We start from the raw sequence: 72,089 nt of genomic DNA, 5'->3' as shown, positions 1-72,089 counted from the left end.
TTAAATGATTTTTTAAATCTTGATTTGATTCTGCATTCTTCCATGGTATTAAAACTTTATGACTTGGGTAAATATTTTAAATGCTCCCCAGTTGAATTTTGGATATTTCACTGGCTTCCCCTGACTTGTCACAGTTTCTTAGCCATTCCAGCAGTACATTCACATAAGCAAGCATTCATGCACAATTGAAAAATTTCAAGTTCAAGTTTTAGGGACCTACTTTCCATTTTGTCTTTCCCAAAAGTATGATGTGGTTGGAGTAGAAGGAGAAGGACTGAAATTTCTTTCCTTCCTTTGGGGATTTTCTTGGAGAACTGAATCAATAGTAAGAACTGCAAGTAAGAAAAAGGAAATTCCTCACCTTCATGATGGATTGTATTGGTAACTGTTTCTAAATTGGGGAAAGTTTGAAAAGTTATAGTGCTTAAAGGGAAAATTCTAGTTTCCATATTCAACTGGTCTTTCTTTAAAAAAAATTTTTTTTATTGTAGTTGATTTACAATGCTTTGTTAGTTTCAGTTGTACCACACACCAACTGGTCTTTCATTCAACATTTATTAATCAAATATTTGACCTCCTACCAGAGGTCAAGCATGTCCTCCAGGTGATTTGAGATGACCAAATAAAGACATAGGATAAACAATAAAATAATATAGGAGTAATTTATATAATTTTCCAGAAGAGACTAAATGCAATAGAAAAAAGAAACAGTACAGTAGGATAATGAGGGAGGAAAGAAGGGCATAGTTATGGTTTTCAATAGGTCGGTCCAGGAAGCTGTCACTGAAACTGAGTAATCTGAGCAAAGAGTTGAATAAGGAGAGGGATTTAGCTATGCAGGTCTCTGAAGGAGAGGCTTCCAGAGAAGGGAGTTGCTAGAGCAAAGGTGTGATTGAAGACATCCACCATACTGGATCAGAGGGATGGAGGGGAAGTCTAATTGGGATCAACTCAAGTAGGCCATGGTAGTCATTTATATGGGCCTTGGTTTTCCTCGGAGGAACTAGGGAGGCATTGCAGGGCATTGGACAGAGGAGTAACATGATCTAACATGTTTTCAGAAGGTCATGTGTTTTGAATAGACATTGGGGGTCTATAGCGGATCCATAAAGAGTCTACAATCCAGGTGAAAGATATTGGCTTGGGCTCGTGTGATAGCAATGGAAGTGGTGAGCAGTAGTCAAGGTACTGGCTAGTCTTTGAAGGTAGACCCAAGAGCATTTCTGACGGGTGAGATGTGGCAAGTTTATAAAATTATTTTATCTATAAATTTATTTTACTTATAAAATAAATTTAATTTAGTGGGATTTTCCAGCTCTCTCGATTGAAGAAATTTCCAGAATTAACTCAGAATTTTCAGCTTTTCTAATGACAGAGCCAAAATGCAGTGTGTATGTGTTTGTTTGCTAGTGTTGCCATAACAAATATCAGAAGCTGAGTGGTTTAAACAACAGAAATTGATTTTCTCACAGTTCTGGAGGCTGGAAGTCCCAGGTCAAGGTATTGGCAGGATGTTATTTCTTCTGAGGCCTCTCTCCTTGGCTTGTGGATGATTTTCTCTCTATGTTTTCATACGGTTGTTCCTCCACTTGTGTCTGTGTCCTAATCTCCTCCTTGTGTAAGAACACCCAACAGATTGGATTAGGGCCCACCCATATGACCTCCTTTTACCGTAATTTCTTTAAAAGCCCTGTCTCCAAAACCAGCCGTGTTCTGAAGTGCTGGGCTTACGATTTCAACATGCGACTTTTAGGAAACACCGTTCAGCTCCTAACAGTGTACAACAGTGCATTTTACTCACTCACATGTTGTCATTTTACTCATGGTTGTGAATGGCACAGCCTCTCTGACATGCAGTCCAGAAACAGATGCTTGGAAGCATCTCAGCCCTGATTTGCCATGACTCAATTTAAACAGAGGCAAGATAGTTTTCATGTGTACATGGTGTTTAAAGTATAGCAATTACTTGAAAGAGTATTGAGTTAGGGGTAATTTTTCAGCATCTTTTTTTTTCTGATAAGAAGGGTATCTACTTATTATTTTAGGACTCAGTTGTTACAGAAATAAATACGACAGAAAGGGAGAATCTCCTGAAATCTTGCCCGACAGCGTGTTGAAGGTACCTAGATGCTGTAGGGAGGATGCAGCAGCTGAAATGTTTCTACCTCAGAACCTCCCAGAGGCCTAATCACAGGGCTATTTTGGGGATTGCTCCACCCACCCACAGGCTGTGATTAGTTTGGGCTTTGGCCATGATTTGTTGGCCCAGGTTGATGGGCTTCTGAGTGTCCAGCATAAACGCACCATCTCAACCTCTGCCAGGCGAGTAAAACCACACAAGCCTCAGAGAAATTCTGTTCCGTTTGGTGCAGCAGCTCAGAGAGGCTTGACGTGATTGCTTCTGGCTCTCCTCCGGCCCACAGCCTCTCTGCTCCCAATGCGGAGATTTTGATGCCCTTCAAAATATAGAGTATATTGATCTGTTTTTGAGGCAATAAACGCCAAAGCCCTGTCAGCTAATGTGACTTCAGGTTAAATATGGATCTGGAAAGAATTACCAGCTGCCCACCAAAGTTTTCTAGTCTGAAATGCAGATACGGAGAAGGAGGAAGCTCAGGGGTGGGTTTCTGTGTGTACAGATGCATCTCTCCAGGCAAACATTATGTTCTTTGTGTTTGATCTGGCTCTGCGGTACCCCGTGTCTTCATTAGACAATATCATCCCTGGAAAATTAGTAAAAATGGGAGGAAAAGAGAAAATGTCAAAGATTGGGAAACAGTTCCCTCTACTTTTCTGAATTATACATGCAGTAATCAGTAAACCTGACATTCTCTCCTTGTGCTCCAGAAGGTGGCTTAGAGAGAGGAGAGGGAGAGAGAAAGAAGAAATAAGAGAGAGAGACAGAGACAGAGAATGAATGCAGTATGAACCTTTTGATAGTGGTACGCAGAATTTAAATTTCCTGGGATAAAAACACCAAGAATTTGACAATACATTACTGAGTGACAGGTTTGGAAAATTCTTTGTTATTTGATCTTTCAGCTTTTCCCCCTTCTTTCCTTTTATACACCGAGGGCAGTAAAAATAACTCTGTTGGTTTTCATTTTGAGTTTGGTTTTGCTCCTTTGTCTTCTATGTGGTGGTAAGCTGTACTAGGCTTGAATTTACAGGAAATACCTTAGGGAAACACTTACAGTCTACCCTTGGAATATTTTCTTGATTTCTGCTTAATAAAATTTGTGTGGATATGGACTGATTCATAGTCAAGTGGATTTTTGCTGAACATTTCAGCCTCAGAAAAGCTGGGTTTGAATCTTAACTGTATCATCACCTCTCTCAGTTTGCAGTTTTGTGTGTGAAAAGTATTGGTCTTCACACGGTCTGACCTTTTATAGCATTGTTTGGAGTGTTATAAGAATAATACATGAATTTGCTTTGCAAACTACAAAGCCCACCAAATATTGGTTATTGATATTAAATATTTCTATGTTTATTTGAATATTACCATTAAGAGACTCTTTATTGAGAAAAAGTTCTAAAATTGAATTTGAAGCTCTCCTTGGAAAAAATGGACATGGAAATGATAGGATGGTCTTTTTTTTTTGATTTAGGCTATTAGCCCTTGGATAAACTAAAAAGAAGGGGAAATTTTTCTAAACAGACATATGGATAAGTGGCTACTTCTGTGTGTTTGATTGTTCAGGCTGCTATAATTGATTTATGCCCATTTTACTGTCTGTGTGAAGTTTGTGTGCAAATGTGATATCAGCCCATAATTACATTATAAAGGCATGAATTATATAGGTAATTAAGGGTTGTGAGACTGGAAGGTGATGATGTCCCCGAAGTACAGTTCTGTGGGATCAGGTTTCCATTATGTGTGTTAGTTCTCAGAATTAAATAAGAACAGTCTCACCAGTCTCACCATAAAAGCTGTTATGGGGGTGCTTGGTTTAAGGAATTTTCTTCTGCTGGCTTTCATTTTGGGGAACAAAGAAAATGAAACCCATGTCCAGATGAACATACCTAACAGCATACCACATGCCACCTGATACAGGCAATAGAAAGCTTTGCTGATTTTTCCCTGGGATACTCTGACTTATTTTAGAGAATGAGCCAGGAACAATGTTCTTTCATATTCTGTCCAGGTTTGAGGTTCTTGTGGTTTCTTAACAGTTACTAAACTATTCAAGAGAGTGTGAATAGATTCCACCAGTTGTTTGCTTCCTGAATGAATATTCAGCTTTGGCCAGATCCGGGGGGGAACACAGCACTTTAAAAATCATGAGAGGGAGAAAGCATATTGGTTTTTGTAGACGAATGGCATTAATTGCAGATGCAGTAAGTAGAACCAAATCAAGAAGTCATTTTTTTGTTGTTGTTGCTGTTTTGCCCCTAGCTGATCCTAATTTACTTAATGTTTTGGAATATCTGAGAGCTCAAAAATTATCTCTGACTAAACTGCTTTGTAGTTAAAACCCAGCTCCATCTCTTACTGTGACACTCTGGGAGGGGTTTCTCAGGCTTTCTGACCTTTGCTTCCTCGTCTGCAAAGTGAGAGCAGGACCGTTGCAAGGTTTCCATCAAATGGTGTATTTAAATACTGTAAAGCACGTCTGGAACATTATAAACACTCACTAAATGGCAGCTAGTATTTACAAACTTCAGAAAAATAACTGAAGCAAGGGAATCACCCCTGAAGTCTTTGTAAAGCCAGAATGAAAACAGTGCCTTCTGGCTGGCATTTGGCACAATTATAGTGATATTAATAGAATTGCTGAACAAAGGGTATTGTGCCAGGTGAACCCAGGCTTCATTTTCACTGCATCACAGCCTTCAGTTTTATTTAAAGAGGGATAATGAAATGTAACACTGAATAAAACACTGATTTGTAACAACTAGCCTTGAAATTTTACATATGTGTTAAGTGAGATAAGCAATCTCCTTAGCCAATTCATTTTCAAGTCACAACCTGTGCTATTTCTCTCCTGTTCTATACACTACATGTATATAACACGTGGCAGGTAACTATGACCCAAGGGCTTCTATCTAATAGATGGGCACTGTGGTATCCAATCCCTCCTATCAAATGCACCTCTTTCTTTTATTTCCTTTTTCCTCCCCCCTGCTCATAGTTTCCTTGTACCATATTTTCTTTATTTTCCCTTATTTTCTTTAGCTCTTTTCCTTCTCCCTGTCTTAAGTTTGCCAAAAGAAGTTGCAGCCTCTGTCAGATTTCCACTGTCAATGCAGTGAAAGAAAAAGAGATTAGTAACATCTTAGAAGAGCATCCTTTACTAAATAAAGAAAAGTTGACATAACTTGTCTTCTCTAAATGTCAGAGCCACTGCACATACTTTGTGTTTGAATTAATTGTGATTTCCAGTAATGGCTGATAATTAGAGTTCTACTGAAAATAGAATTTATTTACTTTTGTAACTCTTCCCCACAGAATATTAATACAGCAAGTGTTATCCCTGACCTAAGCAAGGGATCCCCCCAAAAGGAAGTAGGAGTGGGTTATGTTTCTGTTGCTCTAGAGTTATCCAGTTCTCACTGCTCTTTGGGAAAATGAGTGGAGATACCCATGGATGTAATTATGACAAAGCCAAGGAGGAAATGACTATGCTTTGAAGCAATGAAGCTGATGGTAGAAGAATCCGTGTATATGTTAGCACTTCTGAGTATACAGGTTGCTATGAGCGAGGAAGAAACATATTGCGTTTGCCTGAGCTTTCACAGTACAGCGCAGTGGACTCAGTGCCCTAGGAATATGTTGTATATTGTGGATTTAAAAAAATATTCACAACCTAAAAGTTGAGAGTTATGTTTTATTTGGTGGGAACTTTTAGGACTTCAAGCCCGGGAGGCAGCATCTCAAGTGACCCCGAGAGAACTGCTCTGAGGAGGCGGGTTGGGGGGGCTGGGGACAGGGTGGGGTTGGAGCCAGGTTATATAGATGTTTTGAAGCAAAGGGCAGGTTGTTGGGAACATCAAAAGATTATTGTTAAATAAAGAAAACCAGATATCCCAAGTTAGGGAATTTAGCACTTTTCTATATATGGGAAGATGCAAGAGTCTGGGCTCACTGAAATCATTCCCTTGACATGCACCTCAGCTATCTGGGGCCAGTACCCTGTGTTTTCACATCCTGAGTTTCCTCAGGGCTCATCATGGGGAGTGGCTGCAGTCTGATGGCTGCTAAATGGCAGGTATTCTTTTCCTTCCTGAGTTCCCTTGGGGCTCACCAGCTCACCGTCATTGGTGTATGCATGGCTGTAATCACTGATGACTGTGACATCCTTTGTTTTCTGATATGGCGGGCAATATTCCATTTATCAATATGTAGGTACGAAAGTAGTGGAAAGAGAAGGAGGCAGTTGCCAAAGAACAGGGGACTAGGACTCAACAGGTCTTGAAAACAGCTCAACTTCTTTTCCAAGTTTTGTTTTAATAGTGAATAAAACCACAGCAACTCCCTAGACATTGCCACGGAAACTTCTTGTTATAATGAATTGTCCTTCTCTTTAGCTTGCAGTAATGTTATTATATACGTCATTCTCTAGTTGGACTGGCAGCCTAGCCCTCATATACTATTTCTTCAAGCTGTACAGCTGCAAAGCCATATTGTCCTTATTCTTTCCTTGGTCAAAGGGTGTTTATGTGGCCTTGGTGACTTCACCCTATTGGGCTGAAATCAGCATCTCTCCTACTTTACCTTCAAGTTTCAACCAGCATTTCAGCCTGTTACAGAACCTAAGACAAAGTCTCCAACTGTAATTTTTCTACTTCCCATGATTCTTAAAGAGAAATGGGACTCAATCAAGATGTCAGAGAAACCCAGTCATCTTTGTGATGTCCTCATCCTTTGTGATGCATTTTTAAGAACTGGGACATGGTGGATATCTACATCCCATCCCTTGCCTCAAGGCCACCTCTAGGGTGTATGGGACCCCACGTAAACATTTTTTGTGTGTGGGTCCCTTGTTTATATAATCATTTTCATTTAAAAAGACTTTGCAAAATTTGTGAACCTATAAGGCATACTGATTTATCACTAAAGGTTTAGAATGATGGGTAGAAAAGAGGTACTGATATATTTGTTCCTTGTCCAATCAGAGCACTTGATTCTCCATAGTATCCACACACCATCTCAGTTTAGATCCAGGAATCAACTCTTCATATTCTTTACTGCCAAATGTGCTGTTACTGGGTAATTTCATATCTCCCACCGTGAGAAAAAGGTAACAGTGCTGTTATTATTCAAGTCCTGTAGCTCTCAGAATCTGTCTGGGTTGAAACTTTATAGCTCTTCTTGACTCTAAGTGCCCTAATGCCATTTGTTTCATGTTGGCTACACCATTATTCATGATGCTGCACCATCCATCCTGCTCCTTGTGAATACTGGCTTCCAATGGCTCTTTCAAAGGCTGGTCCTGTGCTCTTTGAAGGTGACCACAAATGCACACAGTATGCAGGAAAATATGAACAGTGACTCTTTTTATGGTTGTGTTAAATTTATCATTTGGAATTTTATGGCATATATATATATATATATATATATATATATATATATATATAACAATACACTTTCCAGCTGTGTCTCCTCTGGAACTCTTTATGTTGCAATCACAGCATTCCTAAAATGTGATCTCTTTCCATGTCGATTACACTCTTGGTTTCTACTTACAGTTACTGGTGGGGCAGATAGGGGAGGGGCCTGTAGGTAGAGGAAGATGAGTCATCTAATTCATGCAGGGAATCCCTGACTCCCATCTGGCTCAGCTTAACCTGGGAGAGCACAGAGTCAGCACAACAATTGGAGACAAGAGAGGACAGGAATTAGAAGGGCCGGTTGATGTTGTAAAGCAAGTGTCTCAAAAGCCCTTGGAGGAGATGGGTGGCGCCACCCGAGGATTGTATTACATAGAGTGCAGAGTCTGCAGAGGGGTGAGGTGGCTGCCCTGAGTGCCAGCAGCAGGGGGTGCACTGGGTAAAAGATACCTGCCATCTTGGGTGCTGAAAGCCAGAGGCAGCACCATGGTGGAAGCATGATGCGTGATTGAGGATGCAGGAGACCACACATGCAGTTCAAACTCAAGGGTGGACAAACCCAGAGTCCTGAACTCATCCTGTGTCCAAGTGAGTGAGAATCACTCAAAATCAGAGTGTCAGCACCATTCTAGCAGCCCAATCTCACCCCATCCCATGAAAGCAATTCTGTGCCTGTCAGCTCTTTGAGACCAGCACTCACCAGCCTGCTTTCCTGGAGCAGCAGCCCAACTCCAGGGCCCCAGGGTGACCTCACAGGAACAGGTTTTGGAGCAATTTGGGGCACCGAGTCTACCCCAAGCACAAAATGGAGGGTGGGATAGAACCCTAAAGGGTAGAAACAGGAACAGATACCTGTCAACCTCTGCCCGGGCTCAGGGAGCCTACCCAGACAACACTACCAGCTCCAGCCAGACCCCAGCTCTGGAATAGTGGGGGTAGGGAGTCTTAAACAATTTCATGGAAGGCACAGGGAGTGCGGGGCCTTGGAGCACAGGGACCTAGGCAGGAGCCCAGCTTACCTGGGTCTAAAGTTGGTATCACATTCTGTTTGCTTCCTGTGACAAAAAAGGGTGAAAAGAATAAACAAGAGGATGAATATGGGAGAGATTAGGTAAAGTGTGAACTGTTCTTGAGGTCTGAGTCCCAAGAAGGGATGTCCTGAGTTGACTTTTATTCAAGGGGCTGAAAAGTATTTCACCAAAGAATTTAATTAATAAACAACAACAATAAAAATAACAAAAAGAGCTCTTACAATAAAGTGTCAACAATTTTGCATTGGAGCAAAAGAAGAAAATAAAAAACCTAGGAATAAACCTACCTAAGGAGGCAAAAGAGCTGTACTAGGAAAACCATAAAACACTGATGAAAGAAATCAAAGACGACACAAACAGATAGAGAGATATACCATGTTCTTGGATTGGAAGAATCAACATTGTGAAAATGACTATACTACCCAATGCAATCTACAGATTCAATGCAATCCCTATCAAACCAGCAATGGCATTTTTCACAGAATTAGAACAAAAAATTTTACAATTTGTATGGAAACACAAAAGAGCCTGGACAGCCAAAGCAATCTTGAGAAAGAAAAATGGAGTTGGAGGAATTAGGGTCCCCAACTTCAGACTATACCACAAAGCTACAGTAATCAAGACAATATAGTACTGGCACAAAAAGAGAAATATAGATCAATGGTACAGGATAGAAAGCCTAGAGATAAACCCACACACCTATGGCCACCTAATCTATGATGAAGCAGGCAGGGGTAAGCAATGGAGAAAAGATAGCTTCTTCAATAAGTGGTGCTGGGAAAACTGGGCAGCTACATGTAAAAGAATGAAATTAGGACACTCCCTAACACCATACACAAAAATAAACTCAAAATGGATTAAAGACCTAAATGTAAGACTGGACACTATAAAACTCTTAGAGGAAAACATAGGAAAAACACTCTTTGATATAAATCACAGCAAGATCTTTTTTGACCCACCTCCTAGAGTAATGAAAATAAAAACAAAAATAAACAAATGGGACCTAATTAAACTTAAAAGCTTCTGCACAGCAAAGGAAACCATAAACAAGACAAAAATACCCCTCAGAATAGGAGAAAATATTTCCAAATGAAGCAACTGACAAGGGATTAATATCCAAAAATATAAAAACAACTTATGCAGCTCAATATCAAAACAACAGACAGCCCAATCAAAAAATGGGTGGAAGACCTAAATAGACATTTCTCCAAAGACGACATACAGATGGCCAAGAGGCACATGAAAAGATGCTCAACATCACTAACTATCTTACTACTGGGAATATACCCTGAGAAAACTATAATGCAAAAAGACACATGTACCCCAATGTTCATTGCATCACTGTTTACAATAGCCACGACATGGAAGCAACCTAAATATCCATAGACAGATGAATGGATAAATAAGATGTGGTACACACATACAATGGAATATTACTCAGCCATAAAAAGGAATGAAATTTGTTCATTTGTAGAGATGTGGACAGACCTAGAGTCTGTCATACAGAATGAAGTAAGTCAGAAAGAGAAAAAGAAATATCGTATATTAACACATATATGTGGAATCTGGAAAAATGGTACAGATGATCCTATTTGCAGGGCAGGAATAGAGATGCAGACGTAGAGAATAGACATGTGGGCACAGGGTGGGGAAGGGGAGTGTGGGACAAATTGGGAGATTAAGATTGACATATATACACTACCATGTGTAAAATAGATAGCTAGTGGGATCCTGCTGTATAACACAGGGAGCTCAGCTTGGTGTTTTGTGATGACCTAGGTGGGGGGGATGGGGGGTGTGGGAGGGAGGTCCAAGAGGGAGGAGATATATGTAATATAGCTGATTCAATTAGTTGTATAGCAGAAACTAACACAACATTGTAAAGCAATTATACTCAGAAATAAACCAAAAACAAAATCCAAAAAACCCCACAAAGATTTATTTCTCACAGTTCTGGAGGCTGAAAGTCCAAGATGAGGATGACAGCATGATTGGGGTCTCTTTCCTTGGTTTATAGACACCCTTCTTCTTGCTGTGTCCTCACATGGCAGAAAGAGAACCAGCTAATTTTCTGGCTTCTTCTTATTAGGGCACTAATCCCACTCATGAGGGCTCCACTCTCATGACTTAATTACTTCCCAAAGATCCCACCTCCAGATACAATTACGTTGAGATTGTGGTTTTAATATATGGGTTTGGGGTGGGGACACAAACATTCATTCATTGCTCTATCTCTCTATTTACCTATCTATCTATCTATCTATCATCTGTCTATCTATTTATCTATATATCTATGTATCTATCTATCCATATATCTATGTCTGTCTGTATGTATGTATGTATCTATCTATCTATTATCAATCATCTATCATCTATAGCAAGTGAGGGAAACTTTTTTTTTTTTTTTTGGCGGTATGTGGGCCTCTCACTGTTGTGGCCTCTCCCGTTGCGGAGCACAGGTTCCGGATGCGCAGGCTCAGCAGCCATGGCTCACGGGCCCAGCCGCTCCACGGCATGTGGGATCTTCCTGGACTGGGGCACGAACCCGTGTCCCCTGCATCGGCAGGCGGACTCTCAACCACTGCGCCACCAGGGAAGCCCGAGGGAAACTTTTAACAACAGTAAAATCTGTGAAGATTAAATAAGTGATCTTTGTATGTTTTTTTGCAACTTTTTGTAACTTTGAAATTATTTTCAAATGGAAAAAGTTTTAAAAAAGTAACTGCAACATCATGTATCAATTTTGGTAAAGTTAGATATTATAGTGTTTCCTTTCCATTTTTTCTTTCTTTTCTTCCCTCCCCCCCTCCTGCCCTTCCCCCTTTCCTCTCCCTTCTCATTCTCTGTCTCTCTCTTTCCTCTTCCTTTCTCCCTCCTTCCTGTCCTTCTTTCCGTATCATAGAGATAAATACAGTTAGAGAAGTTTCAGCTTACTGGCATGTTCTACAGATTAAAATAATTTTAGATTGAAGAGTTAAAGGAAAATGTTGGCTAGATCCAGGATAGGTACTTTGCCTGGGAGAAATGGCAACAGAGATGCCAAGTGGGGTGAGGCAATCCAGAACTTGTCTTTGGGAGTCTGTAGCTGATGACAAAATTGTGCAAAGAGCTTGAGTAAGTAATCATGATAACAGCTATACTTTTTAAAAGTTTGCAGGAAAATCCCTGCTTTATTTTGATTTTAAAATGACCACATTTCTAAACTAATTTTTGTTAGGAGTATCACAGCATGTCATAGTAGTTAGTAATGTGGGAGAGAGCCTGGGTTTAAACCCAACCTTTTCCATTTACCACCTAGTTGATCTTGGTGGTAAATGGAACCTCTTAACTGCTTAACGTTTTTGGTTCCTCAAATCCCTCATCTCTTTATAAAGTTTTTAGAAAAAAAAATTAATAAATGCTTAAATATTAGTTGTTACTCTTCTCATTTTTGGTAATACTTGTAGAAGATGTAGAATTTTAATCCATGTATTATAAGATGTCATCAGTTTTGGAAATAATTTTGAACAAGCCTGTGGAAATAGGGGGAAAAGGAAGAAGTCAACAGTTCCCTCCCCAGTTCCACTCTGATCCATCTCTTTGTAGGCCAGGTGGAATGTGGGACAGGGTGCTATTGAGATGGACTTTGCAGATTTCAAAGGGAACAATAGGATCCCAGAATAGCAGAGGTCAGGTGGCAGCACTTATTCACTTATTTTTATCACAATAATATATGCTGGATGGTCAGTTTTCCTGTTTTTATTTTCCATGCTGATGGGCTGTGTTTATTTTGTTGGGCTGGGCTCAAATTGAACACAACAATCTTTGCCTTGTTAACTTCAGTGGGTAATGCTGTCACTCTTGCCCATCTAGAAGTGGAGATGGTTTGCCTGTCCAGTGGGGACAGTACAACCAAATTTTATTGGTAGATCTTTTCCAGGTCGCTAGCTTGGTACTTTTCAAAATGCGCTGAGTAGCTGTTTGGAATTTGTCTCTGCTGACTCCACTGGGCTCAGTTTCAAATCTCTCCTAATCCACTAATGAACATTTATTAAAGTGGGAGAGCGGTTGAATCAGTCTTTGGACACATTATTAAAATAAATTTGGAGCAGTGAAAAGATGAAAAGAGAACAATAAGGGAACACTTGGCCCCGACTCCACACCCTATTCTGTCTTTTTAAAGCTGATTTTTTTTTGGAGAAATGTCAATATTAGTAGGCTAACTTTCGTTAGTCTTTCATTTTGTTTTATCTTAATTTTGTTTTATTATGTATGAAGAGACCCACATTCACCAACGTTTCCCCCCTTTTTCTCTTTTGTGGTTTAAAGTTCTGGTTGAATAGGTCGAATGCCCATGAGGATTTAAATGATTAATTAAGCAATGAAATGCCAACCTTTTATGATTCTGAAAAAGTACCTGCTGGATCAAACAGAAATTTCGAAGCACCCTGATTGTTATCACTGCCCTGCTCCCAACTCCTCTGCCACCCACTCATGGTTCCCTGTGTCTAGGGCACCCTGAGTCTACAATGACTTATGCTGAGCTGCAAAGGAACCACCATGTACCTTTTCAAAAATGTCTACTCATTCTTAAAGTCACAAATCAAGGAAGAGATGGCTTCCAGATATGCAAATTCAACTTGTGTCACCAGCCAACCTTTATTCTGAAATGTCCCTGTTTTTCTACTACACTAGTTCACTGCTTCTGCCGGCTAGTTATTCACTCAAATGTTGGGCAAACGACTTTCTCTTAGACTCAGAGGATATACTGATGAATATTTCAAAATTCCTGGCCCCCAAGGAACTTGCATTCTTCGGATAATTTATTTCATAAGAGGAAGCAATAATTATTTTTAGTCATTAAAGAGAGAACCTTAATTAAATATAATATTGTGCTTAGTACTTGTTCTTATCGTTTCTGTTTCTTCATTAACTTTTTTTTTAATTATTTTTTGGCTGCAGTTGGGTCTTCGTTGCTGCGGGCGGGCTTTCTTTGTTTAGTTGCAGCGAGCGGGGGCTACTCTTCGTTGCAGTGAACAGGCCTCTCATTAAGGTGGCTTCTTTGTTGCAGAGCACAGGCTCTAGGTACGTGGGCTTCAGTAGTAGTGGCACGCGGGCTCAGTAGTTGTGGCTCACGGGCTTAGTTGCTCCATGGCATGTAGGATCTTCTCATACCAGGGCTCGAACCCGTGTCCCCTGCCTTGGCAGGCGGATTCTTAACCACTGCTCCATCAGCGAAGCCCTTCATTAACTTCTTAATTGGGAAAAAATGGTCACTGTACAAATCTATTCTCAAATTTAACCACGAATATTTGATTTCTCCTTCTCTCTGTATCTATCTCTCTATCTCTCTTTCTCCACCTTCTCTCTCTACATCTATATCTTTTTTTTTTTTTTTTTTTTTTTTGCGGTACACGGGCCTCTCACTGCTGTGGCCCCTCCCGTCGCGGAGCGCAGACTCAGCGGCCATGGCTCACAGGCGCAGCCGCTCCACGGCATGTGGGATCTTCCCGGACCAGGGCACGAATCCGTGTCCCCTGCATCGGCAGGCGGACTCCCAACCACTGCGCCACCAGGGAAGCCCTCTACATCTATATCTTTATTTTTATATGTTTATACTTAGATTTATAGCTGTATAGATAGATAGATATTTTCTATACTTGTATATCTATTTCTATCTCCTTTTATCTATGTGTATAGATTCATGTTATTTCTTTTGGATAAGCTATATTGTTCATCTGTGAGAAGTTGCCAATTAAACCAACAATTTTTCTAGTCATTATTTAATTATATAGCATTTGATACTTTTTGGAATGCTTTTGTAATATATTATCTCATATGATCCTTACAAGGAAGAATGATTATCTTCAAATGAGGAAACAGTGGCTCAGAGCAGTTATTTGTTTAATGTCAGAAAGCTAATGAGTTATCTCAGATATCAATTATCTAAGATCAGAAAGCTAGTTAATGATGATGCTGAAGTATGAAGAAAGTGGTCCTTCTGTTTCACTTATTTGTTTTGTGAATAGCTGTTGAGCCCTTCTGTATACTAGGCATTATTTTTGATGTTGGGGTTCAGCAGTGGGCAAAAGACAGAACACCTCTCGGCTTTGTAGAGCTTACATTCTGGTGAGGGAGACAAAAAAAGAAACCATATTATATAGAATATAAAAAAAGGTGGTAAGGAAGGTGTAGGAAGAAGCAGAGTGGGATGGGGGATAAGGAGTTTTGGGGAGTCATAGTTTATAAGTTTAAATAAGATGGTTATAAAGGTCTCACTGGGAAGGAGCTCTTTGGGCAGTGGTTTAAAGGAGGCAGAGAACAAGTCACAGCAGTATCTGGGGGAATAGCAGGAGGAATGAAGAGTGCAAACGCACTGAAGCAGCACACGGTTGGAATAGAGGGAAAAAGGGTTTCTTTGGGAGGCAAGATCGGAGATGCCAGGCAATTGGGTGGGAGGGGTCGGGTGAAGGTGTTGGCTCACCGGGTGATGGTGACCCTGAAGGCTACCGTAAGGACTTTCACTCCTCTCTGGGTGATACTGAGGTCCACTGGGTGGTTTGAGCGGAGGAGTAAACACGCTTTATCATCTGGCTTATTTTTTAAAAAGCTCATTCTGGTAGATGCCTTGAGAAAAACTAGTAGGAGGTCGTGGGTGGGCACAGGGGATCCTACTTGTAAGGGTTTTGTAAACTGGGCCTATGTCCAATGAGCAGTGGATTTCTGGTCTCAGGTTCTGTATTCTAGTTGAGACTCTTCCTTCCACTAACTGTTGGGGGATCTTGAGACAATCACTTAGTGTTTCACTAGAAAGGGAAATAAAACTGAAAAGTTAGTATGTGTTTGAGCCAAGTTCCTCTTACTCCCTGTGATATGTTTGCTTTCATTTCCTAATGCCGGAGTGTGTGCCTCTGCTCACCCCACCTCTATCCTCATAGTCTCTTTCCCTTCCTGACCTTCCTCAGCACATGTGGAAGATGAGAGGCAATGGACAATGGTCTTGCTAGGTCCTGAGTCATTCTGCAGTTATAGGTTTCAACCCATAACCTATGTCTTTCATTAAGGCAGTCAAAACTGAGTGTAAGGATATTTTAAAAGCTAAAAAAAAAAAAAAAAAAAAAAAGAGGCAACTTGAACAGCCTATCTAATCACTGAACTATTTAATATTACAGAACGTATGGTACACTGTAGAAGATAGACCACTGTGTCGGCAGGTCTGGGACTGGGGTAGGCTGTGTGTATACACGCATCAGCTCTGTTTTGGTTTCATTTCACTTTGGTTATTTGATTTGGTGTCTGCAAAACCCTGTGTGCACTTTTTTTTACAAGCCTTGGGACAATTTACTGCCAAGCTTGCTTGAACTCTAAAATATGCTTCCAGTTTCTGAAAACCACAATTTATTTACCAAATAGGCAAGGAAATAGAGGTTATGAGTTCATTTCTTACATAATTTTAAAATTCCTTTCTGACTCCTGACATCTCCCAGCAGTCAGTGAAGTGTTTTTAAGCAGCTTCAATAAGGGAGAGGAAAGAATGGAAAGTGATGAAAGTCGCTAACTGCTATACTGCTGTATTTGCTTCCCTTGATGCTAAATGCCAAGAATCAAAGTTAAAATAGTGGGAGGTACATATAAAATAACCTCCCTTTTCAATTTTATTTTGTTCATAAAGAGTTAGCAGGATAAAACTGTATTTGGGGATGTAAAATTATTTAAGATAAAAAAAAATATTCCCCTAAAACAATAGAATAACAATCATTAAAATGAAATTAGAGAGCAGTATAGAAAGTAAAACTTTTAGGCCCCAACTGGTATCAGTTTCTTACAAGCTATTTCAAGAGTGACTACACATAACTAGCAAATACACTCAGCAGAAAAGACAGTAATGATGAAAGGGTGATTCTATGATATATAGGGGAATAAGTAATAACCTTAGATCAAATGAACAGGATAAAGAAGGACGGAACAATAACTCCTATGTGTCTAGTTTGAAAAGATAATGACTCAGTCAAGTGTAGATGTGCATACTTGAATGTTAAAACTTTCTTAATAGTTGGCAAAATTCTTGTGTAGGTTTACTTATGTAGATGGTACACGGGTCCATCCAAAGGGGCTAGGACACAATGTCACTTTTCTGATTCTGAGAACCTTTTTCTTCCAAATTTTATGGGGTTTTTTTTCCCTCCAAGGGGGAAGGGGAATGAGAGAGACTGGGTACTGATGGGTCATTTACCTGGGCGAGTCCCACGTTATGGGGGAAATAGCTTGTAGAGTCAGAGCAGAGACCTCTCCCAGAGTTCTCCAAGTTGTGAATTGAGTACTTGGAACTGAGACACCAGACGTTTTCATGACATCAGCAGGATATAACTTAATCAAGGGGTAGGGCCGAGAAGGAAATTCGGTGACTGATAGTGGGGGCAAGATCCCAGCTGAGCTTAGTTATAATTTCAGATGCAAAGAGTACTCCAGAAATCACTGTGCCAAGGATACGAGTTTTTAAATTCCTTCATGTTTATGATTTTAATTATCCCTGTTTCCCGAAGTGATCAGCAGAAACAGTTTAGGAGGAAATGGGTGTATATGCCGGAAGGGAAGAGAAAATTCGGGAGACTATATCCTATTTCACAGCCAGGCTTATGGCTGGGGAGGGGATGATGTAATTTAAGGAAGGGAGAGGGGCTGGTAGTTTCTGAGAGGAGAAGGAAGGAGAAGAGAGCAGATTTGGTCCATGAAAAAAGGACTCGGTGGGAACCCAGGCTGATCCCACTGGGATCTACAACATGCCAGACGAAATCCAGAAGCTTGCAGCTAGAATAAATGTTTATCTCTAAACAGAAGAAAAATGGACCAGAAGATATTGAACTGTCTGAAATGATTTACATAATGGAGGTTCAGGCGATAAATAAGTTCCTTTTCACATACACATATGATCTATGTAAAGTGCACTTCACATCCATGATGATCTCTGTAAAGACTTTAGAATAATGCCTGGCACCTATTAAGAGCTCAGTGAATGTTGATTCTTTACTTCTGACTCCACCCACAATTTGTGCCTGATTCTCTATCATTCTGTTATTGTGAATAATCTTTAACCAAGCTTTCTAAAAAGTAAATCTGTGCTTTCTAAAGCTAATAAGTGAAGTAAGAGTTAAGACTTTGTATCCTTAGCTCTACATCTTTGGAATTGCTTTCTCAATGTTCCAATGTACTCATATTAGCCAGGCATGGAGACTCTTCTTGAAAATGAGTTTATTTATCTCGATTATAGGGCAATTTCAAACAAATAGTTTCTATTATTTTTCAAAAGCAGCTAAAATCTTCAAACAGTAAACACAATTTCTGTATCTTTCACTTGCTCTTGTTTTGAAGTTATGGAAGTTAATTGCCCTTTTAAAATTAACAAGATTAAAAAAAATAATTTGTAGCACATTCCACTTGTGTTTAAAGTAAGGTTTGTGGCACAGTGATCATTCAGCCTATTGGAATCAGGGAGAATCTATTGTCTTCAGCAGTTTGTGATGTACCTAGTTATGATTTTCTTAGGGTTTATTCTATTTGGGGTTATAGCCTTTATTCTATGAGGGTTGTTCTCTTTAAGAACTTTGGAAAATTCTTGACCATGTTTTCTTTATATATATTTCCTGCCTTATTCTTTCTTTATTCTTCTTCAGTGAACTCCAAAAATAAGGATGTAAAGTTTTGCACTATGACCTACATGTAACCCATATGTGTATTTTTTGTTATCTCTGTGCTTTCATCAGTGTTTTATACTGATCTGTTTTGGGGATCATTTAATAAACCTTCTGCTGTGCTGTTAAACTCATCCAATGATGTCTTAATTTCAGACACTGTATTTTTCAATCTTAGAATTATGATTTTTTTATGGATTCTAATCCTTTGATGAAGTTCCTCATCCTTTCATCACTTTTGTCCATATTTTCTTTAACATATTAATCGTTGTATTAAAGTCTTTGGATGCTTACTACAATATCTATTTCTTTCATTCGCATTTGCTTATGTTGTCTGTTCCACTTGGTTACTGGTCATGTTTTCCTGCCTATTTTCACGTTAGCAATTTGTTACTGTATTGCAGATACTGTAAACAAAGCAGGTGTCAAAGCTCTGGATGATGCTACTTGTGGCAGACAAAGTTCGGAGCTAATCACCTGAGCTGGGTCAGGGATGAGAGTTTTAGTAAGACTCCTTCCACCTCTAGTTCTGCGTTTTCCCCGTAGACCCGTCTCTCCTGCACTTCTGATTGAGAGCTCTGAGAGACTGTAGGAGATTCTTTAGCATCTTGCATACACTACTTCCAAATTTGAGGGATGTCCTGGGGAGACCAGTCATGGTTCTGAGCCAGGCCCATTCTCTCAAGCGGGACTCGTACTCCTAGTTATTATGGGAGTACTGAGAATTTTGTCTACCTTACAGAAGTTTTGTAACCTTACGCTCAGCACCAGAATTCGACAAAGGTGCTATGAGCAAAACTGACCAAGCATTTAGGGACACTTTAGTTTCCGAATCATTGCGGTCCCTTATTTACATGCCAAAACCTTTGTCATCCTACAGTCCTTCCGCATGGCCGAGGTCAGATCTTCAGACTATAGTCAGACTTGGCAAATGCCTCATGGAAGAAAAGACAGCTCACCTTGGTAAAGCTCTCTGCTCTATGGCATTTTTGTTCACTTAATTCCATTTCCATAATCTGATCTCTTTCAACATGATTTTTGAAATCAATTTATATTTTTCAGTTGGTCTAGCAAGAATGTGTTTTGCTGCAACCAACTGCATTCTACCTGAGTCTGGAAGTCCTCTTGGGGTCAACTGTTAAGAATCGGGGGCAGCTATGTCCTTCCAACCTAATAGCCTATAAGGAGATCATCACCTGTTTTTCTAGGAGCTTCAGGTGAGACTACAACCAAAAGAAGTGTGGATGTATGTGACAAATAGAGTTTAAAAATTAAATGTGCATGCTAAAAGTTCAAAGAGAATTATATTTTCTGGCAATTTTCACTCCTGTCATATACAGGAATAAACACTGTGCTCCAATAGCCAAATTTATCACTCATTTTTTTTCAATATGGCAAATATTTGTTAAGGTGAATACTGTATGAGGAAATACTGCAGTATTTGAGTATTGCAGGTAATAGTGGGACCTTAAAGGTCTTGGCATGGGACCTATGTACATGAAAGGTTTGATTCTCCTTTTTTGTCTATATCGAGTAGAGGGGGAACAGGTGTACTGAGAGATATTTGGCTGTCCGCGTGTGGAGCCTGCCCTGCAAGCTTCAGTGCAAGAGGGGCTGTCAATCTGGATGTGAACCTGGGAAGGTGTTGGATCTGGGGAACATCCACTGAGTCAGTGGACCAGTGTCTAAGGAAGTGGCTGTCTTTATCCTTAAGTATGGTGGCTGTGTTTGTGACTTCTGTAGACCCTTTTGAGTGTCCTGAAGAAATACTCCTTTTGGAATTGAACTTCTGGAATCCTTTACTTGGGTCCACTCTGGTTTTCTCTCTGGTTTCTCTACCAGCATGATATCCCAACTCTGCTTTCCATGTAAATTTCCCTGACCACCTGGTTGTACCGTGGCATTTTAAAACACTTACCAGACATTGATTTAATCCTTACAATGAATTTATGTGGCTAGGCCTGGTCTAAGTTCCACTTTATAGACAAGGAAATCATAGCCTGAGAAATTAAGTACACTCAGAAACAGCAGTGACAAGATTTAAAATCAGGTCGTTTTACTTCGGTTTTTCTTTTTTTTTTCTATATCATTATGTGAATCGATCCCAGTTCTGAGGTGACAGATGGCACTAGAGCAAAACACTTCTTTACATCTGGTATATAGTTGAAAAGTGAAGATTCTGCACAAATAAATATGAAAGGAATTTTTACCCTCTCCCATAACTTCCTTTCGGAGGCCTGGCACTCTCCAAGCCTAGGTAACAGAAAGGGGAAATATAATTTAACTCAAAACAGAGAAAGTATAGACGCACAGTGTCACATAGCATCAGATGGAAGTGTGGAAGGTCTGATGGTCTTGGAGATGGCTCGACCCTGAATTATGCTAGTGAGGTGCAAATTCTTCCTGCTTCCCCTTCAATTTCAGCTTCACTTATGCATTGGATACCTTTTCTTCCCCCATTGGTCCATCTAGAGGAAACTGGACAGAACTGAATGTCTGGATGTCTAGCTGAGGCAAAGAGAAGAGGGACTTGGAGGGGTGAAAGTTCCTAGGGGAGATGTTCTGATAAACTGGAAGAAAGACAATTAAATGGGGGAGCCAAGAAGTGAATGAGGGACTTCTAAGTTCCCTGAGGGAGAGGATCAGCTGTATAAGGTGAAGCAAACTCATTGGAGCCAATATTCTTGATTGGTAATTTTGTAGCTTAAAAATGGTAAAATATTAGCAGTTTTATATGATTTGACCCAATATTTTATAACTGCTTTTCTATTCTGAAGCAATAATCTTTGACAATGTAACATATACACAGTTTGAAAATACAGTGCCCAGTTTCTAATATATTAAATATTCAATTAGCCAATTCTCAGTCACAACTTCATCCTCTCTTGAAGATGTGATATATTAGACAGATGTTTGCAGCGCTATGAATATTACCCTGCAGCTACAAATGCAGATGTCATTCGGGGGATTGCATTGGCAACTTTAATAACACTAGTACTTTGCCATACTTAGAGCTTCCACTGGGCCGGCTCACATGTTTCCACATTTGACTTTCAATCTTTTCCTTGTTTCAGGCATTGATCTGAGTTCCCTTTCTCTCTTGGGAACACAGTTATGTATTTTTTTTGTTTGTTTATTTTGGTACGTGGGCCTCTCACTGCTGTGGCCTCTCCCATTGCGGAGCACAGGCTCAGTGGCCATGGCTCACGGGCCCAGCCGCTCCGCGGCATGTGGGATCCTCCCGGACCGGGGCACGAACCCACGTCCCCTGCATCAGCAGGTGGACTCTCAACCACTGCGCCACCAGGGAAGCCCTGTATTTTTTTTTTAATTGTGCATTTTAAAAATTGAAGTATAGTTGATTTACAATGTTATACCAATCTCTGCTATACAGCAAAGTGATTCAGTTATAAACATGTACACACTCTTTTTTATATTCTTTTCCTTTATTTTTTATCATAGGATATTGAATATATTTCCCTGTGCTATACAATAGGACCTTGTCGTTTATCCAGTCTAAATGCAATAGTTTGCATCTACCAACCCCAAGCTCCCAGTCTATCCCTCTCCCACCCCCCCTCTCCCTTGGCAACCACAAGTCTGTTCTCTACGTCTATGAGTCTGTTTCTGTTTTGTAGATAGGTTCATTTGTGCCATATTTTAGATTCTACATATAAGTGATATAATATGGTGTTTGTTTTCCTCTTTCTGACTTACTTCACTTAGTATAATCTCTAGTTGCATCTATATTTCTGCAAATAGCATTATTTCATTCTTTTTATGGCTGAGTAGTATTCCATTGTATATATATACCACATCTTCTTAACTCATCCATCTGTTGATAGATATTTAGGTTGCTTCCATTTTTTGGCTATCGTGAATAGTGCTTCTATGCACAGAGAGGTGCATATATCTTTTTGAATACAGTTTTGTCCAGGTATATGCCCAGGAGTGGGCTTGCTGGATCATATGGAAATTCTATTTTTAGTTTTCTTAGGAACCTCCATACTGTTTTCCATAGTGGCTGTACTAACGTACATTCCCACCAACAGTGTAGGAGTGTTCCCTTTTCTCACAGTTATGTATTTTCAAATACATTTAGTTATGTTTTAAAAATGTCTTCTAGCAAAGGCATGTCTTTCCTTATTGGAAAGTCTTCCATGTTGCTGCAAACAGGGCACATGCCAGTTTGAGGTGAAAGAAGTAGAGAGATTTCATAAATGATGAATGATAAGCTTGCAATGATTTTCCCATAAGTAAGCATCTCAAAATGTATATGCAGAAAGACAGTAAAGAAATAAAATGTAAATAAGATTATTTTAAAACATTATTTTCAGGGCCAAGGAAGAAGTTACGAGAATAAAACCTTTAAAAAACATTATAAGACATTTGATGGTGTTTTTAGTGGAAGTAATTTAGAGATGATTGGGTATTGTTATTTTTTATTTGATATTTTAGAACAAAAGTTTACCAAAATAGAAAGCTTTGTCATTTCTTTTCCCCACAACTTTAAAAAGTAAACTGTGAGACTTGGGTCAGCATAATTTTTCTTTTTTAGACCTTTTGCTTGCAAATTCATCCACCATCAAATTGTACTGTACTTCTTCCTCTTTTGCCTATCTGTGGCTGACCCTTTTATAAATAAATCCAAAGCCCTGTCTTCCTCTTGCCTGTTGCTCTGAGTAAACAGTAAGAAATCAGATGCCTGAGTCCAGTGGTTTGATTTTATACAAGTGGATCTTGTTAGAACATTTCTTTATGCCTGGGCTATTAGGAGATTTATTTGTAACCTTCCTTGCCAAGAGAACAATGGTGGTATTTACTGTTTCTACCGTCTGTTGGTCTGTTGTAGTCTCAAAGAATTTGTCTGACTCTTGCTAAAATGACTGAATTAAGAAATGCTTAATTGACTGATTAAAAAAAACAACTCATTTAAATCATTCAGCTATTTGGCCTATACCAGTCCACACTTTCTATGATTGTATATTTTTGATTTTCTGTTCTATTTGTTGGCAATGTGTAGATGCAACTTTTTTTTTTTTTTGCTAATTACAATTATATGCTCCTTTGAACTCCAGTTAATCTACTTGTAAAATTGTATAAAAAAATCTATCATAACTCCTTTCAAAGAGAGCACTGTATGTAAATGGAGGGTATTTTGAAACCACTTGAGAAGTGGGGCAGAGATCCCAAAGGAATAGGCTAAACTGCCTCTAGAAAGAAAGGTTCCCATGACTTGTAGGACATCTTAGTAGGGCACACAACTTTGGGACCAAAGCTGAAATGCTCAGGGCAGTGGCCATGCAGGGGAGCACCCTGCCAGTCATCTCTATTTTCTGCCCCTTCTTACCTCTTCCTGGGCCCACCACATCCTCTCCTCTAAATAAATGTTAAAGATACCTTTACACAGCAAGGTGTGCCAAAATATACAGCTGTTCAGGTTGCTCACTTGTCTTGGTTTAGGCTTGGTCAGTTGAAGGAGAAATGAGGAAACACATTGCTCTTGTGAATTTGGTCATTCGTTTCTCCGTGTATATTGGTGTTAATTGATTTTTTGTCATTGTTGTTGCAAAATACTTTAGAACTCTCCCTCCTTCTTTCTTTTTCCTCTTTCTCTTCTTTCAGAACGCCACCGTGTATTAGATGCAGATAACTATTAAAATGCTGTGAACAGTGATTTGTAATGTTTTGCCTGATGTGGGGTTGACCTCCTTGGGGAATCAGGGATTGGGTTAGAGATGTAGTTGGAAGAGTGGGGAAGTAAGATTCCTCCATTTCCCCAGGCTGGAGAAATTACGCTGCAGCCACATACCCTGAGTGAAAAGGAGGTGTTTGTATTTCCACCATCTTTGAGCTCTGATTACTGACGTAGTCATCTTTAAAGAATTCTGCTGTTTACAATAAAACTATAAGCTCCCTCCTCTCCCCTGTGTTACACAGCTTCTGATTGCAAGATTATTCTTGGCATCTTTGAATTGCAAGGACGCTTTCATTTTCTTTCCCCTCCACGTATTCTTTTATCCCTGCCGCTTCTCTTTACACTTTTTGCTACAGGAGTGCTGAACCTCTTGGTAGGACATCTCTCTCAGCCATCCAGCAGAGAGAGGCTTTTTTATAAGTTATTGTATTCTTCAAAAAGTGGCTGCAATATTTTTGGTGTTAGGCAGCAAACAAAGCCTCCAAATGATTTAACATTGCTTACATAATACTGATATTCATTCACTGGAAGAAAACTTTGTGTAAGTGTGTGGATATGTGTGTGAATGTGTTCGTGTGTATGTGTTACTCCATACATTCTTCTTGAGTACCTTCTATGTGCCAGGTATGATGCTAATTGACATACAGTTGAGAATAAAGCAACAATGGTCTCTTCCCTCAACAAATTTACAATCTAGAATAAAATAAACTTCACATGCTCAAATCCATAATGATATAATTACCATATGATAATTACAGTATTTGAGGAAAAGCAATAAAAGGTACACAGAACATAAACGATGGTCTAAAAGGGGAACTTTATCTAGCTTAGGAATTGGGATAATCCTTCCTAAGAAAGTGGTAATCAAGATGAGAGCTTAAGGATGGGTAGGAACAGAGCAGATGAAATATGGAGTCGGGAGCTGGGGGTAGAAATGAGAGAGAGGTGAGGAGTGTTGAGGAGGCTGATGGATGGAGAGGAAGTGGTAGTGTCATTGGATTGTAGGTCTTGAGGCAGGGAGAAGTGTTGCAGTGAGGGGACAGCAACAAGGCAACTAGAAAGAGAAGAGGTTAAGGGTGGTGGTGGTAGGTTGTGTGTGTGTGTGTGTGTGTGTGTGTGTGTGTGTGTGTGTGTGTGTATGTTATTGTGGAGGTATCTCAAGTGCAGTTTCTAATCATGACCAAATTAATGGTGTGATTGTGGAAGTTGAGACTTGAGGTGGAGTGATGGGAAAATCACTGAGTATCAAGTTAGAACCCTGCTGGCCAAGGTGTTGATGATGCATCCATGTGATGTTGAATTTGCCCAGTGCCCCTGCAGGCTTGAGATGAAAGGAAAACTGAGCCAGTGTTAAATTCTTTAATGAGTGACCAGATGGTTAAGTGATGACTACACGGAAAAGATGCTCTTCTGGCCATCTTCTCAGAGGAGCGACTTACAAAGAGAGAGCAACCATTTGTTTGGAAAAGGGGTTGGGTAGTCAGGAAGTTCAAGGTAGTTGGGTAGTCAGTGGGATCAAGGAAGGGTGTGTGTGTGTGTGTGTGTGTGTGTGGTAACTTTGAGACAATTATGGGTTAGAATCATGGAGAATGAGGTAAGAAATCCTTAAAATCCATACTCTAAACCATTCATCCAAACTTTGAATTTCTTCTATAACAGCTTCCCAAATCACTGTCAAGTGCCTGCTTAAAAACTTCCAGCAACAGGCAAATCACTACCTTCTAATGCAGGGCATTTCACTCTTGGTAGCTTTTTCTATTGGGAAAAAAATGGTTCTGTGGATGGTAGATACTCTAATAATTCTAGCACTTTCTAGGTAAATGTGTAGAAAAAAAGTGCTCACAGGTGTAGGATGAGGGTGGGGAGGTAGACTGAAAGGTTATTTTATTTAAATTTTTGAGAATGAGAATTTGTGTAATACTTGTGTGATTTAAAATATAAACACCAAATTTGTATTTTTAAAATTGCAGCGAAGCCTGAAAAATTAATCTCAAACACTGTATGGTGTGTGCTGTGGGCTGAGTTGTGTCCTATCAAAATTCATAGGCTGAAGCTATTGAGTAAAAAAATATGCTCACAAACGAAAAGTTGAGAGTTATGTTTTATTTTGTGGGAATGTTTAGGACTTCAAGCCCAGGAGGCAGCATCTCAAGTGACCCCAAGAGAACTGCTCTGAGGAGTTGGGGGGTGGTGGTAGGATATATAGAAGTTTTGGAACAAAGGGCAGGTAGTAGGAACAAAAGGTTACTGTTAATTAAAGAAAGCTAGATATCTCAAGTTAAGGAATTTAGCACTTTTCTATATATGGGAAGATCGCAAGAGTCTGGGCTCACTGAAATCATTCCTTTGATGTGCACCTCAGCTATCTGGGGCCAGTACCCTGTGTTTTCACATCCTGAGTTTCCTCAGGGCTCACCATGGGGAGTGGCTGCAGTCTGATGGCTGCTAGATGGCAGGTATTCTTTTCCTTCCTGAGTTCCCTCGGGGGCTCACCAGCTCACCGTCACTGGTGTCTGTATGGCTGTAATCACTGATGACTGTGACATCCTTTGTTTACTGATATGGCAGGCAATATTTCATTTAGCAAAGCCCTAACCCACAATGTGACCATATTTAGAGATAGGGCTTTTAGAAAGTAAATAGGGTTAAATGAAGCATAAAGTTGGGGCCCTAATCCTATAGGACTGGTGTCTCCATAACATGAGATACCAGAGTGTTCTCTCAATATCTCTCTCTCCCCACCGCCAGCCACCCACTATGTGAAGGAGCAGCAAGAAAAAGCAGATATCTGCAAGCCAGAAAGAGGACTCTTGCCAGAAATCTAATCAGCCAGCACCTTGATCTTGGACTTCCCAACTTCCAGAACAGTGAGAAATGAGTTTCTTCTGTTTAACTTACCCAATCTATGGTATTTTGTTAAGGCATATTGAGCAGACTAATACAGTATGGATAGAATTATGAATAAATATAAGTAATTTTCTGAATGAGTTTTTTGATAATTACCAATTCTAATTATGCTTCATATTTTTCTTATTTGAATTGTAAGCAGTTTTAGGTTTACACTTGACAGAATGAACGGTAGCACTCGAGAAACAGATTGAGTAAAACGATTTATAGATATTTTAAGTGAATTTCAACATATAAATTCATTTAATTATTTTTTTGGATGGGGTCTTGACTTACCTGTATCCTGAAAACACTGTTGGTGTTTTTCTTGCCTTAGAGTAAGTTTTGAGTCCAGGGGATAGTGAAAATGCTTATGCTGCAGACTCTGTTGTACTTAAGGTTAATTCTGTGCCAGGCAGCTACTACAAGCTCTTCCAGAAATGTTTTCCCAAGTCATCATCCCACAAATACTACTGCATCTACATTTAAGAAAATTACTACATCATGTTAAAATGATTAAATTACCATAACACGCCTGGATCTTATCTTTTCATTAAAGTATTTTTTAGTACTATTTTTTAACAGGGAGAACTTGTTCTTAAGATTTTTTCTATGAGAATTGGAGACTAATTTCTTTGATTTTTCTCCTTATACCCTCCCCAACGGAAGCTGTATGTTTTGAGAATAACCACCAGGTTATAAGCAAAATAGCCCTAAATAAATACAAATACCTCCTAATGAATGGGCATTTCTGGTATGATCTTTGACTTGACAACAACAAATTGACTGGGCCAAGAATGCTATCAGCATCCTGTAGCTCACATCTCAGGTTTTATCCACAGATGCACCTGGCCTGTAATGACAGTGCCTTCTTCTTCTAAAATATAAACAAATAAGTGCAGATGGATGTTCTAATCAAGGGCCAGAGAAGAAATTTGCCATTTTTGAATGGGTTTTGAGGTTACCATTAAACACAATATATCCTTGTGTTATCAATTGTGTCAAAATGCCTGTGATTATTTATTAGGTAGAATCCATGCTTGCCAAGAAAATCTATTTTTTTCTATGTCTCTTTGTGCATTGTTTTTTTTTTTTTTTTTTTTTGGCGGTATGCGGGCCTCTCACTGCTGTGGCCTCTCCCGTTGCGGAGCACAGGCTCTGGACGCCTAGGGCCAGCGGCCATGGCTCATGGGCCCAGCCGCTCCGCGGCATGTGGGATCTTCCTGGACCGGGGCACGAACCCGTGTCCCCTGCACCGGCAGGCAGACTCTCAACCACTGTGCCACCAGGGAAGCCCTGTGCATTGTTTTTTGATATTGATAAAGAGGTAGATCCATTCATTCCAGAAACTTTTACTGTGTACTTACTATGTGTCTGGCATAATGGGAAATGCTGTTGATACTCAGATACAAGGCACAGTCCCTGCTCACAAGCAGATATGATAACTGTTTATTAAATAAAGGCAGCAAGGGTAGGCAACTGACCACATGTGAAAAGGGTAAAGAGGTTCTGGAGTCTAAGATGATGTACAGATTTCTGGCTTTAGTTATTGAGCTAATGGGGAATATAATTATTTTGAAAACGAATATGTTGCCATCTTATTTCTAAATAGTGACAGGCTGGAAACCAGATAAAACTCCCCAGTTATAGCTCCTTTAACATATTAATGAAATGTACTTTGTGATTACAAGCAGGTGATTGGAAGGATTCATTTCTACCCCTGTTACCCTGGGGAATAAGAAATGAATTTCATGGACAAGCAGCTCATCATTTGAAAGAGCTGTTAAACTTGGGTTTATCATTGATTACATAGGTGATTTACAAAGAAGTTCAGTGTTTGCCTCACATAATGGGCTGATCATTACCATATCTGTTTTCTGACTATTAATATATATTTAGTTGTTTGTTTTTGGTATTCTGACTCAAACTGAGTCCATGTGTACACACTTATGTAAGCTTATTAACATAAAATTGGATCTGGAGAAAGAGAGGCTTTTAATAAATGAGTTATAATTTCCTTTAAAGAATCCAAGTTACCTTAAAATGCTTCCTCTAAAATAGAATTATTGTTGGAAGACAGTTCTCCATAAGCTTTTAGTATTTCTAGATGTCATGTGAGTGAGGGACTGACTGCCCTTTGCTCTGGAATATCTTTTCATGGATATGTGTCCTGTGAATAGCCTTGGAAGCTAAAGATAGTGTTTCCCTCTGGGGCAAAGGACAGGCTTGCTTACTGCCCATTAAAAAAGATTCACGTTTCCTAAATTCAGGGTTCCTGTACTATAACACAACCCACCACGTATGCAGATGTCATCTGGCCCTCTTTGCATCATTCTGCAAGAATAGGGACCCGGGGAACTGGCGCCAAAACTCTGGGCACTGTGGCTATTACTACTGCTGTGATTAATAAACTTTCCTTTGTCTCTGACTCAGGACCCTTGTGTCTTCTATCCATGAAACTTTTGGCAGGCTAACTTGTCAGCTTGCAAATAGGGTGAATTCTCAGACCCCTCACAGTTCTTGATGGTTACCATATTTCGTATTTTTATCTTCTGATCCATAGACTCTATAATCTACTATCAAATAGTACCCCTTTTAATCCCTTTTAAATGAATTTTGGTAACAGGTGAAAGCCCTTTATAATGGGACAGTCCAGAAATAATTTCTACTGAGAAATTTTTGCCATTTTCCAATTTTATTTCCTTTTTCAATCATTTCAAGAATTAATATTTGACTGTTTTTTTCCTTAGGTATTTTCTCTGACTTGTATTTTTCTTTTAGCAGTTCCTCTGTCTAGTCTTTTCCTCTCTTTCATATGCCTTGGAGTAGCAGGGCTGAGTAATATTCTTATGAGCTCATATAAATGGGATAAATAGTATGCATTTGAAATAAAGATTATGTTGCCTTGCAGAAAAAAAATCACATTGAGGAAAAAGAAGATGGGTGTTAGTGTACTCGAGTGTGGAAACTAACCATGGAAGCAATGAAAAATGGTAATTATTTGTGTAATTAAGTGATGAATTATATATAAATTGTATACTTCTTTGTTCACAGTCACCATGATATTTGATTTTAGGGTTTTTTTTTTCCTTCTGTCAATAATTGTTATATTTTCTAGGGAAGATTTACACTTTGAACAGTGTTATTTTTCTCAGCCATGTAAAATAGGTCACGAGGGTTACTTTGTCTTGAGACCCTTCAAAGAACGGAATGTAAGCAGTTTGCAAAGCAACTTTTCCAAGGCAATAGTTGTAGGTGAAGCACAAGACACTTACATATTCTAATTTTAAATATGAAATGGAGCTAAATTACGTGTTTGCTTAGAGTTTTTCCAATTGTCATATGACTTTTGATTTATCAAACAACGATTTCCTCTCTTCTCTCATTAGTTTGAAGAGTAAACTTTATTTTTTAAAATTTGGATGGAAAGCAGAGTCTTCTGTCTTCTCTATCTAAAAAGGACGATATATTCCAAACAGTTTGGAAAACTATAAAATTGAAAAATTGAAGTCAGTTATCCAGAATTTTTACATCACTCCTCTCTCAACCTCCTACTTCTCAATGGTGAGGGTTTTCTTCCAATTTGAGGAGAGAAACACGCAGCAACTATAAATGTGTAAAATAAAGCAAGTCTCTCTGATTAGTCGGCCATCTCTTTTTCTTTTTGCATCTGGAAATGCTTAGGTAGACATGTCGAAGTCCACAGCAAGCACATTTCATCCCTGTGTGTCTGTCTGCATCTTCCATGCAATTTTGCAGCCATGCCTGTCTTTTGTTAGGACTGAGATGATCAAAACAAGAACAATAAAGATTTAAACCAACATTCCACCATCCCTTTGCAGATTTAAATATGGGGCAATTTTTGTGCCTTTTCCAAAAATAGCCTACCATAAGGAGAAATTGGTAATCAGAATTTAAGCGGGAGGGTGAGGGGCTTAGGACGCCTGCTCCACACACAAACATATTCTGTAACATTTATTGTACTTAAGAACAACATTATTCTATTGGATTCTGAATTTCTAGATACTACCCTATGGTTAAACTATAATGAGAAAGTACTTGGCTTAGCGTGGGGCAGGGTAGTTGGAGCTTTGTTTGTTAAAATTAGATCAACTTCTGGTGCATCAAACACCTAGAGGGATATCTTTTTGTGAATCACCCACCCAGATAGAGAAATTTTCTAATTTACACTAAAGGTCCAGTATGTGCCAGCCAAACATTAGGTGAGTAGGTAGCCATTATACCTTCACATAGATTGAGGTTTAACACTATCCTATTTTCCCTATTTTGTTTTCAGCAGAAAACACCTGAGATCCCTGTTGCGCTGTACCTGGTCAGTATTATCCATCAATTCATATGTATGGAGTGCTTTGATCCAAGGAAAAATAATTTTTGGTTTCTTTTGTTTTCATTTGTTTGTTTGTTTGCTATCACTGCTATTCCAGTTCATAAAGGACAATGTTGTAGTTGAGAAATAAAGCAGGCTTGTGGGGTCAGAAAAAGCCAAATAAGTTGTTCACTAGACTGAGAAAGCAAAGCTCAGGGAAGAATGAAAAATTAGTGAGCGTTGGAATGGGGTTGACAGAGCAACTGGTTTGTAGATAAGATAAAGGCTAGTTCAGGAGCTAAGTAGCCTTCATAAAGCGAGTGAATGTGCCTTGGTTTCCCTTCCATGTACAGATCGAGTGCTAAGCAGGTATGGCAAAAGGACATGACAGGCTGGAGAGGCTGGTTTTGGATTTGGACTAGGTCATGATTTCTGGTCCAGAGAAGCTAGTTGGTCATGGAGGAGTCAATGGGCACAGTGGGTCTAGGGAGGTAAGAAACATGGAAGTCAGACAATAGGAATCAGAAACGCAGAGAAGAAGCTTAGAGAACCAAGAGCCTGGAAAGAAAAGATCAATTATCCTGGCCAAAGACTAGGAAAAAAGGATGGGATCAGACTCTCAGCACATGGTCTGAGCTGTGCAGAACCAGGAACAAGAATAATTTCTTGATTTCAAGGTGTGAGATAAGTGCCACAACATCTTCTCTTTCCTGTGTGTGCGCAGAACTGATGTGCGATTTCAAGAAAGCCTGAATGTGCATTTTGCAGAATGTATCAATAAGTTCTGTCTGATGACAGTGTTTGAGAAAACGGAAAGAAGCTATTTTCTGATGCACAGTTCAAAACTGGAACATATCTGTAATTATATAAAAAAGAAAAAGCAGGGCTTCCCTGGTAGTGCAGTGGTTGAGAGTCCGCCTGCCGATGCAGGGGACACGGGTTCGTGCCCCGGTCCGGGAAGATCCCACATGCCGTGGAGCGGCTGGGCCCGTGAGCCATGGCCGCTGAGCCTGCGCGTCCGGAGCCTGTGCTCCGCAACGGGAGAGGCCACAACAGTGAGAGGCCCCCGTACAGCAAAAAAACCCAAAAGACAAAAAACAAAAATCAAAAACAGAAAAAGAAAAAGCAGAGGGGCACTTTTAAAGTCGATGATAACGCTCAGGAATGAAAAAGGTGTAATCTCTTCAAAACATCAGTTCTTTTTGTTGAAGCTTAGAAATAATTGCCAATTAATTACTTCATTAGTTCATGCACTTATTCACATTTACTAAATGTCTACTATATATACTGTCTTATACAATCTTAAAAACTTTAATGACTAACTTTTATTATTTGTATGTTTAGATTTTCAATAGTGAAGAGTCAATTATTAATATTAGCAATTAATAATGGAACGACTGTTTAGGCAAGTTCAAGCTCTGGGGAATTATGAAACTTACCAGAAAACATTGATGACAATGGAGGGAAATAAAATAAGATCACAAAACTTGAAGTGGTGAAATATTGATTTGAGAATGTATTATCTGAACCACTTAGCTAGGATAATGGAAGTTGGACATCTGCATGGAAGTTGTGATTGATTGTGTAACGATAATTTGGTCAAAGCCCCTACACTGGGTGAAAAGCAATTGATTTGGTAGCTTCCTCTACATTTGTTATTTGAGATAATTTTAGCAGGGAATGACAGAATAAAGCATTTATTTATATTAATTATTTGAGATAAGTTTAGTATGGAATGCCAGAGTAAAGGCATCTTTTGAGACACAGGCTGAAGCTGTTGGCCAGAAATCAAAGTCTAAAAAGTTCTCCTTACTTCCTATTTGTGACTTGTGGTTGGTTGAGCCAGTCATTGTATTTTCCTGGAAGAATGACTATTTTTATTTAGTTCTGTTTTAAACACAGTGAGAGTATGTGTCTGGGTGTACATGGAAACACAGCATGAGATGTATTGGGGTAGCAGGGAATAAACAAAGAACTCAGGAATGTTCATCTATAAACTCAGAGCAAAGATTATTTTAAGTAGAAAATTATTTTAAATTACACATTATTCCCAGGAAGCTTTTTTTTCCCTCGACCAGAATCTAGGTATGAGTTATTTTAATCAGATTAAGGGTCTTAAAAGGAGTCAAGGTAAGCATTTAGAAAGAGATATTTTTGTTTGTTTGTTTGTTTTGGTAAAGATGAGGGACTTTGGGCAGCTAATGGACAAAATGATGATATTGGCTCTAGGAAGACCCATAGATAAGAAGCAAGGCAAGAAGGTTTCAGAAAGCAAAGTGAGAGGAGGACTGCTGCATGTGCCTTGGAATTGAGTGCCACCAACATTGCCTCTTCTCCCTAAGGTAATTATCAGAACTGTGTTATAAATTTCAGGGTCCTTCAATTTGTCCCTGTATATGTGAAGTAGGTAATTCAGCACAGTCGCTTGTTTTGATGGATACTCCCTATTTAAATTCTACTCTTTCTGGGAGTAAAGGAGAGAAGAAAAAGAAAAATAAGAAAGGAATAAGAAACATAAGACATTTTTATTTTTATTCACTTTGTTGTTATGTCATTAATCTTTCATAAATACATGAGTCTTTTCCTGATTTCTAGGCTCAATGAATGCTAAAATTATGCAAAGAATTAACCCTCTGCTGACACAATAGATTCATGTTATATGAATGTTTAAGATATGAAAATTTAGCTTGACTAAGGGAAAAATAGAATAAGAATATACATATAGGGAGTGATAACGCCTTTCATTCCATTCATTGAACGGGTACCCTGCCATGAGAATGAGATGGGAGCCTGAAGCTGGAATCTCTCAGCCTCATCTAGTTCCTGGACGCTATTCATGGCAGGAGCGTTGCAGAGTGCTGAGATTCTGGTGTTATTTAACCAACCAGTGGATCGACCAACAAGTGACCCTTATTTAGTCCTTCTTGTATCAATCCTTCATCTGCAATTCCAGAGTCTAAAATCTATGGGAAATTAACAGGTTTTATTTTTTTAAATTAATTTGGTGGCAAAACCTAACCTTAACTGATGTGAGCGTTCTTTAATAGTTCTTTATCTCACATAGCTTTAATATTTATACACTTACCTCAGAAGTAATGTGTTTGAATACTGAATGCTTGAGATGTATCATAAAATATTGCAAATATACATATTGTCTAACATTCCAATAAATTTGGACTTAATGGCCAGATTAAGGAGAAGAGAATTAGTTTATCTAATCCTCATAAAAACCTCATAAGGTAAGTACAATACTTATCTCCATTATACCGAAAGAGAGACCTAGTGAGGTTAAGTAACCTACTCAAGGCCATAAAGCTAATAAGTAATGAATCAGCCTTGTTGAATTTTTAGAACTGTTTGACATATGTTTCCCTTCTTTTGTCTGAAAGTAAATGTGGGAAAATGCCCCAGGAGTGTAAGAAGTATATATTCTAAATCCTTTACTCTTCCTCTTCTAACCTCATTTCTTAGATATACTGATGTATAGTTTTGTATAGATCTTCCCAGACATTTTTTTTCTGTCCCATACAAATGTAGACACATACAGAAAGTATAAAATATGTCTATAAACTCGATAGTATAAGAAATGCATCTGTATATTCCTCTTAAATGTCATTTCTCTTTTAAGCCCCCATTCTGGGATTAGAAGAAATAAAAATCTCAGAACATAGAATGATCTCAGCCAATCCAAGATTTCCTCATGGAAATCATCTCTGCCTTCCCACCTGAAGGTTAGGTCTGAAATCAAGAATGAGTTGGTGAGGGTTGCATCTGCTCTTCTGTTGTTGTTTTCTATCCACACTAGCAGCTGCTAAGATGTTTTATTTTTTTCCTTGCTTGCTGTAGGCATTATAAGATATAACTTTAACTTATCAGATGCTACTTTAAATTAATATTTACTACCATATGTGTAAGATTAGAATATTATAATTGTATAATTTCATTTTCCCCTCTTTCCAGGTATTTTTCATATTGTCATATATTTTATTTCTCTCTATACATCAAAAGTTTTTTCTTACTTTAAATGGTCAGTTGACTCCTTCTAAAGAAACTAAGAAAAGTCATTTTTTATATTTACTGTCTATGTTTACCATTTCTTATGTCTTTATTCCTTCCTGTAGACCTGCTTTCCCACTTGGTGTTATTTCTATCAGTCTACAGAACTTCCTTTAGCATTTCTTGTAGTGAAGTTTTGCCTTAATAAAAAATTTTCTCAGCTTTGTCTGAAAAATGACTTTGTTTTCATTTGTTGAAGATATAGTTACTGGTGAAAAATTAAGTTGAGAGATTTTCCATTTAGCATTTTTAAGATGTCATTCCATTATCTTCTATCTTCCATCATTTCTCGTGAGAATTCGGCTATAATTCTTATTGCAGTTCCCATAAATATGATGTGTTGTTTTTTCCTCTGGTTGCTTTTAATATTTTTCTTTTTAATCATTGGTTTTCACTAGTTTGAAAATAAGGTGTCTAGATGTGTTTATCTTTGTGTTTGTCTTGCTTAAGATTCATATTTTTGGAAGGGGTCTGTTGATGTCTTTTTATCAGTTTGGAAATGTTTTAGGTATTTTCTCTTTAAGTATTTCTTCTGTCTCATTCCTATCTCTTTCTGGGACTTCAGTTACACATATGTCAGATCATAAAATATCGTCCCACAATATTGCATACTCTATTATTGTGCATTTCTTTTAAAAATTTTTATCTTTGAGTTAATTAACTGGTGCTTTCTTCTGTAGGTCTAGTCTGGAGTTAAGTCACTTTAATGGACTTTTTATTTATGATATTGTATTTTCAGTATATAATTTCCATTTGGTTCTTTAAAAAATTTTTTTTTCTACTGTGCTGAAATTCCACATCTGTTCTTCTATTTTGTCCATCTTTTTCTCTAAATTCTATCAGAATCCTGTTAACTGTTTCAAAGTCTTTGTAAGTTCAACATCTAAATCATATGTGGTCTGCTTCTGATTAATTTTTTTCTGTTTGTTTGGTCATATTTTCATACTTTTTGTATGCCTATTAATTTCTGATTGGATATTTTGGATAATAAACCTTCTGAATTATGTTATCTTTTTCTAAAGAGTGTCAAATTTTGTCCTGAAAGGCTATTAATTTGCCAGCATAGTCCCTTGATCTTTTGGAGGCTTGGTTTTGGGGTTTGTGTGTGGATTCTTGTTTTGGTTTTTGCTCTTATTCCCATGCCATAGACTTTAGTCAGGATATGTGTTTCTTACTCCTAAGGTGTTGCCATTCTAGAGTTTCAATGGAAAGCCAAAGTATCTATCAAGCTCTGTTAGCCAGGTCAGACTTGATCTACAAACTCCCTGCACTACTAAGTAGCTGTGGATAGAGTTTTTGTCTTTTTTTTTTTTAGTTCTTAATCCTTTCAGCTGCTGCTTTCAGCTGTATTCCTTAGATTCTCAGCAAAACCGTATGCAGTTTAGGTGTAAGCCAAAGATTTGCGGGACATTTCTATGCAGGTTTTAGAGTATTTCCTCTGTGTCTACTTACTCTGTGAAATTTTTCTTCCAATTTACTGCTCTACTAACAGCCCTAAACTTCAAATTTTGTGTTCTCTTCCCAATAGGATATTGTTTACTGGTTTGTTTCTATTCTATCTCTAGATTGCAGTAAGCCTGAGAATGTTCTCAAGGGAAAGCTCAACGAATTATGGTGCTCACCTAGCATACTTCCTTTCCTTTCAGGATTATATCTTCTTCAGTTTTTCATGCTTTTGGATTGTACAATGATGCCTTCAAACAGTTGTTGTTTTATATTTGTGTAGAGTTTATAATTGTTACTACAGAAAGTTTAATCTGATACAACCTATTCCACCATGAGGGGAAACAAAATTTCACCATAAACTAGTATCTAATATTAACTGACTGCCTGTCCTTTGCCATGTGCTGTGTAGGAGATTTACATATATGGACACTAATTCACATAACAATGGTACAAGTTAGGTATCATCATCATCATCATCATTATTTCACAAAATAAGAAACTGAAGCAAACAGTGAAAGTTTATAAAGTAAGGGACAGATGCAGGATCCAATGTCATATATGTTAAATATAAAACGTGTTGACTATTCCAATGATTCTCAAATTTAGAAGTAGATTGAAATTTCCTGGGGAGCTTTAAAAATGCCAGTGCCTTCGTTCTAACTCCAGAGATTCTTTATAACTAGCCTTTGCTATTATCTGGCTATTGAGATTTTAAAATTTCCCCCAATGTTTCAAATGTGCAGTTAAGATTAAGAACCACATACTTCTTTTTTTAATTGAAGTATAGTTGATGTACAATATTATATATTATAGGTGTGCAGTATAGTGATTCAGAATTTTTAAAGGTTATACTCCACTTACAGTTCTTATAAAATATTGGCTATATTCCCTGTGTTGTACAATATATCCTTGTAACTTATTTTATACATAACAGTTTGTACCTCTTAATCCCTACCTCTGTATTGCCCCTTCCCTGTTCCCTCTCTCCACTTGGTAACCACTAATTTGTTCTCTATATCTGTGAGTCTGCTTCTTTTTCGCTATATTCCCTAGTTGTATTTTTTAGATTCCACATATAAGTGATATCATACAGTATTTGTTTTTCTCTGTCTGATGTATTTCACTTAGCATAATACCCTCTAAGTCCATCCATGTTGCTGCAAATGGCAAAATTTAATCCTTTTTTATGGCTGAGTAGTATTCCATGTGTGTGCCTGTACACACACACACACACACACACACATACACACTACATCTTCTAGAAAAATATCTTATTGTAGCTTACCTGTTACATCCCTAAATAAGATAAAAACATTCTTTGGAAATATACAGAGTTCCAGTCAAATAACAGTTTTATGCCTATAATTTAGAGACACAATCTGATGCTTATGTTGATTATAGACCAGGGCAAAGAAGCATTTTTTAAAAAAAAAGGTCATATTATCAGGGGAAAGGAAGTAGCATTTATTGAATACCTACTATGAGTTAGGCACTGTGTTAAATGCTTCCCTGAATTGTCATATAAACTACTAATTACAAGTCCGTGGTACAGTATGATGAGTTGTGTCCCCCACAAAGATATGTTCAAGTCCTCACCCCTTAGCACCTGTGACCATAACCTTATATGGAAATAGGGTCTTTACAGATATAATCAAGTTAAACTGAGGCACACTAATAAGGGTAGGCCCGGTATCCTATGACTGGTGTCATTATAAGAAAAAGGAGGGGCAGATTGGATACAGTCACTGAGGATACACACAGGGAAAAAAGTTCTGTGATGACAGAATCAGACTTTGGAGTGATCCAGTTACAAGCCAAGGAATGCCAAAGACTACCAACAACCACCAAAAGCTAGGAGACAGGCATGGAACAGATTCTACATCAGAGGCTCCAGAAGGAACCAACCTTGCTAACATCTTGATTTTGGACTTTTGGCTTCCTGAACTGTGAGGGAATAAATCTCTGTTGTTTTAAGTAATAAACGAAACAGACAAACAAAAAAACTCCAAACAAAATCCGCTTTGCTGTGCCATGCTTCCTGTGATACTACTAAATCTTAAAAGCAAGCCAGTTCCTATTAATTTTATTCTTTCTCAATAATTATAGAATGGAAAGATGTTTCATGTCTTTAATATTCTGATATCCTGGTATTTAACAGTGAAAGAAAGCCTTCTTGATTATTTTAAATTAGTTTTTTTTAAAAGCCAATCTATTACTAAGGGTTTTGTGCTATTATCTATATGATCATACTGTTTATGAATATACCTAATACTTTTATTTAGCATCTAATAACAATTTTCTATTTGTTCACTTGTTTTGTGTTTAAGAATAGGTAAGTTTCCAAGAACTGTTGGGGTATTTCTTACCTTTGTTAATCAATGTAAAGGAAATAAACAGGCAATAATTAGAATAAAAGCTAACATTCCCACGTGAAGCCACTTGTTGATGTTTTTTGGCTCACTGTATTTAGTGGCTATACAGAGCAGCACACTGTGGAAGATGACGGGTTTAAATGGAGAGTTTGGGGACTTTGGTTTCAGATATTAGCCTGGTTTGTGTGACCTGACAGACTCTCAACTTCTCTGGCCCTCAGTTTTTTTTGTTTTTTTTTGTTTTTTTTTTTTTGCGGTAGGCGGGCCTCCCACTGCTGGGGCCTCTCCCGTCGCGGAGCACAGGCTCGACGCGCAGGCCCAGTGGCCAGGGCCCACGGGCCCAGCCGCTCCGCGGCATGTGGGATCCTCCCGGCCCGGGGCACAAACCCGTGTACCCTGCATCGGCAGGCGGACTCCCAACCACTGCGCCACCAGGGAAGCCCTGGCCCTCAGTTTTCTACTCTATAAAATTTACAACTGAGGCCCTTTTAGCTCCAAAGATTTAAAATTAATTTCCTGTCAAAATACGCTTTCTTTGCTTGTTGTCATGAGACTAGAACAATTACTAGAATAAGACATATATGCAAACATCAAAAGTAAAAGTATACCATTGGAACAAGTTTTTAACTCACTTATATCAGTGAATAAGCTCTATTATAGACTGATGGTTTGGAGGAAAAGTTGATGCTGCTAAAAGTTCAGTTCATCAGAGAAAATTCCAGGTAGAGTTGGCTCAATGAATGCAGAGGATATGAAGAACAGTGATAAAATTTAATAAATATCTAAAGAATCACATCTAACCGTTTGTGTCACGAGGGGACCAAACATGTCTTTGTTGGGAAATCTCATGATACTCCACCGTGTTTTCACCTGGCAAGTAATGCCGGCACAGTAATCACCCACATTCAAGCCCTTCTTTGCAGAATGGTAACACTGTGATTTGCTAGTCAGGATTGCTATTCTTACTGGGGGAGCTATGACTGGGATAAAAAAGGTAATTAAGCCCACCAAGAAAGGCTGATTTTGTTGGCTGGCCTAGGATTTGGGAACAATAGATGGGACAATAATGTGGTGCTTGGGAGCAGTTTTGCTTTGATACGGATATCATTCATAGGTTGAGCACAAAGCTATTTTCACTGGTAGTTAAACTTGGCAATTGCTGATCGGTAACAGTGAACTGGATGTCCTACTGAAGTAGCATGGTTCAGTAGGCAGAATATCGATTGAATTAGCGTGTAAAACTATTTGTACCAAAGTGTGTCTATTTTGCTATTGACTGGCCTTGTGAATTTGTTTTCATCCTTCGGCGTCTTGGTGTATGTGCGTATGTGTACGTGTACTGGTTTGCTTAGGGATGTAGATGCGGGAGATAGGATATCTTTTATAACATGAGTTTGAAATATGATAAAATAGTTAAAGGATTAACCTAAAGAGGTGGTCAAAATAAAAAAAAAATTCAGAAAATAAAAATGATAAAGAATATGAGAAAGCTGAATCACAGCATATGTTTATGTAAAGATGTTCAAGAAAGAATATTTGTAATGTTTGAGAGCTCTATCTTAAGAACAGCAATGTAACAAAGGATAATGAGAGAATGTAGCAAATGATAGTTAACTGATAGACTTGCTAGTATATCATATATTGCTTTACTTTTGCAGTCTTTGGATAGTTTAGTTTCAGTTACACAAGTTCAGTTCTCTGGTTTGTAAATCCATATTGCCAGCTTCTAAGTGAAATCCAAGGCCATATTTGAATATGTCTTCCAACATAGAACTTTGCACAGTGCACTTCCATTTTTCTAACTGTATTTGGGATAAGTGCATGGTAGGAATCTCTGTCTTCCTTGTGTGTGTGTGTGTGTGTGTGTGTGTGTGTGTGTGTGTGTGTGTGAGAGAGAGAGAGAGAGAGAGAGAGAAGGAGAGGGAGAGAGAATTTGATCCTTTACTATTAGGCAACTATTTTTATGTACCATCATTTTAAGAACAAATATACAAGTTAAATGTAATCTAGGTGATATTGAGAGTAACATGGCTAGACAGAATTGAGAGTAACATGGCTAGACAGATAATTCCAGAATCCTTTAGACCAGGGGTATTTAAAGGTTTTACAGAGAAGTAATCTTGCTTATACTTTTCCATAAAATAGGGGAATCTGTTTTAAGTTTGGAGTAAACAAATAGTCTCTTTTCTTGATTACTTGCCATAAGGGTTCAAGTTTAAACCCTCTGCAAGTTTACAGAACCTGGAATAGGGGAAGAATAGGTATGCAGGAGGTACAGCCCCAGAGGCAGATAGTCAGAACAAAGTACTCTACAGGGAAAAAGAAAGATTACGGTATTATGAAATGCCAACTGCAAGATGGAGAACCAGGAAAACCTGCAGTATAATTCAATCAAAGTAAACAGGCTGAGAACTAGGGGAGCCAAAGGTGTAATCCCCAGTCTGAGGCCAAAAGCTTGAAAAACAGGGTAGGGAACCACTGATGAAACTACTGGAGTCAGTCGACCTGAGACCCAGAAACTCTGATGCCTGAGGGAAGGAGAACATGGAAGTCCTAGCTCAAGAAAGGAAACAGTAAATTTGCTCACCCTCTTCATGTTCTCCTGGGGCCTTCACAGTTTGGATGGTGCCCACCAAAAGTGATGAGGGTGGATCTCTTACTCAGTCAACTGATTCAAAAACAAATAGCTTCCAGAAATACCATTAAAGACACACTCAGAAATGTTGTTTACCAGCAGTCTGAGCATTCTTTAAACCAGTTAAATTGACAAATATAATTAACAATCACAGTGCAAAAAACACCCTTATTTTCTCATCATTCAGATGACGAGAAGTATGAAATAAAGGTATTAGAGCGGATGCACTCCCTCAGGAATTCAAAGAGGTGATTCAGATCAAAGGAACCACTTCTGGAGGGCCCCCGATCCAACAGCACTGGTGTCTTTCAAAGTAGAGACCGAGGCACTGGGGATAGTACAGCCAGAGCCAAGGCCATGCCAGGACACAGCCGGACGGTGGGCAGGTGCAGCCCAGGAGAGAGGCATCACTGAACAACGAGTCGGCTCGCAACCCCATCTGGCAATTTCCAATCTCCAGAAGGGTGAGAAAATAAATACACGTGCGTTAGCGCAAGCCTCCAGGCTGTGGTGTCTTCGGATGGGGACACGCTAGCCCACTAAGGCAGACACCTGGGGAAACAGTGTGGCAGTTTCTTACAAAATAGCACACGCTCTATACAATCCAGCTCCTTGAGGTTTACCCAAAAGAGGAGAACATTGGTGCGAGCACAGGGCAACCTGCACAGAGACGTTAATGGAATCTGCTTTCCAAACTGCCGGAACTCAGCAGCAAACAAATGCCAGTTGGTGGGGAAGAAAGGTCAGTGAACTGTGGTCCATTCAGAAACTAGACTAGTATTCGGCACTAGAAAGAAAAGAGTCAGCAGGCCAACAAGAGACGTGGAGCTCCAAAGTCCTACTGATGGAGCGAAAGAAACCAATGTGAAACGGCTAGAGACCTCAGCATTCCAATGAGAGGGACACTGTGGGAGGGGTTAAGCCACGGAGACCATGGAAACGAGTCAACAGGGATTAGGGTGGAGGAAGGGAGGGCTAGGCGGAACACAGAGCAGGTTGAGGGCAGGAAAGCCAAGCCTTATGTGCAATACTCTAAGGGTGGATGCAAGACATGATAAGGGAGGGGTCAAAATCCATGGAATATACAACAGTCAGTGTGATGCCTAATGGAAACTATGGACCTTGGGGGAGGAGGATGTGTCAAAGGGGGTGCATCCCGTAAAACAAATGTTCTCCCTGTGGTTCTGGATGTCAATGGTGCGGGAAGACCTGCCTGAAGATGGGGGTAGGGACTAGGGTGGATAGGGGACAGGTCCATTCGGTTTGACCCCAAGGAAACCCAAAAATGTTTGAAAATACAAGAGTATTTAAAGAGGAAGAGGGACTTCCCATGAGGCCCACCTACCTATTTCCATGTCTATGACCTGGGGGAGAATATGGCCTGGGTCACAATGGCCTGGAAGAAAAGGCCCCCGCAGGAGTGACCCTCCGGGCTTTCTGTAGTCCCTTCAGCAGGCTAGCGTGTTCCGAGGTGCACCCGAGAGAGGACTTGTTGCCTACTGGACTGGGTTCTCTGGCGGGTCCTGGAAGGCTTTCAAAAAGCCAGCTTTCAAGACCTGTCTTCTTCTGAGGGTCTATATTTCTTTCGCCAACAAACGTAAAGCCTTCAGAAACTCTGTAGCGGGAGGAAGTCTGGGCGGCCAACCCTCGGCCCGCCCCTTCCCTTGTGCGTGGGAGGAGCCCAGCCCCCGAGGGCTGAGGAATCACCTGACTTCCGGGTGGGCGTGGCCCCAGCCCCAGAGCTCTATATAAAGCGGCTGGGACCTTACTGTTATCCAGGAATCCTGACCCTGAGGGGAGTGCAGCCGGAGGGACGTTCTCCGCGTCGGACTCTGCAGAAGAAAGGACCCAGGGCGAGAGCTTTCTGACCTACGGGCTTTCAACCAGTCAGTGGGGCTTGTTTAAGGTGCCGAGTTTGCGGGCACTCATTGTCCACGCATAGAAAAGGCATCTCCAAGGGCAACTGTCTTTGCATTGTGGGAGGCAGTGGAAACCTGTGTTTCTGTGTGTGTGTGTGTGTGTGTGTGTATGTGTGTGTGTGAGCGTATAAATACAGCAGCAAGGCTGACCTTCCCTCGTCTCGTCTTTGTCATTGCAGGCCGCCGATCAGACGAGCCCAGCCCGAGCCCCTGCATCTTGCGGCGCTGGGATGGCCAAGGCCAGCGCGTCGCTCCCAGGGAAAGGTCGGGTCACAGGTGTGTCGGGTGAGGGAGGAGTGGTGCCCTTGGACCCCAGCCCCAGCTGCCTGGACCGAATCCCGCGGGACCGATTTGAGGAACTGAGGAAAGCCTGTGACGAGGAAGGCGAGCTCAGGCGTCAGGATGGCCTGCGTCCAAGGGCAGGTGAAGAGGCAGACTCCTCGTCACGTCATCCTGAAGCCAAGAGACGGAAAGTGGCCACCAAGGGGAAGAGACCCAGGAAACGGGCAGTGGACGAATTGGAGGCTCAGAAGATGAGAACCCTCATGTCTTCTATGAGCCAGGAGCAGCTGGACCGTTATGAAGTGTATCGCCGATCAGCCTTCCCCAAGGCCACCATGAAGCGTCTGATCCAGACCGTGGCTGGCTCGACGGTGTCCCAGAACACGGTCATTGCCATGTCCGGAGTGGCCAAGGTCTTCGTCGGGCAGGTGGTTGAGGAGGCCCTGGACGTGTGTGAGAAGTGGGGGGAAACGCCCCCACTCCAACCCAAGCATATGAGGGAGGCTGTTCGGAGGTTACGCTCCAAGGGGCAAATCCCCGGCAGCAAGCACAAGAAGATCCTGTTCTTCTAGGCCAGAGCCAGCGAAGGCCTGTCGCTGAGGAACCAGTCCCGCTGGCAGAGCAGCCTCCTGACTCTGAGACTTTGCCCCACCCATGCGGCTCCTGTATCTCAGGCCACTGGGGATTTCCCCAGGATGGATAAACAGAAGAAAATTGGAGAGAGAAGATCCACCACACCTCCAGCTGCTTCTCTGAAAAGACCAAGAACACCCAGAAGCCTCTAGACAGCTGGAGGAATCATCAGAAAAGAGAGAAGACCCAGTGTACGCGTATCAGAAACGAAACGTGAAACATGGAGCATCACTCTGGAACCCGTGGGCAATGGAATTGTAAGAAAGGGATGTTGTGAACGGTTCCACGCCCATCCATCTGATAAGCCAGAAGAAAGGAACCAATACCTTGAGAGACACCCCCTGCCACAACACACCCACGAAGAAACAGACCTCTGCAAAGGCCTCTACCTGTCATAGACATTGAATCTGTACTCAACAACCATCCCTATCCCAGAGTACCAGGCCCAGAGGAGTTCACTTATGGATTCTAGCAAACACTTAAAGCAGAAATTATACCGCTCCTCTACGATCTCTTCCAGGAGGTGGGAGCTTAGGGAATTCTTCCTAACTCATACCATGAGACCAGCCTTAGCTTCATCCCGTGACCCAAGGCATTCCCACATAAATAGACATGACGATCTCTCACACAGAGAGATGCCAAAACCCTGAATCACCTTTCAGCTAACCACATCCAGCCATGGGTAAGAAGAAGCATAGATGGCTGGAGCTAGTGAGACTGATCCTAGGTATCCAGGGCGGGCTCAGCCTTCAGGCACCCTTGGGTGGGATCCATGACCCATGCACAGGTCAAGGGAGAAAAATCACAGGACCCTACCGAGAGATAAGATAAAAGCCTTGGACAAAGTCCCACCCTCACCCACTCCTGATCAAACTAGGAACGCAGAGGACTGTAGCTTGATCAGGAACCTCTTGCAAAGAGCTGCAGCTTGTCAGCACTCTTGCAAATGGTGAGGAAGGAACTCGAAGCTCTCCCAGTAAGATCCCGGGAAGAGGCAAGCATCTGTCTTCTCACCACTCGTTTCCTACCTGGGGCCAGAGGTCCTAGCTAATGGCCGAGGTCAGGCGAAGTTTTAAAAGGTTTAGCGATCAGGAAGAAAGCATCAAAGCATCTTCATCTGTTTGCTGATGGCCTATCAGAAAGCAGCAGACTTATGTACCTTCATTCCCATTGTACCCTGCAACCTTGCTAGAATCAATCACTTGTCAATCCCAGGAGGGTTATTTCCGCCCTGAGTTTTGGTCACGTCTTTCTGGTTTTCCTACATAATGGTGTAGGAAATCTGTTGAACCAACCCGCTTTGATTCATTCTTTCCGAGGCCTATGCGTTTGATTAACTTGGCCTGACGTAGAGCATCAGCTAGGACTGCCGATCTGAGAAAGGAACCCTCATTCACTGCTGCTGAGAATGCGAAACTGGACAGCCACTGTGAATGGACAAATTCATCTCTTGAAGCCCAAACCGCCAATGGGACTCTATTTGGGGCTAGGGCCTTCAGCAGAGCAAATACGGTCAAAGAAAGCACTCTGGCTGAACTCCACACCCCGTGACTATCAGATGTGAAGATAGGGACTTCAGAGAGGTGATTCAGATCAAAGGTACAGCTTCTGGAGGGGCCCCGATCCAACAGCACTGGTGTCTTTCAAAGTAGAGACCGAGGCACCGGGGATAGTACAGCCAGAGCCAAGGCAATGCCAGGACACAGCCAGACGGTGGAGAGGTGCAGCCCAGGAGAGAGGCATCACTGAACAACGAGTCGGCTCGCAACCCCATCTGGCAATTTCCAATCTCCAGAAGGGTGAGAAAAGAAATACACGTGCGTTGGCCGAGCTTCCAGTCTATGGTGTCATGTGAGTGGGCAGCGCTCGGCAACTAAGGCAGCACCTGGGGAAACAGTGTGGCAGCTTCTTCCGAAACGACACATACTCTAACCCTATAAACCAGCTCCTTGAAGCTCGCTGAAAGGAGGGGAACATGGGTGCCGCACGTGGCAACCTGCACGCAGACATTCGTACAATCTGCGTTCTAAATTGCCAGACTCAGCAGGAACCAAATGCCCCTCAGTGGGGAAGAACCGTCAGTGAACTGTGGTACGTTCAGACACTGGCCTAGTACTGGGTGCTTGAAAGAAATGAGTCAGCAGGCCATGACAAGAGATGCAGAACTCCAAAGGCCTACTGACCCAGTGAAAGAAACCAATGTGAAATGGCTACAGACCTCAGCCTTTCAATGATAGGGACACTGTGGGAGGGGTTAAGCCACGGAGACCGTGGAAACAACAGGAGTCGGCAGGGATTAGGGTGGAGGAAGGGAAGGCTAGGCGGAACACAGAGCAGGTTGAGGGCCGGAAAGCCAAGCCTTATGTGCCATGCTCTAAGCGTGGATGCCTGACGTGACACAGCAGGGTTCAAAATCCATGGACTATACCATGTGCCAAGGTGGGGTGCATCCTGTAAAACGTATGTACCCCTGAGATTCCGGATGTGGATGGTCGGCAGGGGTGTGGACTAGGGGGGACAGGGGACGGGTCCATTCGATTTGGCCCCAAAGAAACCCGAAAATGTTTGAAAATATAGAAGTATTTAAAGAGGAAAGTTGAAGCCTTCCCATGAAGCCTGCCTACCTGTTTCCATGTCTGTGGCTTGGGGGAGAATATGGCCTGGGCCACAATGGCCTGGCAGAAAAGGCCCCCACAGGAGTGACCCTCCAGGCTTTCTGTAGTCCCTTCTGCAGGCCAGCGTGTTCCGAGGTGCACTCGAGAGAGGACTTGTTGCCTGCTGAACTGGGTCCTCTGGTGGGTCCTGGAAGGCTTTCAAAAAGCCAGCTTTCAAGATCTGTCTTCTTCTGAGTGTCTATATTTCCATCGCCAACAAATGTGAAGCCTTCAGAAACTCTGTAGCAGGAATTCTGGGCGGCCACCTGGGGCTCACCCGAGTATTTTATAATCATGAATTCTATAAGTAACTTAGATTAATTATGGAATATGTGTCATTGTTTACAAAGGACAGATGAGGAATAGTACACATTTGTTTACATGTAAAATCCATCATCAGTACTGGGAGAATCTTTTATTACCTGCAACCACATAATTTCAGAAAGTGTATGTGTTTTAGAGATTTTATAACTTTGTTATTTTCATAAATATTTTTAAATGCAAAATTTTTTATTCACATTCCTTCTTGGCTTTTCAGTATAGAAAACCTAATTTCATTGTTTTATAGGGGAGTGAATTAGGTTATAATAACCAACAGCTTCATTGTTCTTATTCATTCCTACTCCTTGGCCCCCATCTTTTCACCGTTATCAAAATTGCTTTCTGAAATAAGTTTTAAAATGTGAGAATTAGAGTATTGTGAAGTAGAGTTTTCAAAACACTGATCTATTCATATGCTGTCATTTTAGGATTTAGGAAAACTTTTTAAAAATTAATTAATTAATTAATTTTTGGCTGCATTGGGTCTTCATTGCTGCACGCGGGATTTCTCTAGTTGCGGTGAATGGGGGCTACTCTTCTTTGCGGTGTGCAGGCTTCACATTGCGTTGGCTTCTCTTTATGTGGAGCGCGGGCTGTAGGCACGCGGGCTTCAGTAGTTTTGGCATGCTGGCTCAGTAGTGTGGTTCACGGGCTTAGTTGCTCCGTGGCAGGTAGGATCCTCGCGGACCAGGGCTCGAACCCGTGTTCCCTGTATTGCAGGTGGATTCTTAACCACTGCGCCACCAGGGAAGTCCCAGAATTTAGGAAATTTTAAATTATCCTATTATCTAGCCATGCAGTGGCAAACCTAGGACTAAAATTCATGTAGCAGAATCCTTTCTTTATATTATAATCCAGTGATTTACATTCATTTGTTTCCCACATAACAGTCTGAGTTTAGTATGTGTGAGTAGTTGTGCTCAACACCATTAGTTATTCAGGGATTTTTATTTGTTCTAGTTACATATTCTCACCACCTCCTTGGCAGTGTCATCATCTCTAGTGGGGGAAAATTGGTTGCAAAGGATCCCAGTTGGCACTAAGGAGAAGAGAGTGTGAATGAGGCATGCCCATGAAATTGAGACCTAAGCTGGGAGTAGCACCTAAATACATGGCCACACTTTCAGCTACGATTGAGGCTGGGCAGCCACAAGCAGAAAAGTAAAGATGGATTTTGAAAGACAAGTAGGTGTCTCTGACACAAACTCTGTTGATTCCTACAAATTGTGAAACAGAAGCACAAACTTCAGTTCTAATAATAAAATAATCTTATAGGAAATCTCCAAAGTTCTTTCATATCTGTTTCTCACTGAATCCTCATGAAAACCCAGTTGAGGTGAAAGAGTAGGAATATCCATGCTCATCTCAAAAGTGAGCTGTAGTCCTGAGGATGTACAGCAGTAACAGCCTTTTAAGATAAGGTCTCATAGAAAAAGGAACCCTCCTACTCTGCTGGTGGGGATGTAAACTGGTATAGCCACTATGCAGCACAGTATGGAGGTTCCTTAAAAAACAAAAAAATAGAGCTACTATATGATCTTGCAGTCCCACTCCTGGGCACGTATCAGGAGAAAACCATAATTCAAAAGGATACATGTACCCCAGTGTTCGTTGCAGCACTATTTACAATAGACAAGACATGGAAGCAACCTACATGGTGATGGAAGCATCCATCACCAGATGAATGGCTAAAGAAGATGTGGTATATTTATACAATTAAATATTATTCAGCCATAAAAAAATGAAATAATGCAATTTGCAGTAACATGGATGGCCCTAGAGATTATCATGCTAAGTGAAGTACGCCAAAGACAAATATGATATCACTTACGTGTGGAATCTAAAAAATAATGACACAAATGAATTTATATACAAAGCATAAATAGACTCACAGGCATTGAAAACAAACTTATGGTTACCAAAGGGGAAATGGGAGGGGATAAATTAGGAGTTTGGAATTAACATATACACACTACTATAGATAAAATAGACAACCAACAAGAACCTACTGTATAGCATAGGGAAGTTTACTCAACATTTTGTAATAACCTATAAGGGAACACAATCTGAAAAAAATATATATAAGTATGTGTAACTGATTCACTTTGCTGTACACCTGAATCTAACACAGCATTGTAAATCTATTATACTTTTATTAAAAAAAAAAGATCTCATAACACATTTGTATTCCTGCCAGCGTGTTTGTCAAACCTCTAACAAAGGCAGCTCGTTAGTAGAAATGATCTCTTTGACCATGTTATAAAATATTTTTTCTTTCTTTTTATTCCTATTTCCTTAAACATATTTCAGTCACTGTGTAGATTTTCTGCTTCCTTTAGTAGATTATGACTACCTTGAAGGAAATATAAGGTATTTATTTTAGGATTCCCATGGCCCTTAAGGAAATGCCTTAAACATAGATACTCATTGAATCAATCTCCTGTAACTTATAAATACTGATTACTTCCTATGTGGTAATAATTAGATCAGAGCAGTTATAGGGATCTTAATTAATTTGGGGGTGGAGTTTTTTGTTACTTTGAAGTAGGCTATTAAGGATTGATAACAAAACTTTTAACACAGTAAAATAGATAAAAATAGACATTAACAGAAATAGCTTTAGACATTAGTTTGTAAATAATATGAAGCTCATCCATGAAAACTAGGTACTATAACACTATTGGTCAATAAACTGACTTTATTATGTGAGTGAAAATATTTTCAAAAAGATAAGTGAAACATTTAGCTGAGTTTCTATTTAATTTTCTGCTACCAATATGTTGTGCAAGGCAAAATATCAAATGCAAAAACATGATATGGTGAACCAAAAATAAATAAATAAATAAAAAGCAAAACCTCTCTACTCTTTATTTATCCATCCCATTGCCTCTTTCCAGAATGGTTTTCTGGCAGTTTTGAAGGTTAAGAAAAGCTATATTGTAGGTAATTAGCTCCTAGATTCTGCTTTGTGGAATCACTTTTTGGCCAATGTTTAATAGGTGCAGCATTTAAAAAGTGCCTTTTAGCCAAAGAAGGTGGGAAAATGATGCATACTTTATAGTTCCTTTTGGGGGGTCACAATAATCGTTAGCATATTAAGTGATACAGGATGATTTGAGGTACAAATGATCTGTTTAACTTTTTTAATGCTGTTTCTTCCATACTGATTTGACTATGAAGCATGTTCTACCTCATATCATCAAGCTATTATGTGTTATTGTATATATTTAATCTGGAATCATGCATGCAAAGACACACCCATGCATACACACATTGAAGAATAGGCTTCCAGAGGTCAACTTTTTGGATTTGCACATTGGTACCGGCACTTGCTCTGTGACCTTGAAGAAGATTTCTAACCTCTCAGTGATTCAGTTTTCTTCCTTTAAAATGAGGTTAACAGTAATGTTGTGAATATTAAGTGCATTATTTCATGTTATGTGTTTAGAAAAGTACCTGCTATATAATGAATATACAATAATGTCAGTTTCTAGAATAATTATTATTATATTATTACATTTGTTGATAGCTTGCTTTAAAAAATGTGATATGTACAATTTTCTTTATCTTACTTTCCTCAATCAGTTATCATTTTAAATCAAATGATTTACCTTAAGTCAATGTCTTTATATTATTCTATGGTGTGAATATGTCATAAATCATTCAGCCATTCTCTTCCTAATCAACTTAAAAAAAATTTCCAGTGTTTTACCATTGCGAATAATGCTAAAATAAACATCTTATGTTTGTTTATTATGTTTGAATATGTATGTTTTTCTGTCTTGTATTTTTCCCCTTTAAAAAATTAAAAAAAAAATTCTTAACTGTGGTAAGATATACATAACTTAAAATTTACCATCTCAACCATTTTTAACTGTAGGTACATTCACATTTTTGTGCAACCAATCTCTAGAACTTTCTTTGTCTTGCAAACCTGAAGCTCTGTACGCATTAAACCATAAATCTCCACTACCCCCTCCCCTGCCCAGCCCCTTGAAACCGCCCTTATCCTTTTACTATGAATTTGACTACTCTGAGTACCTCATATAAGTGGAATCATACAGTATTTGCTTTTCTGTGACTGGCTTGTTTCACTTACCATAATGTCCTTCAGGTTCATCTGTATTGTAACGTGTCAGAATTTTCTTCCTTTTAAGCCTGAATAATATCCTGTTGTACATATATGCTACATTTTGTTTATGCATTCATTTGTTGAAGGACTTAGGTTGCTTCTACATTTTGGCTATTGGAGTAATAATGTTATGAACATGGCTGTATAAATATTGCTTCAAGACCCTGTTTTCAATTCTTTTGAGTATAAATCGAGAAGTGGAATTTGGGGGTCACATGATAATTCTGTTTTCAATTTTTTGAGGAACTGCTACACTGTTTTTCATGGCTAAGGCACCATTTTACTGTATTGATTTTTATTTCTATTGAGTTTCTCTTAACATTTTGAGCCCTGAGTGGATTAATAGCTTTAAGAGATTATTTGTATAGGAATAAGAAAAAAATGGTAACAGGACCAGTGAAATCTAGAACATATGGAATCATCTAGGAAAGAGTCTAGAAGGACTGGGTTTAGAATTGATGCAGCTACTGTCTAATACATCATAAATAGTTCTTGGTAATTAATCTCTGCTGTAGGAGCTAAAAGGCCAATCTTTTGACATTTGTGTGTACAATAATTATATTGTCATATGTTCATGGGTGTCTGAAGGAGCTTTCTACCTGAAACTGTCAGTATCTTTGCTATTGACAGCAGTAGTTTCTTATCAAGATGGAGAATTTATTTTTGAAACAGATGTTTTATTTTTCTTATTCTTTGTCTTTCTGTGCTCTAGGTTTTAGATATACATATCAGCATATAAATAACTTTTGTTAGCTCACATGGCTTACTTATTATATAATATCAAGTCCATTAAATGATGTACTCTAAACAGTATTTCTAAATTATGTTATAAAAATAATTTCTATTCAGTAGCTACCAGAAATCAACAATATGGCAAATCTCAGTTTTGAAAAATCATAATTACTACTTATCAGAATAGATTCAGAACCTATCAATGTATGTACATTTGCTTATCATTGAGACTGTAGGATAAAGCAGTGCTTCTCAAGTCTTAGTGCCCATGTAAATCACTTGGAGGACTTGTTAAAATATCAGTTCTGACTCAGTAGGTATGGGGTGGAGCCCAGGATTCCTTATTCCAATTAAGCTCCCAGGTGATGCGGCTGCTCCTGGTCAGCAGACCACACCCTGAATAGCAAGAGGCTAGAGGACCAACAGACATCTGATTCTTATGGCACAAAACAAGTCAACGTTTTTAGCAGCTTTTAATCTAAGATTTATCTCTGTTGGGAATGGATTTTTTCGCAAGGTCAGAAAATTCATTTAACTCTAACTTGTTCAGTTAAGTTGATTCTCTTTTGTATCTCTCTTCTCATACCATAATCACTAAATTCTTCTCCTTAACTCCAGTCAACAAATTTCTTTCTTTGAATGTCTAATTTTTTCTGTTTGGTACTATACTATTTTGTTTCTCTGATCCCCTATATCGATAATATCTTGTTATCAACACTTCAACTTTGAACAGACTTGAACATTCAGCTAATATATATATATATATATATATATATATATATATTATGGAGATTTTTTTTCTTTATTGAGAAACTTAAGACTTGGGTACATCAAATAAAACCAATTTCTGGGAGAAAAAAAAAAATCAAAACCCACAATAGAAAAAATGTTAACACTGTCTGAGACATCAGAACCCAGAAAATATTTAGAATTATGATAAAATATTGTGGTAGTCAGAATTCTTATATGGTAAAGAATCTCTATTCTTATATGAAGATTATCTACACCTGATGATATGGGAGTGATATTGCAATATTGCACTATTCATCTTATGGAGATACTGCATTTATCAAGATTTTCCAACATGTAATTATTTCAATTAGATTTTAGAATTCAGAATTTAATTCATTTCATCGTATAATGTCAATACTAGTACTCATGAAAAAAATGGAAGAATCATGTTTACCAAAACATAGACCTGGCTATCAGGAGTCAGACAGAATTTCCTGACTTGGAAATTCTCAAAGATCTGGAGGAGTTCAGATGTTGAATCCTGGTTTGGGGACCTTACTGCTTTGCAAGAGGAGACAGAAAATGATGTTGGGTAGTACAGAATGCAATAAAAAGACACGAGACTGGGCCTCCCTGGTGGCGCAGTGGTTGAGAGTTCACCTGCCGATGCAGGGGACACGGGTTCGTGCCCCGGTCTGGGAAGTTCCCACATGCCGCGGAGCGGCTGGGCCCGTGAGCCATGGCCACTGGGCCTGCGCGTCCGGAGCCTGTGCTCTGCGACGGGAGGGGCCACAACAGTGAGAGGCCCACGTACCGCAAAAAAAGACACGAGACTGCCATTGACCTTAGGGGTAAATGTGAGGCACCAGCAGCAGAGCTGACCACTTTAATAAACGGTGAGTAGAAGTTCAGCTCATTTAGAGAAGAAAAGTCAAAGAAAGTATGAGTCAATGCCTACTCAATTCTGAGTGCCTACTCAATTCTGAGTGTCTCCTTTACTATGGGGTTTGATCTTTCTATCAACCCTTCCTACTTTCCTTTTTATCCTGTGACTCTATCTTTCCCCTCTGTTCTTCTTTATCTTTTTTCTCCTCTTCACCTCTGTAGTCATCATTGCAACATCAATACTCTTCTTGTTATTACAAAGGAAATCACAGTTATCAAGTAGGATGTGAGTCTCATGAAAGCTATTCTTGATTAACTGATTCTAGTGACATGGATATTTTCCAAATAGATCTTGGCCTGAAATGTATTGATTTGGAAATTAACAGTACTTAAGAAATATCTTTATTAATGTATACTTGTGGACTCAGAACTCAGAAGTATAGCTTGTAACAATGGAAGTATTTCACACAGGACAAATGCATTATAATGAACTTTGTGAACTTATAGCAAGGTGTCTCTAATTCTTAATATGAAAAGATATAAAAAAAGCTATTTTGTCAGTATGAATATAAACTATCACAGTTAATATTTTTACATCGCTATTATACCTAAAATTTGGTGTTTAGAACCTAAGCATTTCTTACTTCCTAATTATCCTATTTACAGTAGAACATAAAAGTCATTTAAAGATTATATGGACATTAATTCTACACTTTACTTTCAGTAAAACATTTTTGGTTTATTTTTCCCATGTAGATGAATAATAATGAAAACAATTACAGTCAGAACTAGATACACATGCACATTGTGTTTTAACTCAGAATAATTTAGTTCACTAGGTTTTTTAAGATAGTTTCTATGTATTTATAAATTACAGTATACATATAAATATTAGATAATATATATTTGTATTGATTTTTAAATGTTCAAATATTTCTAGGAGAAGAGTCATGAGATATTAGAAGAAAAATAACTAGAACAAACAGCAATATATTTGTTGTAAACTCTGGAAATCATAAAAGAGATCTTTTTTTGTGAGTTCTACTGAACATACCTGTGAAAAACAAAACATGAGCAGGGCTTAACTTCCGCAAATTTAGAAGTAATCTCTCTGAATTTAATATCATTCTACTGCAAGAATAAATTCTTATCTAACACGTGCTAAGTATGTAAATAAACTCAATGTAAAAGCTTAAAAATTTTCAGCCCTTTCTCTTCCAAATCCCTCTAAGGCATTTTCATTTACGTTCAGCTCATGAGTTCTTCCTGATCTCGCATTTTAAACTAGCCCTGTCACTCTGTATCAAGTCAGCTTCTTCTACTTCCTGCGTAGCAGTTGTCAGTACTTGAAATGATCTTTTATACTGAGCAAGTAAGTATCTATCTAATCCAGGGGCAAATCTGAAGCTTACACAATTTTAGTCATTCTTTTAAAGAAAATAACTCAGAATTTTGAGTACAAATTAAATACAAGATCTCTTGGAAAGACCCTGGCAAATAAGATGCCCTGGTGCTTTGCTTTCTTATTTTCAGAGTAAATCCACATTCTGGTCTCACTTATTAGCTTATAAGATTCCCCAAGAGCAGAGATTTTATGTCTTGGTCACTGCTATAGCCCCAGTACTTTGTATGTACTTAAAACACAGTTTTTGAATGAATTAAAGCAGGTGCATGCTCCAATCACTTCCTTCATTGTCTATAATTGCTTTTCTCATAACAAAGACAAATTTCTGCTATCATAAATAACAGGGCACAGTGGTCCCGTATTACCTGTATTGTTTTATTTGTGTTCCTGTGTTTGTTTTGCTTTGGTGCTTTGTGGAAAAGCAATTAATTCTAATAAGGACTGCATTTTTCTGTTTAAATTGCACTCCAGCTTGGCATCTCTCATGATATAATGCCCTCTCACAGGTAAAGTATGACTGTGAAAGATTTAGCAATATCATTTTTACTTTCCCTTTGAGGATTTTACGGGTATTTGCATTTATTTATTTTTTGCTAAATTTTATTTTCTGAGTTTTTTCCTTAGTGAGCATATATTGATTTTGTAATTTTAAAAAATGAAATGAATTATTTTAAAAAAGAGTAAACTTAGTTCTCACTGTTTACCTGAAATATCACCATTTTGGAGAACACCTTCACCATGTGAAATTCCTGTTTATATTTCTTATGACTTTATCCTCATTTTTGCCTTCAGAGTGGTGGTGGTTTATTTGACACTACAGGTAGATATCTACTAAGAGTTGAAGTGCTCACTAGTGCACAGTTCTCAAGTCTGAATTTTGTAAAGATGAATTATTCTACTTGTTCTTTGGAGACATGTTGAGATAACATGTGAAACAGCACTACTTTTACCTCTTGGAACACTAGTAACTACAGGGATGGGTGGGTCTGGACCCACAGCTGTTCTTATTCCATTTCTTCTCTGAAATATTTTAAAGGCTAACATCTTGCCAGTTTAGGCATACTTAATTTTAAGTAAGTAACTTCAAAGCATCTGGGACAATGTGGTATGATTATCTGATCAGAAAGTTTCACTGCCCTTTCATTTATGCAAGTAAGATATATCAATTCAGGTAGTGTCTGAAGTGGAGAGTTACACATTTGGTATGAATGTGGAGGTGGATTGAAGCCTATGGCTTGGTGACCTCTGGGGATTAATTGTAGCTAATTTTAGGACTTTTTTTATTGTTAATATCACTCAGAATGTTCCAGGCTAACTAAATTCATACCAACACTGTGAACTCATGCTGATATCAGCCTAAGAAGAGTATGATTAAGAAGCTCACCTACTGTCCCCCCAAAAAACAAATGAAAAATCATGTGCTCGACTCTAAGTTAAACAGAAATGGCTCTAAGATTACTTATTTGATTTGAATTATCCAGAGCAGACTACTTCATTAGTCTTGTCAATCAACAGATTTTCTTTAGACATACTGGATTCAAACAGGGATATATAGAAAGCATAATCAATGAATATTTATTGGGGGTTTATAATGTAATCTGCTCATGAAGACAACAGTTTTCAAACATTAATTGAACAGAATTGGATGCCAGTGAATCAGACTTCATCTACATTCAGTATTCTTTTTTTTTTTTCTTTTTTTTTTTATTTACTTATTCATTTTTGGCCGCTCTGGGTCTTCGTTGCTGCGTGCGGGCTTTTGCTAGTTGCGTTGAGCGGGGGCTGCTCTTTGTTGCGGAGCACAAGCTCTAGGCACGCGGGCTTCCGTAGTTGTGGCTCGCGGGCTCTAGAGCTCAGGCTCAGTAGTTGTGGCGCACGGGCTTAGTTGCTCCGCGGCATGTGGGATCTTCCCGGACCAAGGCTCGAACCCATGTCCTCCGCATTGGCAGGCGGATTCTTAACCACTGCACCACCGGGGAAGCCCTACATTCAGTATTCTTGATGGAGCTTCTAAGAATTGTTTTCGAATTAGCAAATTGGAGTTCTATAATCTGGCATGATGGACCTGCGTCTTCAGGGAGTTATCAGTAGTTCTCATATTGTGGACGGAGGTGCAACAGAGAGGGCTCCACACCAGAGATTAAAATTGCACATATTTGCTTGTTTGTTGGATTTCTCTTTTTCTGATGTGAATGTTTGCTTGATATCTTATAGCAGTGATGGTGTAGAACAGTGGTTCTCAAACCTTAACATGAATAAAAATCATCTGGAGGGTTTTTCTTAAGAGGAATAGATAATTTCCATTTCTAACAAGAAAAAGAGTTAATTTTAGTTTTGAAAGGTCTGGCCAGTGCTTCAAAGTAGAATTTCTAGGAAAGTTTTTGCCTTCAACTCTCCTACACTCATCCAAAATATTCCAGATAAAAGGTACCAGAAACTCCATAAGTCTTACGTGTCAGGTGGTTTTGATTAGAGGAAAAATGCCTGCCAGCTGCATCCACACTATGACTAGTGCCAATGGGCTGTCACCATTAGTCTGGCACTAAGGTGAGAAGTGAGATTTTGGTGTCTTGGTCTCAAATAAAATTAGATCTTAACAGTAAGAGTTTAAGCAGTTGGGACCAATGTCTTTGCATAGTGAGGGGTATGCCCAGGGTGAGAGGACTGGATCTTAGCAGCAGTATCCGGCAGCAGAGGACCCTGGTTTGGGCTCTTTCAGAAGGAGCAGCTATGTCTTCTGATAAGCTTTTGTATAAATCCAGTCGTTGATCATGACACTGACACTTTGTGAACTGACTCCTTTGGCGTACTGCTCTAAGGCTTTGCAATGTTGTCTCCCTGATATTTGAGACCATAATAGAAAGCAAGGGACTGCATTACTATTTTCTTTAATTTTTACAACTTCTCCAAATCTATTAATATTATAGTGGCTTAATATTAACCCAAATGGACTAACCTAGGTAGTCAGTACAGAACATTTTCACCCATTTTCTGGGGCTTGATGGCTTTCTTAAGTACAAAATCAGTTAAGTGCCTGAAACTCTGCATATAGATTTTCCTTGTCTCTTACTTCCATCTTGCTCAGTGGTTCACAACATTTATTGTGCCGAAAACTGAGGGCACAGGGTTGTAGACACCAAACCTTGTACTGTGCCTTATTGACAGTCTAAGAAACATTCAGTGGTAATTTTTTTTTTTTACCATATAGGATTTTTATCTTGCTATTTAGGAGCCAAATTCCTGCCTAAGATGAGATTCCACTTACATAGTTTCACGCATTATTTCTTGTGACTGTCACAACAATCCCATGAAACAGGAAAGGCAGACATCTCCATTTTGAGAATGGATAAATATGGCTGAGAACTTACATGGAAATAAGCTTTTGAAATGCTATGTATTAATCATTGTACTTTCCTTTTCTGCATTTCCTTGTATGTGATTCTTCCTTTGAGCAAGGAAACTTCCACTTTGCTTGGAGTTGAATTCTGATTGTTGTACCAGCAATGCAAGAAGAAGAATCAGTCACTATCTGTAAAAGCTTGATTTTGTTGAGAGCAGTGATACTCACAAGACTCAAAAAAGATCCTCGAAGGAGGCAGGATTTAGCTTTTAGCTCTGAAAATGCAAATTATCTCAGTCCTTATGCAGAGATTATAAAACATGGAATTATTATTATTCTTTTTGATGTAATCCATGCAGCTTTCATCTGCCCAAACAAATAATGTTTTAAGCCATTAATATTTATCTCTTGTCTACAAGTCTGTCCATTCTTTAAGGAACATTTATTAATTGTTTGCCAAGACTAAGTGCTGAGGATACAAAGATAAATAAGATATGGTTAGAGTTTATGTCATAACACTGGATTGGAAAGGGAATAGAAAATATCTTAAGAGTTCGATTTGCTAGGAGACCAAGTCAGAACATCCTGGTTTCCCAGGAGTAGGAAAAGGCATTTGATGGGATTTGTCCTTGCAAGAGGCCATTGGCTGTGTGGACCACACCTGGCGGCCCAAATGAGAGAGTCAAGTCAGCACTGAGGAAATGCTGAGTTCCATCCAAAATGACCTACATGGATACTCCTCTTTTCAATGGCCAAGACACTTGGTAGCTCTAATTGTCACCTGTAGAAGGACAATATAATATGGAATGATAGGAAATCCCCTAATCTTAGTACTTAGGTGGAACAGAATAGTGGTGAGAGCCATCTCTTTTTCATATGGTTTGCCAAGGATGGAGGAAACAGGTAAACTGAGCAGGGATTTGCCTTCTTCCTCTGCAGCTCCTGCACTGCCTGCTCTATCACATCAGCTGTACCTATTTGCTGAATATCAACCAAATAATAGAGGTATGTGAATGGCAATGTGAGATAGGGAATACAAAGCAGGACTCAGTGGGAGCAAGAGAACACATTTATGCTAATGTTTCAAAGACTCAGACTGGCTTAAAAGAGTCACTATCTTCCTTAACATAGTGGCCAAAAAAGCACAAGTTGCTTTTAGCTCTGAAAATGCAAATTATCTCAGTCCTTATGCAGAGATTATAAAACATGGAATTATTATTATTCTTTTTGATGTAATCCATGCAGCTTTCATCTGCCCAAACAAATAATGTTTTAAGCCATTAATATTTATCTCTTGTCTACAAGTCTGTCCATTCTTTAAGGAACATTTATTAATTGTTTGCCAAGACTAAGTGCTGAGGATACAAAGATAAATAAGATATGGTTAGATAAGGATTGAAAGAGGATATTATATTCAAGTAGCATATAAAAGGTAAATTACTTATGTATTGCAGCAAGCATTAAAGTAGAGGTATGGACAAAGTATTGTACTACAGTCATAGGAGGATGGAGTAACTGCTTCTGCTTGCTATTTGGTTTGGTACTTGAAAGATGAAAGACTGAAAGGTAGAGAAAGGGGAGATAATAGAAGAGAATGTTCCAGTAAAGAAAATGAGGACATGTAGACCTATAGCATAGTGTGTGTGGGGTGGAGTGATAGGAAATCCACCTCCAGAGGAAAGATGGGGGTAGATGGTGAAGGGCAGTTTGGCCAAGCTATAAGGGTTTAGAGGTGATGATGAACTTGGATGACCCTCATTATTTCATCTGTGCCGACCTCTCTAACCTCACCATGGGCCACAGGTTCCCTCAAACATTTTCAGTCCCATGAGCCTTCTTACCTTGGAGCCCTCATATATGCTGCATTTCTGTCTGAAAAGTATTTTTCACCTGACTCTCCTTTCTTGCCTTTGTCCACACGTATCATGCTTGGAAATCTGGTCCTTTTCATTTCTCAATTTCAGTTTAATTCAGAAAGATCTTCCTTGCCCTCTGACCACCCTAAAAAACGTGGGCTTCAACTTGTTATGATCATTTTAATTTTTCTCATAATATTTATCACAATTTAGATGTATATAAACGATTTATAATGTACATAATCTATAATTATTTGTTACTTTGGTTTTTACTTTCATCTTAATTCCCCACTAAATCCTTAGAATACTTTTCCTTCTCTTCAATGTGTTTCAAAATACTATTACTCTGTTCAGATCCTAGTGCCCAGAGGAAAAATCAGGTTGGAGTATGAAATTTAGAATTATGTCTATAAAGATAAAATTGTTAATCCAGGGGAAGGGAAGAAATCACCTAGGAAGAAAATATAAGGGGCAAGAGAACTCGTGACATAGACTGAAGATCATGTAGACTCTGGTGGAAGATGGGTGAGGTCCAGCTTGGATATCAATGGCTAAGACATTAAGATGTCATAAGGACACCTGATTTGATTTCTTTTTTAAAAAATTTAATTTAATTATATATTTTAAACAGCAGGTTCTTATTAGTTATTCATTTTATACACATTAGTGTATACATGACAGTCCCAATCTCCCAGTTCATCCCACCATCAGCCCCGCACCCCCCCCACTTTCCTGCCTTACTGTCAATAGGTTGTTCTCTACACCTGTGTCTTTATTTCTGTCCTGCAAACCAGTTCATCTGTACCACTTTTCTAGATTCCATATATATGGTTTAATATACAATATTTGTTTTTCTCTTTCTGACTTACTTCACTCTGTATGACAGTCTCTGGGTCCATCCACACCTCTACAAATGAGCCTATTTCATTGCTTTTTATGTCTGAGTAATATTCCATTGTATGTATGTACCACATCTTCTTTATCCATTCGTCTGTCGATGGGCATTTAGGTTGCTTCCATGACCTGCCTATAGTAAATAGTGCAGCAATGAATATTGGGTGCATGTGTCTTTTGGAATTATGGCGTTCTCTGGGTATATGCCCAGAAGTGGGATTGCTGGGTCATATGGTATTTGTATTTTCAGTTTTTTAAGGAACCTCCATACTGTTCTCCATAGTGACTGTATCAATTTACATTCCTACCAAGAGTGCAAGAGGGTTCCCTTTTCTCCACACCCTCTCCAGCAATTACTGTTTATAGATTTTCTGATGATGCCCATTCTAATTGGTGTGAGGTGATACCTCATTGTACTTTCAATTTGCATTTTTCCAGTGATTAATGATATTGAATGTTCTTTCATGTGTTTGTTGGCAATCTGTATATCTTCTTTGGAGAAATGTCTGTTTAGGTCTTCTGCCCATTTTTGGATTGGGTTGTTTTTTTTTTTTTTTGATATTGAGCTGCATGAGCTGCTTGTATATTTTGGAGATTAATCCTTTGTCAGTTGTTTCATTTACAAATATTTTCTCCCATTCTGAGGGTTGTCTTTTCATCTTGTTTATGGTTTCCTTTGCTGTGTAAAAGCTTTTAAGTTTCATTAGGTCCCATTTGTTTATTTTTGTTTTTATTTCCATTTCTCTAGGAGGTGGGTCAAAAAGAATCTTGCTGTGATTCATGTCATAGAGTGTCCTGCCTATGTTTTCCTCTAAGAGTTTTATGGTGTCTGGCCTTACATTTAGGTCTTTAATCCATTTTGAGCTTATTTTTGTGTATGGCATTAGGGAGTGTTCTAACTTCATACTTTTACATGTAACTGTCCAGTTTTCCCAGCACCACTTATTGAAGCAGCTGTCTTTTCTCCACTGTATATTCTTGCCTCCTTTATCAAAGATAAGGTGACCATATGTGCGTGGCTTTATCTCTGGGCTTTCTATCCTGCTCCATTGATCTATATTTCTGTTTTTTTTTTTTTTTTCCAGTATGTGGGCCTCTCATTGTTGTGGCCTCTCCCATTGTGGAGCACAGGCTCTGGATGTGCAGGCTCAGCGGTCATGGCTCAAGGGCCTAACCGCTCCGCGGCATGTGGGATCTTCCCGGACCGGGGTACGAACCCGTGTCCCCTGCATCAGCTGGTGGACTCTCAACCACTGTGCCACCAGGGAAACCCCTATATTTCTGTTTTTGTGCCAGTACCATACTGTCTTGATTACTGTTGCTTTGTAGTACAGGCTGAAGTCAGGGAGCATGATTCCTCCAGCTCTGTTTTTCTTTCTCAAGATTCCTTTGGCTATTCAGGGTCTTTTGTGTTTCCATACAAATTGTGAAATTTTTTGTTCTAGTTCTGAGAAAAATGCCATTGGTAGTTTGATAGGGATTACATTGAATCTGTAGATTGCTTTGGATAGTATAGGTATTTTCACAATGTTGATTCTTCCCATCCAAGAACATGGTATATCTCTCCATCTATTTGTATCATCTTTAATTTCTTTCATCAATGTCTTATAATTTTCTGTATAAAGGTCTTTTGTCTCCTTAGGTAGGTTATTCCTAGATATTTTATTCTTTTGGTTGCAATGGTAAATGGGAGTGTTTTCTTAATTTCACTTTCAGATTTTTCATCATTAGTGTATAGGAATGCAAGAGATTTCTGTACATTAATTTTGTGTCCTGCTACTTTACCAAATTCATTGATTAGCTCTAGTAGTTTTCTGGTAGCATCTTTAGGATTCTCTATTTATAGTATCATGTCATCTGCAAACAGTGACACCTCTACTTCTTTTCCGATTTGGATTCTTTTTTTTTCTTTTTCTTCTCTAATTGCTGTGGCTAAAACTTCCAAAACTATGTTGAATAATAGTGGTGAGAGTGGGCAACCTTGTCTTGTTCCTGATCTTAGTGGAAATGGTTTCAGTTTTTCACCATTGAGGACGATGTTGGCTTTGGGTTTGTCATATATGGCCTTTATTATGTTGGGGAAAGGTCCCTCTATGCCTACTTTCTGGAGGGTTTTTATTATAAATGGGTGTTGAATTTTGTCAAAAGTTTTCTCTGCATCTATTGAGATGATCATATGGCTTGTCTCCTTCAATTTGTTCATATGGTGTATCACATTGATTGATTTGCGCATATTGAAGAATCCTTGCATTCCTGGAATAAACCCCACTTGATCATGGTGTATGATCCATTTAATGTGCTGTTGGATTCTGTTTGCTAGTGTTTTGTTGAGGGTCTTGACATCTATGTTCATCAGTGATATTGGCCTGTAGTGTTCTTTCTCTGTGACATATTTGGTTTTGGTATCAGGGTGATGGTGGCCTTGTAGAATGAGTTTGGAAGTGTTCCTCCCTCTGCTATATTTTGGAAGAGTTTGAGAAGGATAGGTGTTAGCTCTTCTCTAAATGTTTGATTGAATTCACCTGTGAAGCCATCTGGTCCTGGGCTTTTGTTTGTTGGAAGATTTTAAATCACAGTTTCAATTTCAGTGCTTGTGATTGGTCTGTTTATATTTTCTATTTCTTTCTGGTTCAGTCTCAGCAGGTTGTGCATTTCTAAGAATTTGTCCATTTCTTCCAGGTTGTCCATTTTATTGGCATAGTGTTGCTTGTAGTTATCTCTCATGATCTTTTGTATTTCTGCAGTGTCAGGTGTTACTTCCCCTTTTTCATTTCTAATTCTATTGTTTTGAGTCTTCTCCCTTTTTTTCTTGATGAGTCTGGTTAATGGTTTATCAGTTTTGTTTATCTTCCCAAAGAACCAGCTTTTAGTTTTATTGATCTTTGCTATCATTTCCCTAATTTCTTTTTCATTTATTTCTGATCTGATCTTTATGATTTCTTTCCTTCTGCTGACTTTGGGATTTTTTTTGTTCTTCTTCCTCTAATTGCTTTAAGTGTAAAGTTAGGTTGTTTCTTTGAGATATTTCTTGTTTCTTAAAGTAGGATTGTGTTGCTATAAACTTCCCTCTTATAACTGCTTTTACTGCATCCCATAGATTTTGGGTCTTCGTGTTTTCATTATCATTTGTTTCTAGGTTTTTTTTTTGATTTCCTCTTTGATTTCTTCAGTGACCTCTTGGTTATTAAGTAGTGTATTGTTTAGCCTCCATGTGTTTGTATTTTTAGCCTCCATGTGTTTGTATTTTTTACAGATTTTTTTCCTGTAATTGATATCTAGTCTCATAGCGTTGTGGTCGGAAAGGATACTTGATATGATTTCAATTTTCTTAAATTTACCAAGGCTTGATTTGTGACCCAAGTTATGATCTATCCTGGAGAATGTTCCATGAGCACTTGAGAAGAAAGTGTAATCTGATGTTTTTGGGTGGACTGTCCTATAAATATCAATTAAGTCCATCTTGTTTAATGTACCATTTAAAGCTTGTGTTTCCTTATTTATTTTCATTTTGGATGATCTGTCCATTGGTGAAAGTGTGGTGTTAGAGTCCCCTACTATGATTGTGTTACTACTGTCAATTTCCCCTTTTATGGCTGTTACTATTTGCCTTATGTATTGAGGTGCTCCTATGTGGATGCATAAATATTTATAAATGTTATATCTTCTTCTTGGATTGATACCTGCATCTTTATGTAGTATCCTTCTTTTTCTCTTGTAATAGTCTTCGTTTTAAAGTCTATTTTGTCTGATATGAGAATTGCTACTCCAGATTTCTTTTGATTTCCATTTGCATGAAATATCTTTTTCCATCCTCTCACTTCTAGTCTGTTTGTGTCCCTAGGTCTGAAGTGGGTCTCTTTTAGACAGTATATATAAGGGTCATGTTTTTGTATCCATTCAGTGAGCCTGTTTCTTTTGGTGGGAGCATTTAATCCATTTACCTTTAAGGTAATTATCGATGTGTATGTTCCTATTACCATTTTCTTCATTGTTTTGCATTTGTTATTGTAGGTCTTTTCCTTCTCTTGTGTTTCCTACCTAGAGAAGTTCCTTTAGCATTTGTTGTAAAGCTGGTTTGGTGGTGTTAAATTCTCTTAGCTTTTGCTTTTCTGTAAAGGTTTTAATTTCTCCAAAAAATCTGAATGAGATCCTTGCTGGGTAGAGTAATCTTGGTTGCAGGTTTTTCTCCTTCATCACTTAAATATGTCCTGCCAGTCCCTTCTGGCTTGCAGAGTTTCTGCTGAAAGATCAGCTGTTAATGTTATGGGGATTCCCTTGTGTGTTATTTGTCTTTTTTCCCTTGCTGCTTTTAATATTTTTTCTTTGTATTTAATTTTTGATAGTTTGATTAATATGTGTCTTGGTGTGTTTCTCCTTGGATTTATCCTGTATGGGACTCTCTGTGCTTCCTGGACTTGATTATTTCCTTTCCCATATTAGGGAAGTTTTCAACTATAATCTTTTCAAATATTTTCTCAGTCCCTTTCTTTTTCTCTTCTTCTTCTGGAATCCCTATAATTTGAATGAAGTTGCATTTAATGTTGTCCCAGAGGTTTCTGAGACAGTCCTCAATTCTTTTCATTTTTTCTTTATTCTGCTCTGCAGTAGTTATTTCCACTCTTTTATCTTCCATGTCACTTATCTGTTCTTCTGCCTCAGTTATTCTGCTATTGATTACTTCTAGTGTAGTTTTCATTTCAATTATTGTATTGTTCATCTCTCTTTGTTTGCTCTTTAATTCTTCTAGGTCTTTGTTAAACATTTCTTGCATCTTCTCAATCTTTGCCTCCATTCTTCTTCCGAGGTCCTGGATCATCTTCACTATCATTATTCTGAATTCTTTTTCTGGAAGGTTGCCTACCTCCATCTTCATTTAGTTGTTTTTCTGGGGTTTTATCTTGTTCTTTTCATCTTGTCTTTCTTTCTGTGAATGTGGTTTTCGTTCCACAGGCTGCAGGACTGTAGTTCTTCTTGCTTCTGCTGTCAGCTCTCTGGTGGATGAGGCTATCTAAGAGGATTATGCAATTTTCCTGATGGGAGGGACTAGTGGTCCGTATAGCTGACTGTTGCTCTGGTGGGCAGAGCTCAGTAAAACTTTAATCCGCTTGTCTGCTGATGGGTGCGGCTGGGTTCCCTCCCTGTTGCATGTTTGGCCTGAGGCAACTCAACACTGGAGCCTATGTGGGCTCTTTGGTGGGGCTAATGGCAGACTCTGGGAGGGCTCACACCAATGAGTACTTCCCAGAACTTCTGCTGCCAGTGTCCTTGTCCCCATGGTGAGCCACAGCCCACCCTGCCTCTGCAGGAGACCCCCCAACACCAGCATATAGGTCTGGTTCAGTCTCCCCTGTGGTCACTGCTCCTTCCCCTGGGTCCCAATGCACACACTACTTTGTGTGTGCCCTCCAAGACTGGAGTCTCTGTTTCCCCCAGTTCTGTCAAAGTCCTGCAATCAAATCTCAGTAGGCTTCAAAGTCTGATTCTCTAGGAATTCCTCCTCCCATTGCCAGACCCCCAGGTTGGGAAGCCTGACGTGGGGCTCAGAACCTTCAGTCCAGTGGATGGACTTCTGTGGTATAAGTGTTCTCCAGTCTGTGAGTCACCCACCCAGCAGTTATAGGATTGAATTTTACTGTGATTGTGCCCTTCTACCATCTCGTTGTGGCTTCTCCTTTGTCTTTGGATGTGAGGTATCTTTTTTGATGAGTTCCAGTGTCTTCCTCTTGATGATTGTTTAGCAGTTAGTTGTGATTCCAGTGCTCTTGCAAGAGGGAGTGAGTGCATGTCTTTCTACTCTGACATCTTGAACCAATTGGTCAAGGATGGTATCTCCAAATCTCAAGACAGCATGTTTGGACCTGGTTTGATTTCTTTGATGTGACCTAGAACAGAACATCAAAACTCTTATCTAATTATCTCATCTGCTTGTCATAAAGGCACTTTAAACTCCACATGTCCAAATCTCAATTGCTGGTCTTCCTCACCAAGTAAATTTCTGCTTCCCTACGTGTCCTTCCTATAACTCAATCACTATGCCAGTCAGAAATGTGGGTTATTTTTGACTCCTCCTTTTCTGTCATCTCTCTTCATACATTACTGAATTCCAACTGTGATAACATTTTGAAGCTAGTTGAAAAGAAGTTGAAAGAATTAATTTCCTCCATTGAATGGAAGAATGGGAAGAAGGAAATTGTTTCTGGTGAAGTGAACAGTAGCCTTGAGTAGCATAGATATTTGAGGAAAGAAGGGAACACCAGTGTGACTAAAGCAGAGGGAACAAGAGAAAGTATAATATGGGAAGAGGTGGAGAGGGAAGCAGGATCACATCATGAGAAGCATGGCATGTTAAAAATTCTGGTCTTAAATGCAACAGGGCACAAGTGAAGGGGTCTAAGCAGAGGGATGACCAGATTCAGTTAAAAATTTACAAGAACATGTTGGCTACTATGTGGACTAGGATGTAGGTGGAATATAAAAGGAGCTGTGGGAAGGCTACTTACAAACAGAATGCAGCCCTGTGATAAATGATGGTGGTTTGGATTAAGGTCCTGGCTTTTGGGACAAGTGGATAGATTCAGGAGATATGAGTAGTCAAATTGACTAGCAATCAAAATTCTGCTTTATCTGGCACATTCACCTGGGCTTCGCACCACTTCCATTGTCTCATTCTCCTTCTAGATTGCCAGAGTTCCTGCTATTGCTCTTGCACACTGAATGTGTTTAACAGTACACCTTGGTCTACACTTTGAGCCTCTCCCCAATGTATTCTCGATCTCCTTTCCCACTAGCTCCTGATATCTCTGCCAACTGCTTACATTATTTTTTTTTAAGATATTTTTTCTTGGACTCTGTAACTTTTAGTATTCTCCCTTACTCTCCTATTGTATCTTCCCCTCTTCTTTACATGTTTATAAGATGCTATTCATGACCTACATCAAAGTTCCTCTTCACCATAAAATTTTTCTGATTTTTTTTGGGGGTGAGTTATTGCCTCACTCAATTCTATTGGAAATGAAAAAAATCAGGGCAATCGGAGTTTAGAGGAAGAAAAGGTCATTTGGTTCTAAAAAAAATCAGAATAATTTTATGGTAAAGATGAACTCTGATGTATGAATAGCATCTTGAATTGCATCTTGAATAGCATCTTATTCAAGCATTCGCTCTCAGGCCCATATTCAAGCATTCACACACAGACCCATATTCTACTCTTTCTCTATTATTTTCTGTATCTCAGAGAGCTGGACTTTGCCAGTATGTTTGCCAGTCTCCCTTGGCAAATGGCTTCCCTCCATGTTAGGCCATTTGGAAGCACTGGAGGGAGATTAGAAATTGAGAGAAAATAGGAAGTCAGTTACAAATCCTAATAAGCTTGTCTGGATTGCTGACACTGGAGAAGAACTTACTGCTGCTCCAAGAGCTACTGAAGCACCATAATGCTGAATCTGGCATATCACATTCACAGAGAAGACAAATGGGACACCATAGCCATAATCTCAAGTATATGACAAAGACTTCTTCTTGGAAAGACCACTGTGGCCAACCCAGAGTTCACACAATGCCCAATCAATTATCCCAGACACCATCATCCAATCCATAGCACATAGATATTTCACTTTCTTAATATGGATACAAATTTTTTTTTTCAAAAATATTAAAATGGATTACCACTTTTCTTAAGACTCAACCCCTAGAATGTTACGTCTGTTGTATTAGGTTCACTGCCTGGAAGTAAACTTACTGAGTGCTTTTTCTTCAGTTCCAGTGTCGTACTTTCTTTGTATTCCTTCTGTATTCTCTCCCACAGCATCAGATTATGACTTCTTTGGAGTTCTAGCTTCCTCTAGGAAGCCCATCCTTCATGGTCTTAGACCTACCAGGCTTCTCTCACATAGGGTTATTTCTCACTAGGCAACTGAGCCAATGGGCTGTGGTAATATCATCATAGCATCTTAATGTCCTTCCAGACCTAGAGAGAGTAGTGGCCATTGTTAACTTTTGGTATGCCTCACCTTTCCCTGTAACGTGGTTTTGCCTGTAAGCATTTGCAATTAATAATTGTAATTAATTTTCTCAAGTCAAATTTCTTCTGTAAAGTTTCTTGCATCATCTCTATTTTCTTGACTACATTTTAACTGATAGAGTGATGTAGTAGGAAAAACTCTGTATTCAGGAAAGAAATAACTTTAAAAAATTTTTACTTTGCTGTTTACTAGCTATATTTTTGAGCAAATAATTTCACCTCTCTGAACCTTAGTGCTTTCTTTTTTAATATGGAATTGCCTATACCATGAAGTTAACACATGAGAATTAAATATGGTAATGGATATAAGAGTACTTCGTAAAGTGCCAGGTAGATTTAAGACTCTATACCCCTCATTTGACATTTTTGTTGTTTACCTTTTAGTGAATTTGTTTCCTATGTTTATAAACAGATTATCAACTTCATAAGGGCTCAGATCTTTTCTTGTATTCCTTTGTATAACCTCCAGTGACTTTTACATTATCGTTGCTCATTGTATAATAGTTGTTCAATAAATATATATTGATAATCTGTGTAAAACATATTGCGATATTTTCTAACAAGTACAGTTCTTATACTTTTAAAAAATCCCAAAGAAACCATGTTAATATGTAATATGTACACAGTGGATTTAAAAGTTTAAAACAATATCCCAAGGAATAGGTTTTACTTCAGCCACTTCTGTGAATTGAGACAGGACACAATGAGAGAAGAAAAGTTCTTTTGCCCATTGAAAAAGATATTTTTAGGTTACCCTTGAAAGGTTTTTTTTTTTTTTTCAGGATTTTGAAGTTATGAAAAGAAAAAAAACCCAGAATTCCTCCATTAATAGTTATAGCAGAAGACATTAGTAAAACACATTTGCCTTCCAAGGGAGTTTCTCAGGAGTGTCATGCCTCTTGGGGTTCCAGCTTTGTACAGATTTCCTAATTGTTGCAATTAAAAACAGAAAAAGGCAGTATCAGAAGAAACAGAAATAGAAAGCAAGAGCTATTGATGGTTGAGGCAGAAAGCATATACTTTAAGAATTGGACTTTGAGCAAATTCAGACAAATAAAATTGCATAATTGCATGCAGTCAGTATATTGGTTTAATAATTGCATGCAGTCAGTATATTGGTTTAATACAAGGAGGTGATTGGTATGAAGTAGCAAAGGATGTAGAAATAGACAAGAGGCAGAAAGCAGGCGGGCCCATCTCTTGGAGAAGTTCACACTGAGATGATGTTCTCTTTCTAGATGAAGACCATGACTTTTGGCTTTTCTCAAGAAGTCATTAACACCAGAACCATTCTGTAATTATTCTTACATATTATTTACAATTAAAAATAGCAGCATATCTTAAATGATGTGTACATAATACACTCAAAACTTTTCATTCAGTTCTCAATCATCTTACTGTGTCTACACAATTTCAGGTTAAACAGTCTATTAGGGAGGTGTTTTGATTAGGATCCTGGTGTGATAGAGCTAAGATTGCAAGCATTGTTCTCCAAAGACTGCTTACAGAAACACTGTTAAAGTTTATATTTTTGGCCATTTCAGTTGTGCGTGACTTCTTTAAATTTTGGAGTATGTGGTTTAGTGCCCATTTGTATGGTTTTTATTTGTCTACGTGGAAACATGTACATCCTTAGATACTTTCCGCAAACTCTTTCCTGAGTTAATGGCATTTGTGCATTTGGTGGCTGGTAAGTCATGCCTTTAGGGGATGCATGTTCCTTCCTTAATGGTTACTTTTCTCCTCCTAACCAGAGAAATTCAACTGGGGATGAAGTGATAAAAAAAATTAGTGGTATTTTACAATTTTCTAGTTTAATCCATGGTCAAGATCAACATGAGTTCCTAGAATTTGGGGGAAAATGAGTAGAATTTTAACTTTATCATCTTTACCACTAATGATTTAATAAAACCATTTTTCCTTTGTAGATAGGAGAAACCAATATTTATAACTCAAAAGAGCTGACATAGCACTAGGTTTATTTTTAGATTTATCATAAACATAAGCAGCAGTGGTTACTGTTAAAAATAGGTTGGCTGAAGCTTGAAATGTAACTAATTGAATGGCAAAATATATTATTTTTCACAATCCTGCGACTAAATGTATCTTATTGGGTATCAGTAAGATCATCAGTTTAAGACTTGCAAATTTGAAGTGATTCCTGGTTACTGTCAGGATTCTATTTCTTTTTTGATAAGTCTATCTGCCTAATCTTTATTTCCTAGCTAATGATTTTTTTCCCATTAGGTTCAAAAATCATTGCTTTACCCTTTTGGGAAGGGGATTATTCTTTTAAATATATTATAATAAACTACCATATTAACCTCTGCATAATAAAAATATATTAAAATATTACTTGGAACCATTATTTTGAATATGAATGTTAACTTAATTATGTAATGGTTAAAGCAGGAATTAGGAGGTAAATTTACTTTGGATTTGGCTATATTTCCAATACCATAAGCTCGAAGAGACTCTCTAACCCTGGTTTCCAGTTGAAAATAAAACAAAGAAACCCTGAATAACAAAAATTTCATAGTACCCGTTGCTTCACTTACTTGATATTAATTGGTTTGATTAATTTATTTTCACTTAAACAACTTTTTAATCA

At 39.0% G+C, this 72,089-nt stretch overlaps 1 protein-coding gene across 1 annotated transcript; it reads left to right on the top strand.

The window, feature by feature from the left end:
• The first annotated feature begins 14,922 nt into the window (after window positions 1-14,922).
• On the top strand, window positions 14,923-44,446 carry LOC116751137 (transcription initiation factor TFIID subunit 11-like). The gene is made up of 2 exons (XM_032626576.1): window positions 14,923-15,075; window positions 43,772-44,446. Exons 1-2 carry the CDS (start codon window positions 14,923-14,925, stop codon window positions 44,444-44,446), a joined length of 828 nt encoding a protein of 275 aa, XP_032482467.1.
• Window positions 44,447-72,089: the final 27,643 nt, after the last annotated feature.

This window comes from Phocoena sinus, chromosome 3, assembly GCF_008692025.1.
Source record: "Phocoena sinus isolate mPhoSin1 chromosome 3, mPhoSin1.pri, whole genome shotgun sequence".
NCBI classification, from domain to species: domain Eukaryota; kingdom Metazoa; phylum Chordata; class Mammalia; order Artiodactyla; family Phocoenidae; genus Phocoena; species Phocoena sinus.
The sequence above is the reverse complement of the archived record's forward strand: the minus strand, read 5'-3'. Positions and strand labels throughout refer to the sequence as shown.

Excerpts from the sequence above, each read along its gene's own strand:
- LOC116751137 (XM_032626576.1), top strand. The coding sequence starts at position 14,923 with ATGAAGAGTGCAAACGCACTGAAGCAGCACACGGTTGGAATAGAGGGA. Across the intron at positions 15,076-43,771 it reads TGGTGACCCTGAAGGCTACC|GCCGCCGATCAGACGAGCCC; the intron begins GTAAGGACTTTC and ends TTGTCATTGCAG.